General features: G+C 40.0%; 4 protein-coding genes across 6 annotated transcripts; 2 read left to right on the top strand and 2 right to left on the bottom strand.

The window, feature by feature from the left end:
• Nucleotides 1-20255: 20255 nt before the first annotated feature.
• On the bottom strand, nucleotides 20256-23168 carry LOC122881209 (potassium voltage-gated channel subfamily S member 2-like). Its single transcript, XM_044207078.1, has 2 exons — nucleotides 22539-23168; nucleotides 20256-22184 (listed from the first exon to the last, which is right to left on the bottom strand). The coding sequence occupies exon 2, from the start codon at nucleotides 22180-22182 to the stop codon at nucleotides 20743-20745; it is 1440 nt and encodes a 479-aa protein (XP_044063013.1). The 5' UTR covers nucleotides 22183-22184; nucleotides 22539-23168; the 3' UTR covers nucleotides 20256-20742.
• A 7963-nt stretch (nucleotides 23169-31131) lies between these two features.
• LOC122881211 (NIPA-like protein 2) lies at nucleotides 31132-56036 on the top strand. The gene is made up of 11 exons (XM_044207081.1): nucleotides 31132-31700; nucleotides 41004-41072; nucleotides 42163-42331; nucleotides 47936-47995; nucleotides 49326-49447; nucleotides 51859-51955; nucleotides 52234-52369; nucleotides 52648-52736; nucleotides 55059-55122; nucleotides 55212-55309; nucleotides 55520-56036. The coding sequence occupies exons 1-11, from the start codon at nucleotides 31614-31616 to the stop codon at nucleotides 55624-55626; spliced, it is 1098 nt and encodes a 365-aa protein (XP_044063016.1). The 5' UTR covers nucleotides 31132-31613; the 3' UTR covers nucleotides 55627-56036.
• A 612-nt stretch (nucleotides 56037-56648) lies between these two features.
• On the bottom strand, nucleotides 56649-66343 carry pop1 (POP1 homolog, ribonuclease P/MRP subunit). 3 transcript variants are annotated; one of them, XM_044207074.1, is made up of 16 exons: nucleotides 66185-66343; nucleotides 65824-65953; nucleotides 64826-64957; nucleotides 64280-64455; nucleotides 63887-64147; nucleotides 63667-63754; nucleotides 63220-63398; nucleotides 62744-63018; nucleotides 62520-62613; nucleotides 62304-62412; nucleotides 62062-62181; nucleotides 60653-60774; nucleotides 60266-60457; nucleotides 59496-59650; nucleotides 58745-58972; nucleotides 56649-58035 (listed from the first exon to the last, which is right to left on the bottom strand). In XM_044207074.1, exons 2-16 carry the CDS (start codon nucleotides 65948-65950, stop codon nucleotides 57339-57341), a joined length of 2955 nt encoding a protein of 984 aa, XP_044063009.1. In that variant the 5' UTR covers nucleotides 65951-65953; nucleotides 66185-66343; the 3' UTR covers nucleotides 56649-57338. The 3 variants fall into 3 exon arrangements, with proteins under 3 accessions (XP_044063009.1, XP_044063010.1, XP_044063012.1); XM_044207075.1 differs by having other exon boundaries at nucleotides 56649-58029; XM_044207077.1 differs by having other exon boundaries at nucleotides 64826-64921.
• A 207-nt stretch (nucleotides 66344-66550) lies between these two features.
• On the top strand, nucleotides 66551-70635 carry LOC122881212 (2-iminobutanoate/2-iminopropanoate deaminase-like). Its single transcript, XM_044207082.1, has 6 exons — nucleotides 66551-66709; nucleotides 67536-67641; nucleotides 67994-68048; nucleotides 68169-68237; nucleotides 70376-70431; nucleotides 70531-70635. Exons 1-6 carry the CDS (start codon nucleotides 66645-66647, stop codon nucleotides 70588-70590), a joined length of 411 nt encoding a protein of 136 aa, XP_044063017.1. The 5' UTR covers nucleotides 66551-66644; the 3' UTR covers nucleotides 70591-70635.
• Nucleotides 70636-71942: the final 1307 nt, after the last annotated feature.

Here is a 71942-nt window from a genome sequence, read left to right as displayed (position 1 = left end):
GTAACTCTGGTTTTGAAAGGCGCTATAGAAATAAAGTTTATTATTATTATTATTACTGGGACACTTGAATAGAACAGAGCCATCATAAATGTTATTAGTAACATCTGCAGTTTTCTGTAAGTCAAAATGTCTGCAGTGAAAAAGGCCTACTGAAAAACACTAATACGCTGGCTATTTTGCAACACTGGCAATGTACAGTTTGCACAATACTCATGGATTTAGGTAGATTTTCAATATATATTGTGATAATTTGGAGAAAAGTGTCAAATCAATTAAAACTGTAATACAGTCACTGTTGCCATAGTTTCCTTTGTGTGCTCAGGAGAGAGAGAGAGAGAGAGAGAGAGAGAGAGAGAGAGAGAGAGCTGGAGTCCATCAGGAGAGCTCAGCCAGAGTCAGATAAGACATGCATGTATAATCTTTCTGCTGTCAACCTAGCAGCCATTCTGTTTGCCATACAGTCAAAGTATACAGAGCAGCCAGTCAGTGAGTTGACCTGCTATACTCTGCCTTGCAGTCCTCAAAACACTGATTTGAATCCAGTAAAGACATTCAAGTCTGGGTGAGTTAACATTCTAAACTGCCCACAAGTAAGAACTGAACGAGTCTGTCTACCTGAGTAACCACTCCAGGATGTTTCCTTTCACCCGATCTAAACTGTTGTAAACTTCACCCCGTCATGATCCAAAGAAGGATTTTTTGTTGAGAAAATAAAATAAGGGAAACTTCCTGTAATTATCATTGCATTTTGTTTGTGTGATGATCTAGTTACAAAACACACATTCTCTAACAGCAGCAGATGCCAGCCTACAGGCAAACTAGCCAGATGCAGTACATGCGGGTGTGCCAGACAACCACACACACAGCTACAACAGGTTCTACTAGTCCTTCAGTGAGCCAGCAATAGCAGGCCGTGCTGTGCTGGATGGAAACAGCAAGTTGTACCAGTCAGTGTTAGGTCGAGGCAGGGGGCACAGATGGGCAGAGGCAGGCAAAGACCAGTTTTAATAGCATATTGATTCCACAGACCTCATCAAGCTGCTCTCCTCCGGTGCTTGTTTTCACTCTAATTTGTTTGGAAACAAGGGATCAGAGAGTGACTCATCCAGACAGGCAGCCTTCACCGTCTGGGAGCAGAGAGCCGCCATCCCTTCACCATCATTTTCCATTCATTTCAACCCTCTATCCAGTCATTTCCTGCTTTCACTAAAGGCTGAAACTCTGCGTGGTGTTCATGTTGTCAAGATCAATATTCAGAATTCCAGAATTACTGTATTTACATTCTTCCATTCACCCTTTCAACCACCCTTCTTCACATGCTGTAAGACGCTTGTCAAAATTGGTGATTTTACTTACCCTAATTCATAAATTTTACCAGTAACAAAATGTGCAGAATCTTTTATTTATGAGTAAATTAAGATACATTTTCAGACAGAGCTGTCCATCTATCATTCCCTGCTCATCTGCTTATTCATCTCAGTATTATCTCACCTCAACCCTTTTTTAAAAACTTAATAATTAGGCCCATGTCCTTTGTGCCTGAAAATTGTCCTTTCATGCTCGTCTTCCCGTTATCTGCTTCCCTAACCCTCAGGAAAAGAGGTTTCTCTACCTGGCAATATTAAATCTTCTCAATTATATGGTTGGGCTGCTGCCAGCTGCTAGTCTTGGAGAGAGCCTATTGTTTTGATGAAAAATGTAATCAAGAGACTGTCTCTCACTCTCAGCGGTTGCCTTTTTGCACATCCTTTGGAGAAACTGTGAGAAGAGAGAGGTGGCTGATTAACTGCCTCTCTGTCCTCAGTGACTCTTACAGCCCAACACACACAAACTTACAGAAACACATCATCCACATGTTGTGTCAGGTGTTCCTCAAGGTTCGATTCCAGGTCCCTTGGGCAGTGATCCCATTAAAAAGTGTAAGCAGTAAAACTTACCTCTGTGCTTGGACAGTGTAGCCTTCAGTCAGCAAGCAGGCTATCCGTAGTTGTTATTGCTTTGGTCTGTGGTTCTTGGAAGTCCAACACTTTCAAGGCTTTCACCTACAAGGCTCATGGTAGACTATCACCTTGCTACATATTTAACCTTCCTTCGCCCCATGAGACAATTGCTGCCTGAAAGAAGATGGTTTTTCACACACTTTGTTTGATTAAAACCAAAGATAATCAGGCCTTCTTAGCAGGGATGAACCAATATATCAGCCGAACATCTGTATCGGCCAATATTAGCCCGATGTTTATCTGTTGTGTTGCATCAAGTTTGTGCTGGCTAAATTTTGTGTTGGTTATTTGTGTTTGTTGTATAGCAGGCTAAAAAGGCTTCTGAAGCAGTTATTTTTCAAAATAAGAATAATTTTCATGTGAAAGAAGGTTATATTAAAGGTAGTTTCATAAATTTGTATGATTGAATTTATTTATTGAATTTATGCTCATTCAAAGATAGTGTAATGAAGGGTTGAATGACTTTAAAACAGTTCAGTTATTTTTTTATAATGAAGATGTCTTTGTTTCCCTGGCACAAAAGGGGGAATAAATAACAAAAACAAAATAAATAACAACAAAATAACATCGGTATCAGCTATCGGCCAAATTGTAATTTTAAACATCGGTATCAGCCCAGTTTTTCACAATCGGTGCATCCCTACTTCTTAGTATTGTAAAGCAAGCTGCAAGAGGCTCATACTGAGCTGAGTGTTTAGATTCTTATTTACTCACAGGTATGGACATGCAGAAACACATGCAGCTCTGTCAGATAAGTGACCATTCTGCTCGTTACACATTTTTTCGTCATCTACCCAAGGTGTTTTGTCCTTTTTGAAGTCAGTTTTTAACACTAATCTACACTAAATAAGCAGCTTCCTTTACTCCTCTCCACCATCTGTTCCCCCCTTCATACAAATGACTTTGTGAACAGGTCTCAGTCACCTGAGGCTTGGTTTTTCCATCTTTAATGAGCTAGAAATGACAATAAATAGATGTTTTTCATGTTTACAGCTTTTTAAATGTTTTTTGATCACAGAGCCCAAATCAAGTAAGAGAGGGCACAAATGCTAATAGCAAATAATTAAGCAAATCATTTGAAATGGAGGTGTATCAACAAGAAATGGGCATGCCTACATTATGTGTTTATCTTTTTAAATCCTCTTCTCACTCTACTCATTTGGCACACAGTATGCATAGGCGGATTATGAGACAATGGGCCCCTGGGCACGGATGTGCCCCTTAAACAGCACATTACACTCCTTGAGCCCTTGAGCCACAAAAAAACACATTATTATTTTTATTAATAATAATAATAATAAATTGTCAATAAATGTGTTTGAAATATGGAATGCACCCAGTAATATGTGTAAAATATTATAGAAAATCATCTGCACAACATATATGCTTTTCCTACACATCTCCTCCGCCTGTCTGCATGTATCAGCAGCTCTGGGGCGATGGAGAAATCACCCACAGGAGGCGGGTCTGAGTAGCAGTTTAGCCAAAGATATGAACAAAATCAACATTTTCTATTACATGTTTTATATTATATTGAATTCGCCTGTGTGGGTGACCAAATTAAGATGTCTTGTGTTTATCAAGGCATACTTACTGCTTTATTTTATGTTGGAATAAAATAATTGTTAAATATGTAACTGCAAAGTAGTAATTCCTTTTTTGATAACTTCACTTTTTTGCATTAAATCATACTGGGATGTTTGCTGAAATTGATTGGATGTGACATAGCCTAGATCCTAGAAAACAACCAAGAAAATTTTCCACCAGCCGCCTCTGCTGTGTACAAACACAGAGTTTTTTTTCAGCGCACACACTGAACGGACAGCTAGTGGACCATGAGGAGATATTCACTGACAAAAGACGTGCATTGGATTAGAATGGCATACCCCACCTTTAAGCCACCTTTAATATTAACAAAAACAAATCCTAAAAACCTATTGACAGAAAGCAATGGTGTCATATATAGCAATCATAGGAAGACTTTGACATAGGAAGTCTAAATGAATCTTAATAGTCTTACCTTATGCAATGCATTTTTTCCTGGCTCTGCTTCGTGTGAAATGATCCACGATATCATTAAAGTCCAATGGTCAGTACGCTCTCAATTGTGCCTTGAGGTGTTTTTGCCTCATTTTAGTCCTCAGTTCATTTTTAATCCTGGACAGGAGAGAGGATGACTTCTCCCCTTCGCAATTACTGACAGGCAGAGTCAGAAATAGCCGCAGCGCGACATAAACATGAAAACTTGAATGTTTGTGAAAAAACTGGAAATGCAAGGAACTTGATGTAAAATATCTGCTTCCCTTGCTTCTTTTTCGTGTCTGAAGGTGCTTCATTTTGCATACACATGCGCAGTTGTCAAGATCATGCACAGATTGACCTCCCCTGTGACCTGTCTCAAGTTCACAAACTCTATCGACCAGTTTCTATACTCATTAATCTAATGGGAATGAACATTTGTAGGCCACACAAGCTTTTTCTTTCTTGAAAAATGGTGATAATAGGCAATAAATAGGGCTGCCCCTGATTTATGTTCTTTGTTGGCTCCTTTAAATGCAGAAGATGTCTAGTAGCTTTTTACCTGAAATTCGTAGGTGTGATTTACTTATTCAACACTGTGGACAGTGCCAGCTAATAATCTGAAGTGAGAAGCTTTCTTAGTCTTCTCTACTGCAGGTTTGCCTTACTTTTACTCCTGAAAGATGACTGACTTTGGCTAATACTGTACAGTATGCAGTGGAGGAAGAAGTATTCAGATCCTTTACTTTAGCACCAATACATTCATGTAAAAATACTTCATTACAAGTAAAAGTCCTGCATTCAAAATCCTACCTAAGAAAAATTACTGAAGTATTATCAGCAAAATGTACTAAAAGTATTAAAAGTACTTGTTCCATAGAAAAATGGCCCCTGTAACAGATATACAGTATGAATATGTATCACATTATGAGATTGTTAATACTGATGCATTGATACGTAAATAGCATTTTACTGTTGTAGCTAGTCAAGGTGGAGTTCATTTTCACTACTTTATACACCGTTTTTGGTCCAGATGTCCCCACTCTAGGGATCCAGTCCCAACCCAAGGGTCAAATGTGGTCGTTAGATGATTAATGGGGTAGGAAAGAAAAAAAAACAAAGTTCTGCTAAACAAATTTGTATTCATGTTTTCGACTTTTCTCTAATCTTTGCAGTTGTTTTACCTCTTTGGGCCTCAGACAGTTATTTTAATGAAACCATTGTTTCCATCTTTAACAATGCATTTTGTTTAATAAAATCTTTAAAATAGCTAGTAAATAACACTGTCAAATAAATGTAGTGGAGGTAAAAAAAATTACAATATTTCCCTGAAATGTAGTGGAGGAGAAGTATAAAGAAGCATAACATTGAAATACTTAAGTAAAGTACAAGTATCTCAAAATTGTACTTTCTTACTGTGCTTACTTTGTAAAAAGTACAGTACTTCAGTAAAGGTAGTTAACACTTTACAATACGGTACACAAAATTGTGAGTAGTTACTAAGGAATTAGTAAGGACCAATGATAATTAATCAATTGTTATTTCATAACAGACGTTATCTCATTGCACTTTTCCTATAGAGCAGGTCTAGACCATACTCTTTATAATATTATTTACAGAGACCCAACAAATCCCACCATGAGCAAGCACTTGGCGACAGTGGCAAGGAAAAACTTCCTTTAAGAGGCAGAAACCTTGGACAGAACCAGACTCAGGGTGGGCTGATATCTGCCTCTGCTGGTTGGGTTGAGAGCGAGAGAGAAAGAGAGAGAGAGAGAGCATACAGTAGCACAATAATAATGTAATGGTAGTGGTAACATTAATAAAATAATAATAGGAATAATAGTGATAGGAATAACAATGATAAAAATAGTAATAAGACTAATAATAATAATTGTAGCAGCAGTTGTCAAGCAGGAACATGGGGTCAGTAGGTGGCCCACAATCACAGACAGTCTCTGCAGCTGCGTTAGTAACATGCAGTAATGGGATAAGAATGCATACAGATGGAGAAGGAGAGGAGGAGACAGGAGAGAGGTGCGACATGGGAAGTCTCCTGGCAGTCTAGGCCTATAGCAGCATAACTAAGGGATGGTTCAGCACTCAACTGAGCCAGCCCTAACAATAAGCTTTATCAAAGAGGAAAGTCTTAAAAAAAATATCGGTTTTGATGACTGTGATATAGTTTTTTAATATCTGCAACACAGATAAAGGATACATTTGAGTATAGTAACAAAGTGGAGGATCTCTTACAGCACTACCTTTAAGATGGATGACCATTGCACATTATGTAAGACATATACATCAAATAGTGTAATACTTATCAAGCTCACAATAACTGAAAAAAATTGTTTTTGTGTTTTTGAGAGAACTTACAGTCATTATTAGTTCCACAAATAAACATGTGAAGTTATATTTAGGTCAGTTAAAAATAACAGTACAACGGTTGGGACTTAATCCACTCTGAGAGCAGTGGAAAAATCCCCAGTTTGGTTTACTGTGATCGGAGTTTGTGGAGAAGGTGTTGGACAACAAGTGGCTGATGCTGTGACTTCCTGTTTGATCCATCTGTAAGCTGTGAATGGCTGACCAGGCAGACAGCTGAAACCACCAATCAATCTTCAAAAGCCTTTTCTGTGGGAATCAGGGCAGCCCATTAAAGTCAGGGAGCAGACATCCATCCGGCTGCAGACACCGTGTCGATAGCCATGGCAGGGCAGTGACAGACTGTGCCATTTTTAGGTCGATAACGCCTAAGATCCGAATGGACTCCCTGTGATCAACTGCTCCACATTTCTCTCTTAATGAGCCTCTCTGTGTGTGTAAAAGGGGGGGGGGGCGCTCAGCTGTGTGATCCCATGATGTTTTCAGTCTTGTGTGTCTTATATAAATTCTTGTCAACATTTTGCAGCCTTCAGAGACTAGTTAATAACTTTTTCTGGCCCATGACCCAATTACCAAGTCAAAATATTCTCATGGCCCCAGCAATTAATGCGTTGTCAAGTTATCATGTATATTTGCATATGGCATACTTTTATATCCTATTTCCAAAGGCATAAAGAAAGCTCCAAAAAACTATATTAACTATATAATTGTCATTATATCTGTTTTAGAAATTTCCAATGAACCTGTCTGCATATCAGATGACCCCAAGTAGGGTCTTGACCCCAGAATCAAGTAACTGTGCTGTACACATTGATTTCTGTGGGACGAGAATCAATAATAGTCTTCCCGTAGCCATCTTCTGCATTTAAAGCAGTGATCTTTGACATTTCTGTATAAACAAATGTCAGCTTTGCTGCCTTCTATAGCATAGTAATTCTACTTTTAGTTCATGAAATATTAAATTGGTCTTACATGATATCAGACAGGTCTTGCAACAGCAACACCTCTTTTGCTTGGAATATCTACAGAAGTAGATAGTTAGTCTGGCAATGGCATGTCTGAGCAGACAAAGATCCAAAGTCAGAGACAAAGGAAAAATTACACAGCAGAATTGGCTACAGTGGTTGTCAAGTGATTTCTCGTAAGTGCAGAGCAAAAAGTCACAGCAATGACAACCTAAATGTGCCACCTTCATCATAAAACATGGATTTCATGAATCATAACTTCAGTGAATGATGTGCCCATAGAGTAGATTTCACCACAGCCTGCTGTCTGTGTTGAGCATTGGAGTTGCCAGTATGAGTCCTGCAAACCTATAAGCAACCCCACTCTGCAATTTCAGAAGTCTGGGAAGCCCATGATAGCATTTTATTCTGTCAATCTCACTGATAGAACTCTGATGATACTGCCACCTGCATTATCATCATCAATGCCATGCTTTAGTAGTATGACCCCTTTGCCCCTGGCTGACCTGGATCTATTCTTAGCTCTTTCCTTACCTCCATCTAAAGAGCATGTGGAATAGTTTGTAATTGTCTGTATTGATTATAGAGTGTGGATATTGTTTCTGCCTTGCATGATAGGAATCCAATTATATCCATCGCCCTTCATCTGAAAATTAGCATTGACAGTGTGACTTACTATGACCCCTGTTAATGACTCCATTGTCTAGAGGGACTATACTGGCTGTTTATTTATTCATCTACTTATTCAGCCAGACTGACTTGATGCTTTTATTCTCCAACAACTCCCTGACTCACACTCATTCAGTAACCTTAAATACCGATATCCATAGAGAGCAAAGCATTTTTCCAAATCTGTGTAAGGACTCTGGGGCTAAATTCATCTCAAAGCACCTCTTTTGAGCATCCAGGTTGGCTTTGTGTCTAATTATCACGAAACAACCACACAGTTAATTTTCCTTTTAAATCACTGATTGCAGACAAGTAGTCCCACAGTGATAACCACTATGCTCCAAGTAAGGTAGATTGTAATAACGGCCCTGTCACTTTGTTAGTTTTTTGATTCTTCCTAATGTTTAAAGGTGCATTTAAGGACACTTCAATATGTGCAGAAAACAATTGGAGTTTAAGTGTAGCATTTCATCACATTATGATACACTAAGTTAATATTTTAATATTATAAACTAAAAGGCATTTGCCAAGAACATTGACTGCTTTTATGGCACAAACTTTGAATCAATCAGAGTTAAAGCTTTTAGATTTTAAAGCTTAGGTGGAAGGAGAGAAAAATTGTCAGAATAATCACCTCCAGCACAATTAGCCTCTTCTCTAAAGCCCTGAAGCAACATCTTCTTTGTGACAGGAAGCCAGAGGCTTTAAGGGAAACATGATCTTATAGTAATTTAGAGAAACACTAGCACTAACACTACCACCAACGTGAGAGAGAGGCTGCCAATGCTTTCAGCCATCATCTCATTTGTTTGTGTCATTTTTCTACAGCAAAAGTATCACAGGTAATTTGACAGTGGTATAGTGGTAGTTAAGAATGCTGCTTGCAACCTTTAAAGTTGCCAGAACCTCAGCAGTTTGTTTACAGCTCTGTTTCTGAGAAGAAATTGTTGTTCCTAATTATAACGCTGTTGTTCTAATTATTATAATAATTAGCTTTGCTAGTACAGTTCTTTGTTTTGTCGTCCAAACTGTCACCACTGAGAGTTGAGGTTATTAACCTGACAGATTTTTAATTTTGGTTGCAGCTGCAGTGTGCAGAACTTGTTTTTCTACTGATTAGAGCACAACGCCAAACTGATGAATACATTAGTAATTACTAGTAAAACAAAGTACATTACATTTTAAACTCTGACATCAATCTTTCATAAGCAGTTGAACAGCTTTGTAATGAATAATGGCATGAGAATAACATTTAAAGTTGCAAATCAAAGGCAAGCACAGACAGCCTTAAAATGGAAACTGTGTCTTCATGTATGGAAAGTGAGGGAAATGGGTTTGTAATCAATTACAAAAGACACATGACTTGCTAAAGAAAGCAGCCTCACAAATAAATAGTATGATGGACAATAAAGGCATTGTTGTCACTGGGTGGGTATACAGTATACCTCTCCTGCGCAGAGCAGGTATCCTATGTGAAGTTTAGTTTAGTAGCGGCATGGCTCTAGGGATGGCAATGTCAGTCTGTCGGTTGGTCCAGACTGAAATCATCTCATCAGCTTTTGAACGAATTGCCATCAATTTTGGTGCAGACATTCATGGTGCCCAGAGGATGAATCCTACTGACTTTCCCTTTAGCCACCTTGAGGTTGACATTTGTGTTTTTTTTAGTAAAATGTCTCTAAACTATTGGATGTGTTGCCATGACATTAGGTACAGACCTGCATATTTCCATCAGGAATTGTAATGACTTTGTAATGATGAACCCTTAACTTTTCATCTAGCACCATCATCAGGTAAAAATGTTTCATTTGTCAAATAATATGGATTATGACTGATGCTTGCCAAACTAATGACATTCCCATCAGCCTTAGCTGTGCTTTGTGTCTGATGCTAATTAGTAAATGTTAGCATGCTAACACACTGAACTAAGATGATGAACATAGTAAACATTAAACCTGCTTCGCATCAGTATGTTAGCATTGTCATTGTTAGCATGCTGATGTTAGCATTTAAAAAGCTCAAAGCACCACTGTGCCATAGTACAGCCTCACTAACATGGCTGACAAAAGTATAATTTTAGCCACAGTTATAGCCACAACCTCATCTCCTAGTTATTATGACATATGCAACGATTTTGCATTAGTACTTAGTAGTTACTTTTTATGGGGAATAACACTGTATATAATAATACTGCCCTATAACCGTCACTGCCATGTTTTTCATTGGGTTATTCCTACAATAGTGACATGAGGCAAATAAAGTACCGTATGGTGAGTATAGGCAACCATCACCCCAACCTCCTCCATACCTTCACCATTCATTAAACTATATATTTTATATACTATATATACTTTTATATACTATAAACTATGTGCATATCACTAATTCCTGCATTGGTACTGACTATGGGGTCATATTCACCAAAACATAATGGCTAAAGCAGGATAGGTGCACATCAATTTAATTCGCAGGAGATTGCTGTAAAGTCTGAACTCAATAATATATTTACCAAGATGCCACTACTACCAAAGAGACATTATGGTACAGAACTAACTAATGCAATCCTAGCAGTTTGGAATAATACATATATTGTATTTTTCAAAACATGATTTTAAGACCACAATCATTTTAGTTACAACCATATCAAAAGCGGTTCTATTCTGCCAGAAATGAATGTGAAGAGATCACTGCATTTCTTCGTATTCCCACTCTGCCTGAAGTTGTTTTGCCTCTCCACTGCCACAAGGGGAAAAAACGACATTAGATTCCATAAAATGGATAATTAATTGCATGGTAACGTCATGTGTGAAAAACAATGCAGTACAGTGCTGTTCAACATGATGTGAGCTGCAAATACAATGGTGTGTTATGGACAGTATGGGCTGTACTGTGGTCTTTTCCTTTATCTCCTCATGCCAGTAACACATAATGAAAGCTGTAGCATTTATGCTCATTTTAGATTTTTTTCCTGTAACCTTGGTGTGAGGGAAAAACAGTTTTCGTGACAGAGGATAAAAAAAGAATAATTTGAGTGAAAATGAGAAAGGAAGAGGGGAACAAAACAAAAGACTTGTATTTGATGTATTTATGTGTGTGAGGGACAGAGACAGAGGACTGTGTTTGACAAGAAAAAAGACAGAATTACAGTGACAGAGGAATATACCTTAGATTTTCCCCGTATTTGCTCCTTCCCTATCAGGTCTGAAGGGGGTGATGAGTCCTTTGTGGCGTCTACACCATATCAGCCGTGACAGAATGTCATTAACTCAACACCCATCCCCTTTGTTGTGTTTAAAGCCCAGTGGCACCACCAGACAGAAGCAAATAGATTCATGCCTCTGGATAAAAGAATATCTGATTCCTGGCTGACTGATGGAGTAAAGCCTTTTCCTGATGTCCACAACAGAGTGTGCTTTCTGAGGAAATATCAACCATCCATCACCATCTCCACAACGGTGAGAAGCGTAATTAATGTTGACCTTATGAGTAACTGCATGAGAGTCTTCTCTTGCACGGGGAAAAGGTGTGTGTGTGCTTCAAGTGCTGAGAAGCGTCCATGAAAGAGTAATGAGCTCCTCCAAATGATGCATCAGTCCACAGTGGCTCTAAGAGATACAGGGGAATCCAATCTTTTACGCAGGGAATACTGGTGTGACATTTCACCAGGAAGCAATCGCCACCATCTGCTGCACAGAGGCAGCGTTGCTTCCTCCTGTGGTCCCAAGAGCACAGGCATCATGGAAGTCCCCCTGAAGGTGGGTTGCTTAAAGGACCGCAAAGGTCCTGTTGTTGTGTCCTCACTCCACTGCACTCTCCATAAGCCTCAGCACAGCCTGGGGTATAGGTGCCTATTCGGTGCATCACTGCACACACAGATGTGACTGGAATCCAGATAGGTTGTTAGGGGAGACTCCTCATCGAAAAGCAGAACACGCATATTCGGAGGTATGCACACGGACACACCAGCCGAGCAGCACCAGTCTCTACGGGATACAATGGAGTCTTGCTTAGGTGTGTTTGCTCAATTGGAGTTGACAAGCAGCCCAGACTAATAGAATAGAAGTGTTCAGGGTGAGCAAATTTCTCTGCCTCCTTCCCTCCATTGCTCCTTTTTCTTTCTCACCGGTGTTTCTATTTGAAGTGACAGAGCTTGGAAGTTCGCATTTTAAACTGTGATGTGACTGTGTCTTCACTGCCAAGGACACTATTTTTCAGGTAAATATTATGAATATTGCTCCTAAGATTCGACTGCACATTCAAAGTGACACTCCAGCCAATTGTGATTTGTGGCATAGGTTTATGTTGATATTAAACAGACATAATGTTTATGAACGACCACATAAAGCCACTTTAACAACTTTGAAACTGTTACAACCCTCATAAAAAAATATAATGAGCACAATAAAAATACACAGCACTGTACAACACTCACATTAGCAGATATATGGCCCACAGGAAGCTATAATGATCCATAATGGGAAGCCATCCATCTGTATTCTTCGGTTGTTTTCTCAGTTTCACACCACTTTTGCCTCCAGTGGGATAATGATAAACAAGAGGCAGCATCTCCCAACTGGTCCCTGCTTTGCGCTTTTCTAGTTACCTCTCTTCCTCTCAAAGAAAAGCCACATCCATCTGCGTGAATGGGACCTGCATGTGCTGGGCATTTGGTCATTTGTCTTATTTTGAGGTAGCAGAACAGAGATGAGTAGCAGCAAATGTAGACACACAAGAAAACTATGTGGGCCCTTTACATCACATCTCAAATAAACAGGACAATAGTTAAACAAGTAATAACAAGTAGAACAGATGTCACAAAAATTGGAATGACCTGTAATTACTAATTAACTAGTAATGTGTGGAAATTATCAAGTAAGATGCAAGTTTAAAAAAAAGTGCTTTCTGCAGTAACTATACTGTAATAAATTGTTAGTCGTGGTAGTGGTATATAACACTGGAATTTGTGAGGTTAAGGCAGGCTACTCTGGTGATAGCAGCATGACTATTTATTAGAGTGACATATAAAGTTTATGTGAATAAATGTAATAGTAGATTAAGCAGGTTAAGCCATGAAGACACAGTAACAATTTAGAAATGTCATCATCAATATTTCTATAGTAACAATTGATAAAATGACTATGTGTAATGTGAAAGATGCCATAGTGACAAACCCACAGAGAATTACCACCCGACTGCAGTTCGCCTCAGCTCTACTGAGCGTTTTAGCCTTTTCAGCCCATTGTTTTGGTTTTATTGCCCCCGACATTACTGTTTTAGTTCAGTCTCATTGCTCTCATCAGCGTTGTTTCCAGCTGCAGCAGGCAGCTATTTTAAGCAAAAACCTCTGAAAACCCACTGTACACTACCTGCCCAGCACCAAAAGGCAGACAAAGTTAGCAACTGGCTGGTGAACATAAAGGAGCATTTAGCAGCTAAAGAGTCAGATATTTCCCTCAAGAGTTAACTAAAAGGAGAGTGGCCAGAAACACGTCTCCAAATGAATGCTAATGTTGAATGTGTCTGCTGGTTGTGTAAATAGGTAACAACTTTACAAAGTGATAATATATAAATAATGTGTTTACAGCTTGTTGTACTGCCCCCAAGTGACCAAAATCATAATCTAATGCAGTTTTAGAAAGCTATCATTACTGTACAATCTAATTACTGGTGAAAATGATATATATTACTAAGTAATCTCCAGTAAACTATTACTGGTGAAAGCTGTTATACTTGCATTTTACGCTCTAATTAACTATTACTCTGTAATTACCAATACTATAAAGTTTCGTTACATTTAATTTACTTTATTCATTTAATTTTCAGCCATCCCCATGTAGTTTACAATGCAATTTAGGGACCCCAAATGATTATAACCATTTGTTATTGTTCATATTTCCTCAGATCAGTCACGTTCACTACCTCAGGAAAATGGCAATATAAACCTATTTGTTAAATCAAATAGTCAAATCATGGACTCTTTTGTCAGGATTAGCAAGCTATAAAATTTTGTAATTTTTTGCCTTAAACTGCAAAAGCTGAAACTGACTAGTGCTGTTTATCAAGAGGGCTGCCAGTCGTTCACACCAGCAGAAACACCCAGATGGTCAATCAGCTGTCAGAAGGAATACCAGGCACCTACACCTTTACCTTTGTGAGATTGGTGAAAAACATAGGGCCACTCCACAGGGCCAGGCTGAAGCTCAGTTTGTTTCCATAATCAGTTTCATTTCGACAGTGTGGTCCCCCCGGAGCTGCTGCAGCAGTTTTGCACAGTATAATAATAATATAAGACCAGACGGATTTCAAAGTCAATTAACTACACCAGACAAGGTACAGCACTGCAATTATAACAAATTAGGCAATAATCACCATTCTGCAATACTATAGGGGGATGAATGTAGCCCTTAGAATTTAGCGAGTTGATGATCCAGGAAGATCGATGGAGTAAAAGGGGGAGAGTGGGAGAGAAAAAAAGGGAGTGGGGCTGCAGGTCTATGAAACAGAAATAGACTCATTATCCTATTATAATCACATCATGTCTCACAATATGTTATCACAGCCCCTGCTACATTCAGGAAAGCAGTTTTTCACGTTCCACCTTTTCTTCTGCTTACTCTCCACTTGTGTAGACTCAAAACATATATATCTTGGTGCCTGTGGGTCTGACTGATGTAAGTCATTTAACCGTTTTTTGCCTTTACCGTAAGTACAAAAATAGTATTATTGTCTCTGTACATCTTGTAGAAATTTTTCATCACCCTCGGCAGTGTCATGAGCCTTGAAGGCAGCTTGATAGTCCTCCACCTTCGCTCATATTTCTTGTATTATTGTTGCAGAACCTTCCACATAATTGTTTTTTTTTTCTAAAAGTACACACCTTGAGATATCAGAGTTTTTTAAGGCATTATTGACGTCACCCCACTGGGCTCAGGTGGACTGCCACCAATGCGCTCAGACACTGTTCAAATCTTTACAAATCAAACTGTCTGCACCACTGTCCTTGGCACATCCTAGAGAAAATTGATTCCGGAGGTAAGTAATGATACACACGCATATACACACTCACACACGCACACACAAGCACACTCACACTGCATATACATGCAAATACATAGCCACACAAACACATTACACACACACACACGACGAAGTGATCTGTATGTATTTCCCAACCATTTCTCCTCTCACTTTGAAGTTTGGAAATGTATGATTGTGTCTGTCCTCTTGACTCGACCCCCCCCACCCATCCAAGCGTAATGATGGATCCAATCTGTCTGACTCTCTGTATCACCTGTGGGAGCAGCAGTGTCTGAGAAATACCTATAGTTCAATTTACTCTGAGCTGTGCATGAGACTCTTTCTTGATATGGGGGCGCAAGACCTTGTGCTTGAGAATACACAATATCTTCCCTTTCCTCTGAGCAACCAGCCAGGGTTACAGGGCTACATATAAAGATGCTGTCTCATTCTCAGCCCTCATGAGGTAACCATCGCCTCGTTATGTTTCCATCAGTACCGCTGATTTAGCTGCACTGCTACTGAAATGCAGTGAGTCACGCTCCAGGTCCAGAGGAGTACGGTGACACGTGTGTTATGAGTAGCAACGTCTCAGAGAGGTAAGGAGGCATTGTCTTTATGTGTTTGTATCACTCTTTCCCAGACCTTCAGACCTGGATGATTTCATGTATGGCATAGTAAGAATACTGATCTTGTTGTGTGTGTGTGTGTGTGTGGGGGGTAATCTGTAGGAATAATTATTCTCAACATACTGTCCCATTTATAATTTCCCATCATGTACACTGTGGACTACTTGCCCTATATGCAGTCCATATAGTTTAAGAATCCCTGTCCTGACTGCTGGGAAAGCACGATTAGGACTGGATGGTCATGTAAATCCTCTAAGCAGGAGAATATCCAGGCAGAGGAAATTAACAAAAATGATTTCCCCTTCTTTTGCCAGAATTGTCAAACTACCCTTGAGTAAGGCACTAAAACCTGAACAACGTTACTGAAACTCAATAGGTAAAGTAAGAGTTAACAAAGCCTTCCTTGATGTAAAGTTTTGTGAAATCACTGAGGCATCAGACTTGCACTTAGTTTCAGCTCAGCTCCTCTGCTTGCACGTAGAAAGTCCTGAAATATACAGGCTGGTATAATTAAAGTGTTTTGCTCTTCAACCGCCTCTGTGCCATCCAAACAAAACTGCCAAAGTACATCATTACCCTTCATAGCTATTGAAAACAAAATTTTCCAGCCTTTTAGGCTGTTTAAACAGGACTAGAGGTGGAGTTTCAGTATAAATCTGGGAGTTGATTTTCATAAACGCCGTTGGTAAAAGGTAAAATAGTGCTCGTTAAGTGTTGGATTGGGCCATTTTGTTCTATCCATTAAAATTCTGTGGGAACCCTATTGTGATTGTGTGATCCAAAAACATCTGTCTCTCTGGATGAGTCACTTAATGGTAGCAGACTGAGTGCTGCATTAAAAAGAAGGATCGTTAATGGTCCCATTTGTCTAGAATTATTGTCCTTCGGACATTCTTTGATGATCAAGTGCCTGTGGAGGTTTTCTGAAGGGCCAACACCAGCTGGAGGTTTTGTGCAGGATGACAGATTTTATGCTGTGGTTTCAGTCTGAACTAGTATTTGATAAGATATTTGATGATTTGATATGTTGTGATTTTAGTACATTTGAAATAAGTCAGGCTTAAGAAATAACTAATGCTCACATTGTAGCTAAACAAAATGAGTCCTGTTTTTTAGCCATGCTAGCTGCATTGTTTACAATGTCTGTCTGTACAATGTAATCTACTGACTTTCCTATAGCGCCACCATGAGGTTCACATTTGTGGTTTTGACTGAAATATCTTGACAACTTTTGAATGGATTGCCATGAAATTTGGTTCAGACATTCACTCAGGATGAATTGCAATAACTTTGGTGATCCGTCAACTTTTCATCCTGCGCCACCATCCAGTCAAAATTTCAATTTGTCCAGTACTCTGGTTTATGACCAAATACCTTTGAAACTAATGACATTCCCATCAGCATGGGAAAACATCAGTATGCTGGCATTGTCGTTGCGAGCTTGTTAGCATGCTGACGGTAGCATTTAGCTCAAATCACCAGTGTGCCTCACAGAGCTGTTAGCATGGCTGTAGACTTACTTAGTCTTGTTCTAAGAAATTTGAATCCAGGATGGCTATTGTTCTTTCATGCCTCTTTTCTCTAACATACTAACTCCAAATAATGATTGATGAACAAGTATGATCTGATTGTCTTCCACAAACCAGACAAATCCAACATGGCTTTGATTTAGATTTTCTAATGGTGGCATAAAGCAATACGATCAGCCATCCTTGTTTAGCATTATGCTGTATTCTGCATTTGCATCATATCTGTAGGTGATAATTAGCTATGCCATGAGCAACAACAACAAGCACACTGAAAAGATCCAATCTTCCCACACTGTTTAAAGCAAAGGGATAGTAGCAGATGGTAATGTGCAACAACACGGAACGCCTGCTTAGTAACAGAGTTTTATATCACCAATGCAGAGCAGACTGGAGATGACGCTTGTGTTGCTAGCTTCAATAAGTTCCCCATTAGACACGCTGTCTGGTATGTTTGTGTACAGTCCGTTCACACACGCACACACACACACACACACACACACACAGAAGAACATACACTATTCAGGTCTTATTCCCTGTCAGCTCTGCGTTAATAAGCTCAGTATTCTTCCCACATTCTCAGCAACTTTTCATGATCTTCCTCTCTTGTCTTTGTTTACAGCAAATGTAAAAGGAACCAAATAAATCCAGGCTCCTTAAACTTTTTACGTCAGAAACCATTTCATCAAAAGGAACTCTTTAGATTAATTAATCATTCAAATAAAATAATGACCCAACCCTGACTATAAAGTACACCTCTAAAAGCTTTGATGATCACATGTGACACAATTTGTTTTTAAAAATGTCCTTGCCTTTCCGCATAATGAGTCATAAATTTGAGTCTTGATGATCAAAAGAAATGGTTGGACTGGGTTTAAGCATTACTGACTACTGGTGTGAAGGAGGAGAACAGACTTTTTGCCATGGCCTTCCTCTAATGATCTGAGCTGCCATCTGTATTCAGCTGCGTGCCAGGCAGGATCTGGGCCGTCCTTACATCTATCACCACAGTCAGAGGGTAATGATACAGGCGAGCCAAAGGGAGGCAGCGGAGGGGCCAGACAACTCCATCTTCCTCCTCAGGTGTCACAGTGACCTACACACAAACATACAATACTGACTTTTGGACTTGGTTGACATTGGCTAAATCTACTAATCTTGTTGCTGTTTCTCTCAGGCCTACAGTCCTAAAGTACATTTCGATCTTCTTCCAAAATCTATAATTACTTCCTCTCCCTAAAATGGAAAAGGTTAACTACTGTTCTCTTTTGGTATGCCTCTCTTGATATGTTAAAATGTCACCCACTGTCACTGTGAACTCATTTACTGATTTTTCCATGCTAGTTTGGCGCTGCATGGTGTTTTGGATTTGCTCCCGGGGGAAAAGCCTTTAAAGGTTTAGGAGTAAACAAAAGGAGACTGATATAATTGGCCTCTGAGGGTAAATACTATTTCAAACGAACTCCCCAGAAATACTTGGAAAACATACGGCAATACGTGGATTTCTCATTAGGATATTTCAAGTGAGCATGACCTTGTTATTGAAGTGCACTGAAATTATCTCTGTGCCGCTCAGTTATTCTCCAATCATCCCTTGAATGGATCAAACCTCAGTGTTCCAATACTGTTATGATTTTATATGTACGCCCAAGAGCTCGTTTGTATTCACAGAGAATTTTAGAATTTTTAATCCTATATAACAATACATTTTCTGGTACTAACTTTTTTACAAAATAAAAAACGGTGACATTAAACAAATTTTATTTTTGGGAGTTCCTGTACTGTAGGTGAGAGCCACAAGACCACAATCTGTGGTTTTGTATGCTCAAACTAATTAGTTGTGAGTACCAATATGTATGATACTTCTGCCTGTCTACACACATTAATCTGGAGACAGTTCATTTCAAATGATCCCCTAACCACCGGAGCAGATTAGTCTGATTGCTCAAGTTGTTGAAATGTGCATAAATGTATGAATTACATATAACTTGAGAAAAACAGAACGCTGACGGTTGATAAAAGTGCTGCAGTGCTGTTTTTCCTGTCACAACTATCTCGATGAGAAGATTCAGCTCAAAATAATAACGGCCATCTGTTATATAGAAATCATTTTAAGAGCTGCAAAATAAAATTCTCCCTAAATTAAAAACTGAAATCAGTGCAGCTAACTGTACAGAAATATGAGATGACAAAAGAATTGATTTTTTAGAGCTGGTGTCTACTTGTATCCAATGGCTCTTTATCCTTTAAACTGAAATCAATGATACTAAGTGAGTGCTCTCTTGTACTCCTGCAACTGAGTGAGTGAGAGCGCTGTTTATCGGGATGCTGACCGGGAGAGGCAGGGAGAGGGGTACAAAAACATCACTCCGTCCCAGTGGAATAAAAAAACTTGTTTTATCCAGACAACTTGAGACTTGATAGAAAAAGGAGATACATGCAGATTGTCTCTTAGCCATTCATCTTCTAAGTTTACAGGCTGGAGACAAGGAGAAAAATGACTTGTAGAATGGAAGATTTAAATTAAATGTAATAATGAGAAAAGAAAAGCTGTACACTGTGTTCTCAATAGGCAGTGGTAGCCACACCTTACATCTGTATTTAAAGTATTTTCTACTCAATTCTCCTTAGCAGTAAGAGTAGCAGTACGCAGAAAGCATGAAAAAGTGTAACCTCTATTATGGTGATGGATCTACAGTCTGCTTTTTCTGCTAATATGATATCTAGGTCGTGGCTGTCAATTGATTGTGATATACCTGACAGTTTATTAACAAAGCATATTGATTAATAACAAACAACTGTTTTTGTCAACTGGAAGGGTGATGCAGCCAAAAAAAATCTAATCCTCAGGATAAATGCATTCAACATGTCAGCTCTGAATGGTTGTTGCTATGCCTGTCAAACTGCTTTAGATATTGTGTCAGTCACTACTATAAATTCCTCTTCCCCCCTTCAGGCTTACATGTGTTATCTCAATCAGTAAGACACACTTAGGAAGACACTAAAAGACCCTCGCTCTGCACATGAAAAACATGAGCAAGTGTGTTATGTATCTTTTGTTTAATACAGTTTGCTTAAACCACACATCTGAAGCAATCTTGTTGCAACATAACAATTACACATCAACATTCTTCAAAAGAGATACAGCTGGAGTTACTTTCAGACATATTTGATCACAACAAGTATAGCTGGAGGGTGGACTACAGTGTGACACCACCTAGGACTGTAAACAACTACAGCATTCTCTGTCTTTTTAAATTAATGTGGCCAAATTTTGGCCTATTTGGTGAAGGGCCATAATAATGCACAGTGAAACATCAGGCTGCACTGTACATTTGCTTAATTTCTCATTGTGACTGACACATAGATTAACACATTATTGCACTGAGCTACGGAGAGGCAAACGGTCAGACATCATTGGAAGGAAGTGGACTTTTGAGCAAGAGGTTTCAGCACTCTGGACAGCTCCTCATGCAGCCACATTGAATGAATGGCGTCACCCAGCCCGACGGGTGTCCTTGCTAAAACTCTTTCAGTGTATTGATTCATTCAGACTGTGTTCACTGGGTGAACTCCGGCTCATGTTTGACAAGCTCGCCATGAGGGATTTGACTTTGTGTGCGTAATAGTTCCTCAGGTTGACCGAGGGCACCTCTTTTATCCCCTCGTCGAAATCACAGCTTCTCATTGCGACCTCCAGCTGTTTTTGTCTCTTGTAGAAGAGAGAGAATTTATTGAAAATGAGCGTAATCGGAAGCACAACTACTAAGATCCCGGCCAGGATGCACGCCGAGGCGGTCAGCTTGCCCGCTATGGACACCGGTACCACATCTCCGTACCCGACGGTGGTCATGCTGACGGTGGCCCACCACCAGCACGCCGGGATGGTGGAGAGATCCTCGCTGTCCTCTTTCTCAACCGTGTAGGCCATGACAGAGAAAAAGGACACCCCGACGGCCAAGTAGAGAAGCAGCAGGCCCACTTCTTTGTAGCTGTTCCTGAGGGTGGCCCCCAGGGAGCGCAGCCCCGTGGAGTGACGGGCCAGCTTCAGGATGCGGAAAATCCTCATCAGTCTCAGCACTTGCGCTACGCGTCCCAGGTTGGCCAGCGCCGGGCTGCTCTCCACCACCAGGTTTATAAGGAGTGTCAGGTAAAACGGGAGTATGGACACCAGGTCTATCACATTTAACGGGTGCTCGAAGAAATGCAGAAGATCCGGCGCCACCGAGAACCTGGCGACCAGCTCCAGAGTGAACCAGCCGATGCCAAAGTGCTCCACAATCTCGAAACGGGGGTCCTCTGTGGGTTGCCCCTCACTGTCCAACACGTTAAACTCGCTCATGCTGTTCATGCACATAGTGGCGATGGAGCCCAGCACCACCAGGATAGACAGGATGCTGATGATGCGGCTGGCCACTGAGTAGCCGGGATTATCCAGCATTAACCAGACGCGCCTCCGTGCGCTCCCGAGCAGCTGCTTGTCAAACTTGGTGGCGTCGCTGTAAAACTCCAACAGCTCGTCAAAAGATGAAGTGGTGCTCCCTTCATCGCTTCTGTCATCCCAGTCCTCCCGGTCCTGGTCCATTTTCCTACAGTGGTAGGCGCTGCTGCAGCAGGAGTCAATAAAGAACTCGTTGATGCCCCAGTATTCAATCTCCTGGCTGAAGGAGAAGATGCACAGCTCGGCCATGACGTGCAGCCGCCCCGTGTTGTAGAAATTCAACACGTAGGGGAAGAGTGCTGGGTTCCTGTCGAAGTAAAACTCTTTCTCTGTGTCGTCGTAGTCGTCGCACAGCTCCAGTATGGACTCTTTGGACTGACAGTGGAGTAAACGCGCAAGCCTCGTCTCAGGGAACCGGGAGAGAGTGTCGGACTGGAGACGTTTCTTGAAGCCGCCCACGTTGATGCAGATGGCGGCGTTGTCATCCATGTGAGCCCCGCCGCCCGGTTTTCCCAGGACCTGACCTGTCATGTCTGGAGAGAGGGACACACATAGACGCACGGCGCACAGAGAGAAAGAAAGAGTGGCAGACAAAATCACGTTGACACAAAGAGAAAGACAGATAGAAAGAGACAGTCAGCACAAAGAGAGACACGCACATTCAGTTCGAAGACAGAAACAAAAGGAGAAAGGTAGTTATTTTGAATTTAATAGCCTATTGTCCTTTGAATTAATGCCACACTTTCTTTTTAAAGTAAAAAATAAAATGCCCATTTGTTACAACCACGCGTTTTCTCCCAAATCATGGACAATTACTCGAAGAGCAAGTATTTTCAGCCTTTGGCTTCTTTGAAACAAAAGCACACGTCAGAAAAAAAGGAACTTACTTTAAAGCGCGGCCAGTTCACCGAATCCCTCTACAAGAAGACTCTGCATTGCAACTCCGGTGATGGCATATTGCAGTTTGTGGCCAAGTTGTGGCCCTATAATAAACGCAGAGACCTCTGTCCCCGAGAGCCCAGACAGGCGCCGCTCTGTCAGGTTGATTTTCTCCGCTTGGGCAGAAGAGGAGGAAGCCTCTTCCAAAGGGAGTCGCTGCGATGTCAAATATGATGTTGCCTCCAGACAAAAATAAATTGACGTTCCTTCCTCAAATACCCGAAGGCTTGTTGTAGCTGGTAGTCCTTACATCCTGCGTCCACCGGGTTTTACACCTCCTTCAGCTACAGGTATCGGCTACATTTATAACAGTGAATTCTGGGAGCCATAGAAACTGATACACGCCCTGGCAGCCGCTGTTGCTTGTGCGAGGGAATTCCTCTCTCTCTCTCTCTCTCTCTCTCTCTCTCTCACCCTCTCTCTTGTTTCTATCTGTTGCTGCGCAGCAACACGTAGCTCTCCCTCTGCACACTGCGTGCACCGCCCTCCCAAAGTGATCTCAGCATCATGGTGCTGAGGGGCGAGGCGCGGCTCCGGGAGGAGAGGGAGTCACCAACTTCCGAACAGGCTACTGCCAGAGACAATTCCATAGAATTATATAAAGAATAAAGAAAGAAGATTTTACCATAACAGATTATAATGGCCACTCTCTTTTACTCCATCTACGTAGCATTGCACTTAGGCTACATAAAACTGACTCACAAGTGACAGATTAAAAAGAATGGTCAAAATCTGTGCAGCAGATGTATCTTGACCTCAAAATGTGGGATCCTACAATTCCCATGATGCAACTCTGAGTTGTCTTTAATTAGACCTTCCCTGCCTGGCAAACGCCTTGAAACTGAACCCCGTCCATCCCCAGTTTGTAATGCAGGATTTCCGTTAAACAATCACAGGCTGAGAAGTAATCCTCTGAACTTTATGTCAAAATCACTGAAGTGCCCTTTAATATTACTATAGAATAAAACGAAGTGTATTGGGTACCATAGAAACAGTATACATGTCCTGTGAGAATGCCCCATGAGTTGTATAGTGATTTTTTGATGCACTAGTGACAAACACTGCTATTGTTGTTTCTGTAAAAATTGTAAATGTTTGTTACAAGCGAGGACCAATGCTTTCATGTAAAGGTTGCAAGTGATTGTCGAGTCAATGGTCATTGATCACACACATTCACTGCCATGCAGTGTGGATCAATAGAATTGTGACATTCAACTGTGACTTTCAACCCATGCCAAAGTCTCCTCATTTGACATACTCTTCACTACAGAGTATATGAGAACCATGATGCTGTTTGATCCAAGAAAAAAAATGTATGTGCTTTCATCACTGACGCCCACCACCATCTCCACCATTACCTGAATCTCCTTTTATCAGGTCAGTGGCGGCATCTGTAACAGCCCTGTCTGGGAGAACATAAAGCCAGTGTTAAAGTTGCAGCCTTGCAGAACAGCCTTGCTTTTATTGATTAAGTGCTGAAGGTTTTGTTTTCCCAATGTGTCTAATAAAGGTGATAGCAGCTGCAGACAAAAGCTGCCTTATGTGAATTCTCTTGGGTATATGCTTGCTAGTATACCATCAGTTAGCTCTTTGTCAGCAGGCATTTTGCACATTAGAAAGGTGTGATTCTGGTAAATTGTTGATTACATCCAGAACGAGTTTATGGCAAGTCTAAGCTGTTGACACAGGGACCATTTTCGGCCCCAACACTCACTTTTAAGTAGCCACGATAAAGGTTGTAGCACTACCACTTCATTCTGTTGAAAGACTTAAAGTGAAGGCTTTGATATCAGCTCCCTCAGGCTGTGCCACTGTGATTATCTCTTCTTTTGGCCACCCTGTTTAAGACACCGGGCTTTAGCTGCATTTGAAAATACATTTAGGATCATTGGAAGCAATTTCCTACTTGCTGTATTGTATTGCAGCACTTGTTTGGAAATATAACTATAGGCTGCAGGCATCACTGGAACAGTTTACTCCTAAATAGGATATTTCACTCTGAGATTTTTTACCCCCGAGCAGCCAGCACATTAATATTTCATCAAATTTTTTTCTCTCCCAACAATTGGAGATTAACATGAGCGTGAAAGCCCATGAGATTGCCTGTACAGACTGGGTCTAGCTCAGTTGTATTCACACACACCATCTCTTCATTCTGGATGCTTTTAGAGGTTTAATGAAAACTAAAACCTATGCTCTTCAGGTACTCCCAATATGGTATTACACTGTAGATCATGTCATAGGCCTCTACAGATCCTCTACACCCTCTCACAGCAGATTTGTAGGATTTGGGAAGCTTAACAAGAGCCTTGAAAGCACAAACAACCACTCTCTGCTGATTACAATATTGTGAAATCACAGACTTTTTCTTATTAATACCCCTCACTTGTGGGATCCATCTGTGGTTGTGTGGGAATGTTGTGCAATGATTATAATCCTATTTAGTCGATCATCATCCTCATCCAGCAGGGTCTTATTGAGTGCCTGGGTATCATCCTCTGTTCGCTGAGATTCCTTGATGTTTGTGATGTGTATTATTCTGATTATTTCTCATCATATTTCCTCTCACTGTGTGGGAATGCCTTATAATCCCATGTAGGCAACAACATGCCTTTACTGTGGCACATTTGGGTGGCGTTTAGATGTCACAGCTTTTAGGATTACATTATTTGGCGACAGTCAGTGTTCATCCTTTACCTGCTGAGGAATATTCATTTTCTGTGCCAGATATCAGATTTAGGGGGAAATAATGGGTGTCTTCTCGCTCTGCAAGCTCCATCAGTCCTGAATGGTATCTCTGACGGTGCACACACACCTCCTCATATTTCATTAGCGTGGGTGAAGAAGCTTGATGTTTGTAATAATGAATGTCATCAGGACTTTGTCCAGGATTATTGAGGCGGTTCGTTCTAAATTATTTGTGCTAACTAGACTATCATCTGCAGATTATTCACTTTCATTGAACAGGGCTGCTTTTGATTCATTCTTCTCCCACATGGTTGAGTTTAATGCGCTGCTTTGTGGAGGTGGAACTATTCCTCATAGCCCATTCCTCAACAAGTCTCCTTAGATCTGCTTTCTTATTGATAGCAGACCTTGCTTTGCAAAGAAATCCTTCTGTCTCACTTTATCATGGCAAGTTTGCTATATTCAACTATTACAAACAACCAGTGGTGGGAGAAGTACTCAGATCCTTTATTTAAGCAAAAGCACTAATACATTAATGAAAAAATAAGTAAAAGTCATGCATTCAAATTCCTACTTAAGTTAAAATGCAGAAGTATTACAAGCAGTATAGTAAATAAAAGTATTCATTCTATTACATGACATTATTAGATTGTTAGTACTGATGCATCAGTGAGTTGTAAGTAGCATTTTATTGTTGTAGCTGTTCTAGGTGGCACTATTTTATATACATTTAGATAGTTTAGTCCAGTGTTTCCCAACCTAGGGGTCAGGCGTCCTCCAAAAAAACTGAGGGGTCATGAGATGATTAATGGGTTAGGAATGAAGAAAAAAACAGTTTTCAACAACAGTTTGTATTAATTTTTTGGCTCTTTTCTAATCTTTGCTGTTTTTTGTGAAATATTGGATAATATGACCTCTGGGCCTTGAACCATTTTTTGAAACCCAATGAGAAGTTTAGAGGGGGAATGTCTCTTTGGTGCGACTGCTAACAACTCATACATCTGAAACGTGACAAGGGGCACCAACTAGATGCTGCTTTTTTGGGGGTCACAAGCCAAAAATGTTGGGAACAACAGGTTGAATCTTTAACAATGCATTATATTTCTTAAGCTTATCATGTGTTGATTTTATGTAAAATCTTAATTTTAATATACTAGTAAATAGCTGTCAAATAAATGTAGAGAAGTCAAATATAATATTTCCCTCTGAAATGTTGTGGAGCAGAAGCATTAAGTAACATAAACATACTCAAGTAAAGTACAAGTACCTCAAAATTGGGCTTAAGTACAGTACTTGAACAAATGTACTTAATTACTTTCCACCATTGCAACAACAATGAAATATTGAAAACAATAATGAGTCTCAATCATTTGAACTTTTTCTACTGAACTGCAAATCAGTCAACTACCAACTTAAATGACGGGGAAGCACTCCTGGCTGCAAAAACTGTGACCCAAAAAAAAGTGTATTCAGAACCTTTTTGATCACAGTAAAATAACTCCTGCATTTTAAATCTCCATCATTTAGATTCTGCACTCTTGGCAGGCTTTCATTCACATCTCATATCTTTTGATGGAGACTTTTGCAGAACCCCAGTATAAATTTAATCATAAAATAATAGACAGCTTTATTGTTGTGTCTCAGCCCCGACAGCTGAACAGCGGATAAAGGAAATAAAACTTCCTCAATATTAAAATGATCTATGGCTCAAATTTCAAGCTCTGACTTTAAATCATAAGAAGCAAACTATTGTGTTTGCCCTCGGTATATAGTTAATTTTGAACAAAACAATGTATATTTTGAATTCAACAATGCATTAGTTGGGTCAAAAAACAGTTTAAACGTAAGCTTTTTTGCCAACATATTTCAGTTAAGTTGATTTCCAGAGGAACTTTTAAGATAATTTATAGTGTGTGTGTTGAGACTGGGGAACTGCTCTGAGCTCTATGGGGACCAATCAATTACAGTAATATTTAATCATTCTAACAGTTTCAAGCCTTCATTTTCAAATCTCATATTCCATAATCATTCCCACACGGTCAAGAGGAGACAATCAATCAGCCCATTTACCCCTTCAGAGAGCCAAGGTGACATTTTCTTCAGACTTTCAATAAGTGTATATGAGAGAGATAGAGGAAGGGGTGGATGGAGAGGACATAATGTGAAAGAGACAGAGAAGAAGAGAGAAAGTAAGAAGAGGATGTGGTTATCTGTGTCTCCTCTCTCCTTCAAAGCCTGAGGTGCAGGCTCAAGTGAGAGTGTGTAGGAGTTTTTTGTGTTGACTAAATCTGCTTCCCCCTATCTTTTGCTCGGCTGTCTTTCTCTCTCCTTCCTTCGCTTTCTTTCCCACTCCCTCGCTGTCTTTATGTGTCTCTCTTAACATTTTGTATCCTCTCTTTTTTCTTCTCTCCTATCTCTTTTATTCCTCACTCATATTTCCTCGCTTCAATCCTCCAACATTTGAGGTCAAGGTTCAACAATATGTTGACCTCATCCTTGACTGAAAACATCAGGGTGTCATATGAAGCATTGCCAGGGGACTCCATAACCGCTGGGGAAAATACTACTGCCCTCTATCCATGACAAAAGCTGTCAGCCAAAGCTCACTCTGAATCCCTGCCAGCACTGATGGATGAACCAGCAGACTACGGAGAGATTTATAAAAATAGTAAAAAAGGGGAATCTGTTTAGTCATGTTATTCCGACATGTGAAATAAAATATGCTTTCATTCGTCTCCCCTCTTCCCCTTCACGCCACACTAATCACATCAAATGGGCCTTGATTATTGTGGCAGAGAAAGCTGGCTGACTCAGGACAGAATGCAGGCACAGAGGGAGCAGAATGAATACAGATGGAAACTGGAGACGCTGATTCTCCAGCTTCCAGCTCTGAGCGTTGATGAGTGTCAGTACAGTAATTATACATATACATATTAACAAATTATTACGCCCGGGTCCATCTGACTAGAGTCTATGTGCTTGACATAATGAGCACTGATTGGCTCTGATATCAAGCAATACAGTCAAAGTAGCAACAGGGTGACCTAAATACAGAGGCAGCTCCATGACAATAATTGGTCCAATAAGATCTTATGCAAAAGGTAGAGGTTTGCTCACACAAAGAAATGGCACTGCAATGCATTCTTCCATCACCAATTTATTTCTGTGCTTCAGCTTCATCTAGTTTTGACAGTCAGGTGGGAGCTCAGAGCTGGACCACTGTGTCATTCAGATTCACTGCTTAGTGTTAACACTCTTACACTCTCTCTAACTTGCTTTGACTGACTGTCCTTTACCCTCTGACGATGAAAGGACTTCTAGCATTGAGTCACTGTTGACCTCTCTTTTCATCTTTTTATCTGAGTCGATGTTGGGTTATCCAACTGCCATATAGTTTCAATAAACAGCAAACATGCAAACTGAGCTTTAGACCACAAAGAGACGCAAAACGACTACAAAGAGACGCAAAATGACAAAACGACCACAAAGAGACGCAAAACGACTAAAAGAGACACAAAATGACTACAAAAAGACACAAAATGACCACAAAGATACGCAAAATGACAAATGACCACAAAGAGACACAAAACGACCACAAAGACACACAAAATGATCACAAAGACACACAGAATGACAAAACAACCACAAAGAGACACAAAATGACCACAAAGAGACATAAGACGACAAAACAACCACAAAGAGACACAAAATGACTAAAAAGAGACACAAAATGACAAATGACCACAAAGAGACACAAAACGACCATAAAGAGACACACAACGACTACAAAGAGACACAAAACGACTACAAAGAGATACAAAATGACAAACGACCACAAAGAGACACAAAATGACAAAACGACCACAAAGAGACTAAAAGAGACACAAAATGACTACAAAAAGACACAAAATGACCACAAAGAGACACAAAATGACAAATGACCACAAAGAGACACAAAACGACCACAAAGACACACAAAATGATCACAAGACGTAAAACGACAAAACAACCACAAAAAGACACTAAACCACAAAGAGACACAAAATGACTAAAAAGAGACACAAAATGACAAATGACCATAAAGAGACACACAACGACTACAAAGAGACACAAAACGACCCCAAAGAGATACAAAATGACAAACGACCACAAAGAGACACAAAATGACAAAACGACCACAAAGAGACACAAAACAACAAAACAACCACAAAAAGACACTAAAAAACCACAAAGAGACACAAAATGACTAAAAAGAGACACAAAATGACAAATAACCATAAAGAGACACAAAACGACCACAAAGAGACACAAAATGACAAATGACCACTAAGACACACAAAACGACCACAAAGAGACACAAAATGACCACAAAGACACACAAAATGACAAAATAACCACAAAGAGACACAAAACGACCACAAAGAGACACAAAATGACAAATGACCACTAAGACACACAAAACGACCACAAAGAGACACAAAATGACAAATGACCACAAAGAGACACAAAACAACTACAAAGAGACACAAAATAACCACAAAGAGACACAAATCAACTACAAAGAGACAAAAAATGACAAATAACCACAAAGAGACACAAAACGACCACAAAGACACACAAAATGACAAATGACCACAAAGAGACACAAAACGACCACAAAGAGACACAAAATGACAAAATAACCACAAAGAGACACAAAACGACCACAAAGAGACACAAAACGACTACAAAGAGACACAACACGACCACAAAGAGACACAAAATGACCACACAGAGATGCAAAATGACCACAAAGAGATAAAAAAGGACCACACAGAGACGTGGGGTGCCTGTGTGCAGGGGCCCATTGTCTCATCATTTGTCCATAGCTGTAGGCTCTTTGGAGTTACGAATAGCAGCTATCAAGTGATATTATTTCATATTAGAATATTTAAAGTTGTTTATTTGGCCCATTGCACATTTACAGTTTATTACTATTGCTAAGTCACATTTCTCTATAAGAGTTCAGTATATGTAATCAACCTGAGATTTTTAAAGTCTGAAGATTTTATATGTAGATCACTATGATAATTTCTTCGGAATATAACATGTAATTATGTGGTAGTGATACAAATGTAGGTGTAGCCCTCATACTAATGTGTGTGTGTGTGTGTGTGTGTGTGTGTGTGTGTTTTTGTGTATCGGGAAAGGCTGTTTATATTTGAAAGAAAGCAGCAGCCCCATCTGCACATGATAATTTTGTTTATGTTGAGCACACCAGAACAAACAAGCATTCATCATTCATCTATTCACAGAAAGGAAGCCGGATCAGTGAGATCCCATGAAAGACAACACAACAATGTATCTCAGTTCATCCCTTTGATCTGGACGTACCTACAGCTGGACCCATGCTGAATGGAGATCAGATACTGTCCTCCAGATGTGGCCAGCCTTGTATGCATCATCGCTTGTTATGATGATCCATTTTCTACCTCCCTTTCAGCTGCTGATGAGGTTTCTAAAAGCGATGATGAGGAGTGGATGGTAATACATTTGCAGATTCATACACAGTGAAACACCTTTTGTCTGCAGGTGAGAACATCATCAGCCTAATGAGCGTGACATCATGGGGCTCTCTGATGTGTTGTCCAGCCATCTGGGAGATGTCCAACAGATTTCTCTGTCATCCTGAATGTGCCCAGCAGGTGGCAACATGTTTAACACCATCCAGAGCACTGGTACCCAAAGCCGAGTCTGGGAAGCCTTGGGAGGGCTTCTTTCTTTCTTTTTTCTTTTGCGTTACATCAAGCAAATAAATGTTTAGTTCATTACAGCAGTATGTGGTTATCTGCGCTGGAGGGCTCTTTGCAAGCCCAACAGGAACTGCACCTGTTCGCGTATGCTGCCTTAAAGTGCGCCTCGTGATGTCGTACATCAGACTAGTCGATCGCCTGAATATAAACAAACTGGGTCTAGAAACAAAGTAGGTCTACTTATGTGTTGATGCAGTTGATTGACGAGGTTTTTCCCTCAGGCATGCTACTGATATTCTAATGTTAATTGTAATCCCCCCGAAAATAAACTACTGAACATAGCCTATAACACATAAAAACAGTAGGCTGTATTTCAACTTCCTTAATTGAAAAGATCATTTCTCCGACCGCACTTAAAGTCAGCACAAACTCCTGATCAGCCTTGCAACAATGAGGAACTTTTCTGTCTGAGTTTCCACTGAAGCGACAGGGACGTGGGATACATGGGATGGGGTGAGGTGAAAAACAGCGGACAAAGATGTGAAGAGAGGGGGAGTTGTGATCTAGAAAAATATTATTTCCTTATGAAACGATAAGGAAAACATGGCGAATTCAAGTTCTCCACATGCAGCTCTTCATATGACCTCCGCTCAGGCTCACCGCGCTGAGATCCTGGAAAATCCATTCCGGGTAAGTTTGATAAGTTTCAAATTGTTTGGTATGGTGCGGGGGAAAAGTTAATACTGAGTGGAGCATAAATGGTGTGATGTGAGACAGTTGTCTTGGCTACAGCAGATTATAGCTGATTATTTCAGAGGTTGCATGCATAAAACCACGAATGTGTTGTATTCTTTTATTAATTTGAAGAGACCTTTTCCACCCCAGGTTAAGTCACTTATTTTAGATGTAAATGTATCTAATTTATCTATTGGAAGTACAATTTTGTAATTTTAATAAAATTTATAAATATAATTTTCAGAACATAATGCTTCCTAAAAATATTAAAATGAAAAATATTCAGTATTCTTCTTTATTTTCCAAAATGCCACTGGACAAGACCAGTATGTTTGCCCATTTCTACTGTAGATCAGTCATTTCTTTTGCTTACTGCATGTATGATATAAATCATGTTGAGCCTGTTTGAGCTGTTAAGCTTTGCTGCAACACTGCAGAGATAAGAGGAAAGTTTCGATTTTTTTTTTTTTTTACTTCCCTCCCAAAACTCCATTTGGAGCAGGAAGTTACACACTAATGCCCAAGAGGAGATTAAGTTAATCTAAAAAAAAAATCTTGGAAGTCAAAATATAACCTCAGCCTCCAAAGCTCTTTGGGTAATGAGCACTCAGTGTGGATGAGGAAGCCAGACAGCGCAGAGATCTATTGGTGTTGGCACCTGTCAGAACTATTTTCTAAAGTGACTAAATCATTGTGTTGAAAGGCCTTTTCTTTCTTTTGAACTTTTAACTTTGTAAGTGGACTCCCCTGACTCTGTGCATTAAGTTGAGTATGTGCACGTCTGTTTGTGTATAGTATTATAAAGTCTCTCTCTTCCACTGTGTGTGTGTGTGTGTTTGTTAATGTTCTGTAATGTGTGTGTCAGTCCTCTGCCCTCCTACTCTTATGCAGACACACATTCTCCTCTTGCTCATCTCCCCCTGTCAGTGTGTTTCTCTCTTTCTGCCATGTTTTCTCTGTGTGACATTACCGATGGGGGGCACACAGAGAGAGAGAGAGAGAGAGAGAAAGTAACAGAGGAGGAATGAGAGGCGTGAGTAATGAGTAATGGCCCATGGGTGGGTTGTGAGAGAATAGATCTACTGTAAGAGTCCTGAACAGCTGGCTAATGGTCCCAGCTCCCCCTCTGTCCAATGCTACCCACCATCCCAGAGAACATCCCGACATCCAGGGGACAATATCTCTGTCTGTTTCACACTTTCACTGCCTCCCAGAGTTGAGAATGTTTGCACTGGAGCGACTGAAAATGTTGATGTTACAGGAGTACACCAAGGTTTTGAGAGATTGCCCCATTGGTTGGCTCACCTGTTACGAGATGAGGACAGAAGTCATCCACATGTCCCCAAAAGTTAACTGTCTCTGGTGATGCACACTAACAGTTGAAACATCTCTAAAGCTTGATGGTTTATAATTTCAGTGTGGTCTGATAGTTTGTTTGTTTTTTGTTCCAGTTGGGTTAAATTTGTGCAGAATTTGTCCTCAAGAGCTACTGTACTCCTAAAGACTACATTGTCAGTTTGTGAAGAAGGTGGGTGATGGAAGACTCTACCACTAAAAATAACTGTTTAACAGAAATACTTCCGCAACAAACTTGGCTACATCACTCTGCTGAGTCAATATTTCGTCTTTGTCCTGGTAACAGAGGGGCTCAAGAATATCAGTTGGTCAGCCACTCTGTCTGTCCATCACAGACCAGAGCAGGTAATTGACTGTGGATGTTCACAGTCCCCAGAGGATTCATGTAAATATCTTTGGTGACCCCCCTGATAGTACTCATTGTGCCATCATCAAACCAAAATAAATATCTTGTACACACATATGAAAACTTAATGGGCATCATTCTTGCTTCTTGCTCATTGCCCCTCCTCTTCTTATCCCTACTACACGTTCTTAGAATAGCAGAATTGTGAGCATGCTGTTAGTCCTGTCCAAGACCTTTGTTGGATGCACATTAAATATTGCAAGTTTTCCTTGGTAGTAGGTCAATCTTCGGATCTTGCTCACAGTCTGGTCACAGCCTTTGTTCTGTCAGCAAGTAGTTTGAGGTAAACATTTTAACAAGGAGTGACAGAGGCAATCTGTGGGGGACCCGTTTTGTGAGCATGTTCTTATCGCTTCAGTTTGCTGGAAGGCCAATAATTAGCATATTTTCATAAAATCAAACATAAAAAGTGACGTAATAAAGTTAGGATGTCCACCTAAATAGTCTATCTCCATCTCTTTGTCACTCTCTTCCCTTGTCTGTCTCTCTGAGCAGACACTCTTCTCACCCATGCTTCTTCTGTACCCAGAACCTCTGAGCAGAAAGTGAAGGGCTTCATCCAGAGATCAGCCCATCCCAGGGAGGGACAGATCCCCATTGTCAGTGGACACAAAGGGCCATGCTGTCTATCTGTCTGTCTGTGGGTCAGTGTCCTAGCGAGGAGGAGGAGGAGGATCAGTGCTGTCAGTCCCTCCGTCAGCTTTAAGGCCCATTCAGCTTTAGTTTAGATGGAGGCAGGAGATTCAGACTTACTGTTAGCAGCTAAACATGCTCTGCAGATGGGCTCAGGTTTTGGCGTTCTGTTCTGATCCAGTGATTACAGCTGGCTTTGTGCAAGTACACGCTTATGAAAAATTGCTTGTCACGAGAGTTGCGTGGGTGTAGTATTACATGTGCCTTTGTGAGGATGATAAATGTCCTCACAAGGTGAGATGTAGGGTGCAGGATTAAGGTTACAGTAAGAATATAAATTAAGTTTAAGGTGAAACAGGAAGCCCAAGTATACAGAAGTATAGTCCAGTCCTATAATACACTGAACACTATTTTCATTTGTGCATGCCTTATGTAAAGTTTGTACCTTGAGGGTGAAAAACTTCCAGTGAGAAATTACTAGAAACTCAAATTGACTTATATATCTCTTATATCTCTGACATTTATGTAATAGAATTACACAATACTCTGACTGCAATTTAATTTAAAAGATACAGAAGTACAGTAATTCCACCACAAGAGTAAGCAGGAAAACTGTAGTCAACACAATTTGACGCATGTGCTTGATTGTGCCTTGATGATGAATGTGCTCATGCAGTTCAGAGTTTTTGCTGACTTTTGCATTTGTTGATACTGATATTCAAACTTGATTCACTGCTGCAGTTGCACTCCTGTTTGAATTTGTGTCAGCATGCCTTTTGACTGCTGAATAAAAGAACACTAGTATCTTTCTTTGATCTGTTGCCAAGAGTTTCCTCACAATCGGTATCTGTGTCAGGTTAAAGAATCCAATTAACTTCTCTGATGTTTAAGTTTGTTGTTTCTTGTTAACTCTGGCAGCAGCATTTAAAACTAACCATGTTAATCAGTCTGTAGCATTGTGTGCTGTGTTGTTTGCCAGTTAAGCTTTCGGTTCTTTAGTGTCAGTTGTTCTCTGGTGACATTTTGTTTTGAATCCTACCTTTGTAACAAATGAATTGCATTTTGACAGAGCTAAAAGAAAGCTGGAGTATATTTAACAGCTTTCTCATGTGGTTGGCCTAGAACAACCCTACAATTAGAGAAGACTTCACAAACGCACACAAATGGTGAAAGTCATCTTTTTAGAGCTGACAGTGTCAACTATAATAAGATTCTGTTTTATTTTTTAACCTGCAGCCATAAAGATCTTCAGGACATAGGAGATATCACTTTTACTCAAACGTTTACATAAAATGCAGATTTCAAAACGTCAATACTAAAACCTACAATCCTTGACCTTAAATGTCCCAACTTAATATATGGACAATACCAAAATATGTGGGCATTGTCTACCAGTGCTGATACACATTTCCCCCAGCAAGAGTACTGGGGTTAATTCCCAATTAGATACAGTTCTACAGAAGGAGGTAATGTCGTGTTGGGTCAGTATCTGTGATGCTGATATGAAGTGGGGATCAAGCTGGCCAACTTAGTAGTTTTACTCTATGGAGCTGGAACTGCTTAATCACCTCTAGCCTAGACCTTTAATTGAGAAACCAACCCATTGATTCAGTAAACTGTGATCCATTTCTTACACCCTATCAGGACAGCCAGCACTGACTGTTGAGTGTTTTATTATCACGTATATTATATTATTGGTTTATAATTATTGATGCATTAACGTGTTGGGGTTAATTTCAGCTACTCTGTATACTTCTGGGTAGTTTCAGTTCTATTATAGATAGTGTGTCAGCATGCTAACATGAAATATTTTATAAACTGATCATATGTTTTGTATGAAAAAGCTGCAAAGTAACACTCTTAAATAAATGTACTGGAGTAGAAGAATAAAGTAGCATAAAATGGAAATGCTCATTTAAAGTACAAATATCTCAACTTTTTCCTTAAGTTCAGTACTTGAGTAAATGTACTTTGTTACTTCCCACTATTGCACAGATGAAGTGGCCTTATCTTGAAAAATTTCCCATGCAGCTACTGTACAGTGTACAGTGAAGTTTAATAGTGTACAGTGAAGTTTAATAGAAGAAAAATGTCGAACACGCAAGTACAGTGCAAGACAGGGAGCTTTGTGCTGTGAAGTCTCTAGCTTTCTTTGAGTAAAGTGTGTAATGTTTGCTAAGTAAGCTGACAAGCCAAAGGCACTCCCAGTGTTCCGGCCTCGCCTGCCTCGACTGCTTTGTTTGCTCTTCCTGTGACAGGAAAACTCTCTCTCTCTCCTGCTTCCTCTTTCTCACACTCTCTGGTGTGGATTTGTGTCCCTCAGTGGGGGAGAGCATTAGGCTCCCGCTGTTTGGGTGAGGTGCTTGATTCCCGCTGTGACCGCCCGCACTGCGAATGCATGCGCTCCTCTTCCACCAACACTGAGACAACAAATACCAATTTTAGCCTTTTTTTAAAATTATTTTTTAATTTTTTTTTTTAAGAATAATTTACTGTAATTTAGATTGAATTTACTTGCTGGCAAGCTTAATCTAATGTGAATGAATCCAATCCAATCCTCCTCACACTTCAAATTGCTACATCTCCTGTGTGAAGTCTGTGGAATAGACTATCCTCAGGCTGTACATTCACCACCTTGTACTCTTAACACACTGTTTCTTACCCCTTACCCCCACAACACACACACACACACACACACACACACTCAGCCAAACGCCTCATTCTGCCCCCTGGCCTCTCAGTATTAACCAGCAGCCTCCTCATGGGCTCTGTAACAGCAAAGCAGCAGACCACTTACACTCTGTCCTGTATAGCTTGACAAGGTTATTGATCTTGGTTTAGTGAACAGAGCACAGCTGGCCTGATGGATGACGGCGTCTGTTTGATCACGAATTACCACAGAGCTGTAGTCATCTCTTATACAGTCAGCCCACCACGCTCTCTCTCTGTCTGTCTGCGTCAACATTTGAGGATGGAGTCTATCATTGCACACCCACTCACACAAACACACACTTTTTACCTTGATGTGATATCAGTCCCCTAGGAATCTCATCATCAAGCCGCCCATCTGCTCCCCTCCTCCTCCTCCTAAATCCTGTTTACCTCTGATACACTGCAATCATCACACACATTCATATAGACAAGCACACACACATTGGAGTCTAAATCCTGTTTACCTGTGGTGTGGCATCATCCTTGCTAAAGGTGTGTTTACAGGTCAGTGGTCTCATCAGACGTGGTGTCACAGAGGGTGAAGAGAAGATAGAGGCTGACTGTGAAACAGAGGAGTAAGACTGGAGTGTATGTGGTGGTTTTGAATTTAGAATTACCCAGAAATCCACTTGGCTTAAATTCTTTATCAGGCTGGTGAGGAGATGACGAGTTGTGTTATGCAATAAAGAGCATACAACACAAGTGGTTTTACTTTAAAGTGGGCTGTTGGATGGAATTATGTTGTGTGATGATCAGATAAGTTGAATGTAATTGAAAATGGGCTGTAGGTTTTAGGGAAAGCAGCAGCTAAGTCTTTCCTCATTTCTTAACCCCTGCTGTGTGCTTAGAAGTGAGGAAGGGACTCTTTCTTTTCTTGTGGTGCACAGACTACAAATCCCATGGCAGTTTTACATCAGTCATTGTATCACCAAACATTCATCCACGGGCTACTGTGATAGTGTATTCCTGTCATGTTGAGAAATGTAGACAAGCATCTGAACAATCAATCCATTGAGGGATTTGTCAGTTTTGACAGGTCAGTGCTATCAATGTGGATTTATTATCTTTGCATGTGGATTGATATACCTGGCATACTTAAGGTCTCACCGACATGTTTGTGTGACATGTTGTTTATCAATGAAGAATGACTGCAAATTAGAGCCTAATTAATCCCCAAACCAAGATGCAAATGTGCAACTCAGTCATTGTCATAGTATTTTTCTGGACAATACTGGACAAAAGAATCTTGGGTAACCCTGGCCACCCACCTTGGGTTTTATTTAATGTTGTATGAAACACATCACTTTATGTTTTAGTTTTATTTAGATTTTTTGTGGTGGCACAAATTTTTAGCCACGCTAGGTGCTCTAGGAATGGCAATATCATTTGGAGGATGAAATGATATTGAGAGGATGAATCTGCTGATTTTGGTGATCCCTGACTTTCTATAGCACCACCTTGAGACTGACATTTGTGATTTTGAGTGAAATATCTCAACAATTATTGGTTGGTTTGCCATAAAATTCGGTACACACATCCATGTCCCCCTCAGGATGAATTGTAATAATTTTGGTGATCCTCTGACTTTTTCCATCATCAGGTCAAAATTTAAATTTGTCCAATACTTTGGTTTATGACCAAATACCTGCAAAACGAATGCCATTCCCATCAGCCTCAGCTGTACTTGTGTTTAGTGATAATTAGCAAATGTTAGCATGCTAACATGCTAAGATGGTGAACATGGTAAACATTAAACCTGCTAAACATCAGTGCGGTAACATTGTCACTGTGAGCATGTTACCATGCTGACATCAGCATTGAGCTCAAGCCACCACTGTACCAAAGTACAATCTCCCAGCTGCTAGCATGGCTGTAGACCCTTAGTCTTGTCTAAAGGGAAAATAACTTGTGAAATTGATCAAGGAATTGATGTTGCATTGCTATAAGTTGCATAGATATCACGCGTGAGCAGTTATGGGCAGCAGCCCGGACACCTTGGAGGTCTTGAGGAAGTGCAAATGTTGATTTTAGTTGATCCACAGCTGCAAACGAGTAGAAATGTGGTTATCTTTGTGTGTCTCCAGTGAAATTAAAAGATTGTTTGTTTGTACACTCAAAGAGCCATCAAAGTGTGCTACACAATTAGTTTGTCTTAAGTAAAGAAATATCTGAAGGTTTGTGAAAATCAGTGTAAAGTACAACAGTTATATATAACAGTTTTGCATCTGGGATGTAAGATCTTTGATGTTCAGACCCACACACACACGAGACCCTGTTATACTGCTGGTCTCATTAAAAGAAAGGTTACTAAACTGTGTTCCATGAAGTGTACATCATCATTTTGTCTGGCGTTCCTCTGTATGCTTCACTGGTTTCTGAGGCCGACAGAAAGAGCAGAGGGTTATGGCTATTTTCCTTGTCCAGAGAATGGGCTTTGGTCTTTGCTTAATGACTTTCAGAGTAAGCTATAATGGCAGCTCCTTCCCTCTCAGTGGTGCAAGATGAGATGTTTTATATTTCACTGAGGATGTCTAATAATGTGCTCTGACAGAGCGAAAGACGACCTCTGGATTGTGTGATAGTGGTCAGCTGTTGTGTTTGGAGACCAGATGAATTAATTTACACTCCATTCATTCTGGTAGCCTTTGCCCACAGTGCTCTTATCTCATTGTCAACAATATCAGATGAATATTATTGACAGTAACCCGCTGCCTGTCTTATCTTGCAGAACGGACCGCTGAACCTGAACATTGACTCTCTTTTCTCTCTTTAATTTTTTTAATCTGGGGTTCCTGTCCTCTTTTCCTCACAACAGCATTCTTCCCTCTCATTTATGTCTATTCCTTTGTTTTAACTGCCATCACTGTATATCCCCTCTCTCTTTTCTCTCTACCCTCCATCTCTCTCATAATGCTCTTTCAAGGGATAAATACTTGGATGTGCTTGGCTGCTGTTACTTCTTTTAGTGATTGAGTTTCCTTTTTTAGGTTTTCATCGTTCCACCCCCACTGTGCGCTTTCATTTCTTTGTAAACTTTGTCCGCCCACCGCCGCCAGTACATTTGTGACCTAAAATTAAATTTCCTCTTGGCAATAATTTTCCAAGCATATGGGGAAAAGTAGCCCGGAGTATTCTTGAAACACAACAGAGCGAATGGATCCTGTTTCTCCTTCCATCACTTAAACACCAATTGTGCATTACTGCTGAGAGTAAGATATATTATTTTTTCCTGGTATAAGAAGGACCTCATAACACTGTGTAGGTTTTCAAACATTTTACATTTTTTTTAAAAAGTCTCATGATACAAGGCATTTTTGGGGGGCATCATTTCTCAATGGCTATGCATGCTTACATGCAGACTCTACGGGTGGCAATGATGGTCAGGCAGTCCACCACCTTGGTCCAGACTGAAATATCTTAACAGCTATTTGATGGATTACCATGAAAATGTATACAGATATTCATGGTCTCCAGAGGTTGAAGCCCTACTGACTCTGGTGATCACTTAGCTTTCACTTTGGTTTATGATCAAATACCTGCAAAACTGACATTGCCTCAGCTGTACTTTGTGCTAATTGGGAAATGTTATCATGATAACAAGCTATACTAAGATGGTGCACATGTTGCAGCATGTTAACATTGTCACTGTGAGCATGTTAGCATGCTGATGTTAGCATTTACATATACAGTCTCACAGAGCTGCTAGCATGGCTGTAGACTCTTAGTCTTGGTATAATTAGCTGCTGTGCCACTTCAGTCTTGCCCACATTACCAACTTCTACTAACAATACACAGCTCTGTTTCCAAAACATTGCATATGTGTCGGATATCGTGGTAGAGTTAAGAGGGTGAGGGAGTGTTTTGCATATGTTTATTAAATGTATCTGTTTGTCTGTTACTTTTTACTGTGTGTGAGAATTGAAAATTTGATATTATGAAACCCTAGAAGCCTCTGTTGCACAGGGGCACACACACACTAGTGCTTTTGAACAGAGCACCAATGGAACAACGCTCTCTGTGGTTGTCACAGAAATGACAGATGTGACAGCTGGAGAGAAGACTTGCGGGGAGTATTATGGGGTATTTGGAGTTATTGTGTGACAAGTGGAGCGTCACCTAATCTTATGCCTGTTTACTGTTTGTTCCCACAGACCTATCTCCTGGGAATCATAATCTCCATATGTGGGAATTTCATCATCAGCATTTCACTCAACATACAGGTAAGAAGTGCTGGAATCCAGCTGTACAGCAGACATTCAACACACAGTGGGCACGTTATGCCTGTAAAAACTCCCACTCTCTAAGTACTGCGAGACTGCCTCTCTCCTGACAGTTTGCTCTCTTTAGCAGACTCTCTATATGTGTTCATCGGGATTTTACTGAACGTACACTGACTGTGTGTGATCTGCTGACATTCACAGCAGGCACTGTGCAGCAGACAGCAGAAATTACTTTGTATTTCACGCCAATAATGCCTATTTTAATTAGTCAATAGAAGTGCATATAAATCTATGTCAATTTAATCTTGTGATTAGCAATACAATTGTACAGTTGAGTAATCAAACAGCAATTGTTTTTGCACTTTGTATCTGGACCTGATTATAATACTAATTATGCTCTAACAATGAGCTTATAATGCGTTCCTGATCAGCACTATTTCAAGTGAAGTGTTAGCGATTGTTTTGAGCTGCATGCTGTTAAATAATCAATCCAAGTTATTTAGAGAGTTTTAGAGAGAAATACATTAAGACCAAGAGGCTTCAGAGGCTGAGGTATAAATACATTACCTGTCTAAAATGATCATTGTTCTTTTCTGTTGCGCAATCACACACACTCTTTTGATGCAGGTGCAGAAACTGGGGTGTTTGTGGCAGCAGCATGCAGCGTGTGTAAGACAGATTGAGAGGGCGTGACAGCTTCAACTAAATGTGAAGTGCTGGAAAAGGCTGATAACGATTGTTTATTAGGCAGTGTATGCTTGCAAAGATAGAATTGTTAATGATTATGAAGTATACATTTGCGTTTGCCTTGTACAGCTTCCCACCTCATTGATTTGCTTAATTGGTGTCATGCCTCTTCTGAGATGAAATGCTAATGAGCAGAGGGTGTTATGGTGGGTTTACAGTTATAAAGCTGTATTATCTCTTAAATTCCACCTTAAAGTGTTTCAAGTGTTATATATTTGGCTGTGTAAGGCTGTAAAGTTATCTGTGTGGTGTATGTTTGAGTTTGTCTTGTGCAGCTCTCCAGTTATTGGATCTACTTAATCTGACTGATGCCTTGGGCTCCTGTTTCCTCTCTCTCTGACAGAAATATGCCCACGTCTGTCAGGCTCAGCGTGGCTCCAAGCCCTACTACACCTCTGTGATGTGGTGGTGCGGTGTGGTTCTCATGGGTGTAGGGGAGCTGGGGAACTTTGCTGCCTATGGCTTTGCCCCAGCATCGCTCATTGCCCCGCTGGGCTGTGTGTCTGTCATAGGTAAGTGTTTCCCCTCATACATTATCCATGCGTGAAGGCTGGAGGAAAGGTTGCTTCCTCAGGGAACGACAAGAATCGTTGCCATGTGAAGTCTGTTCTTTTTCTTCTGATCTTGTCATAAACAGGCCTCTTTGTGGCAAGCGCTTGCATTACATGCTGAAAGGCAGATTTTACTTTTGTGTATGACATCTAAGAAAAATTCACTCAAATGCATTAATAATACAAAATGGGAGCTACAGTACAGTACAGATACTACTCGTTTCACCTGGAATAAAGTTGGAGACAATTCATGCAAAATATATTCGTTTATAGAAGTGGTTCCTAACCTCTTTGGCTTGTGACCTCTAAAACAAAGCAATGTCTACTTGTGACCCAATGTCACCAGTTGAATATGTCTACCAGATCGACCAAAGACAGATTTTGTTTCCCTGTTTTATTTGAATATTTTTTACAGGGCTAAAAATGTAAAGGGGTCAGTAATTCACAAGTTAAAAAAAAGAAGCAAAAATTAGAAGGACATCTAAAGAAAAAAATATTTTTTTCTGCTTTTCTGTCCTGTTAATCATCTCACGGCCCCTCAGATTTATCACGCAACCTCTTGGAACCAACCCCCAGGTTGGTAACCACTGATCTGTGGACAATATACAAAACACAGAAATAGTTGACCGGTGTAAATATTAGGACACCTTACATCTTGAATCTATCTTGCAAAGAAATAATTGTTAATGATCTTACATCTTAAAGATGTATTTGCCATCAGCAATTATAAGCCTTCCTTGAACAGTAGTTGAAAAGCTTCTATAGAACTGAAGGTGTTTGCATGATGTTGAGAGCCTGTCTGTCCGTCCTGGGAGAGGACGTCCTGTTGCTCTTCCTGAGGTTTCTTCCATTTTCCCCGTGTTAAATGTTTTTTGGGGGAGTTTTGCATTATCCAAATCAAGAGTCTAAGGACAGAGGGTGTCGTATGCTGTAACACTAAAAATTGACTTGACTTGAGAGCATTGAGTGTTGACAACCAAAACCTGCCTCTGTCCTTTTTTGGCTTATCTCTACTCGTATAAGTTTTAAATATCAGTGCATCTCCTGGTTTATAGATATGAGCTAAACAAATCTTAACAGCACCTTGTTCAAATAACAGGACATGAAAATGGACGGCATTAATGGAGTTATGTATCTACAGTAGTAGTGCTATTTCCATCCTGTGTATCACCACTACTCATGTACCTGCACTGGCAAGGCTGATAGGTCTTCACCTCATTTAAGGGGTCTCTCACACCTACAAACACATGCTTTAAAAAGAAATTTCCAACTGTTGCTTTATTCCGTTTCTTTGATAATCAATTAAGACCAAGACCTTGTGTTCACAGCGGGTCAGTGTGTAGGTGCATGTAGTATTTTTGACTATTTTTCCTAGTTTATGTCCAGCACTGGCCCCAGAAGATGAATATGTACATTTCCAACCTTAAAACTTTATGGGTGATACAGGAAGTCCAATTACTTCTGACATTATAAATCCAACAGTCCACTCCAGAAATGATCATTTTTACAGTCCACAGTAAAAGCTGTCATGAACTAAGCTGGATTCATTAGCCAATCAAAACAAAGCCTGCCCGGTTGCTACAGCTGACAGCTGCTCAGTGCAAACACTCTAAACACATGTTAAATATTGAACAGGTTCACTTCTTACCTCCCGCCACCCATCACTCACCGCGCTGGAGGTGGTGGTGAGTCATGGATATTAATGACAACTATTACCCCGACGCTTCAAACAATTTTCCAATACTCACGTCTCGCAAGTGGATGAATGGTTTGAATAAAGCACTGAACAAAACCACAAATCTTGTTAAGAAGGCTGCTCCTCTTGTTCATTGTAGTTTCGTATGATGTTGTACTAGCTTCAGTGAGCAATTACTTAGATAGATAGATAGATAGATAGATAGATAGATAAAACAGCACTATGCTCTATTAAGAGCAGTAACCTCTCAATGCTATGTCAGTGTCAAGCTGCTATAATGACTCTCTTTAAAACAACAGGTATTAAAAAATGACTGTGCTCATTTCCATTTTACTATCATTATTATCCTTATAAAAACCACTGACTGCTAGACACTAGTGTTGCATTGGAGTGTGCATGAATAATATGCAGCAGAAGTGTGTCTTGAAGGAGCGTCTTGAAGAATTAATGAAGCCAGAGATGAAGAGGTGAAAGGAGGGAAAGCAGAGGAAGATGTCTGCAGCTGTGACACGGTCTGTCCTCCTCAAAGCTAACAAGTGGAGCTGAGGGAAAAAATGTGCAGGTTGCTGTCAGCCATCGTGACTCCACCTCTCACCTCACGCTGACTCACACTGTACGCAAATGAGCAAACACACACACACACACACAAATGCGTGCATAACTGTAGTGGTGTGTGTGAAAACACCCAGGTCTAGCAGATTTTTTCGACCAGAGATGCTCCATAGTCTAACACACACACACACACCCCCCTCCTGCTGCGCTGTTGTGCCTGTTTTCCTAGAGCTGCGTGAAAGCTCAGAGGGGGGGACAGACAGCAGGAGGCCTTGGGTGAGTAAACAAGAGGGAGGAAAGTGGTTAGAGAGTGGGTAGAAGAGAGGAGAAAGGAGGTTGGATACTGAGAGGAGAAGATGGTGAGGTGATAGGAAGGACGGGGAAAGGAGAGGAGAGGAGAGACTATGGATATGAATGCAATAAGACAACAGGCAGAGAGATATACCGAGTGGAAAGCAGAAGCATAGGAGGAAAGGGAACGGGAGAGCTGATGATGCTGCTGTCAGCCGCCTGTCCCCGCATGTCACACTGGCACTCTGACGCTCCATGGAGAGCAATTACTACTTTCCCCATCCACAGAGCTTACCGATCTCTATTAGGAATGACAGCATCATCCCAAATGCTGTTGTATGGAGCAGAGCATCCACTCTCTCCGCCAGATACCATGTCATCACATGCAAAAGAGGAGGGACGCTGATTCACACACTGCATCAGCATTGCTCACAGATGTCAGACCTGCAGCATTGTACCACTGACTAAGACGTGTTGTTGACACTGTGTGAAGCAGTCAGTTTTTATCAATAGATCTTTGGCTTTTATTGAGAAATATATATTGGAAAATTATGAAAAATCACACCATGGTTGTTATGGCATTTCACAGTTTGGTTTGCCATTCAGGCTCAGATCTAGAACTTTTGAGTTTTTGATATCTAATATTACATTTCAAAACTCCTGTACAGAATCTGTACAGCTTTCAAAAGTCTCTATTTTTTGTCATTTGTGACAGTGTGAACATATAATATGTGCAATGTGGCAACGGTTCTTATATTTGAGCTTCTCTGGGAGATGACAGCTCAACTTTTGCTGCTTTCATCCGTTCATGTCAGATCCATGTGGTGATAGGATGTTTGACATGGTGTGTTTTCCCACAGGGAGGTTCCCATTACTTCACATCTGAGAAAGAGCACGTAGAGAGGCAGTACTGATCTCACACACACACACACACACACACACCTCCATAAACGCACAGGAGCAATGACAGAACTGTGCACCCCAGAGGTTGCCACATTTCTCATTTTATCAAGCCATGTGAATCTCACTTTGTATGGAGTTGCTATGGTTACTTGTTAGATCCAGCTGGTCCCAGAGGCAAAGAATGATTCCTAAATGTGTATGCAAACATGCTCACAGTATGAAATATTTAACAGCTAACTGTTTCATCAGAATACCAACGAGAGTCTTTATAAACTACCAATTTGACAATTTATGGCATCATGCACATCCATGCCTTGTTTCACACCTTTCCTCTGAAAGACACTCTATCAGCATGATTTTTTAACAGCCATTGAGCATACTTGAGGGGAAATGTTGCCTTCATTCAACTTGAATTTTTAACGTTTTTGTTTATAGCAAACCATTTCATGGCTCGGGTTAATTAGTGTTGCCTAAAATCGACCCTCAGGTGGAAACATTTGCTAATAAAACTGCAACTGTGCTGTACAATCAGTGTTTAACATCCATATTGAGAACCTGTCTTTCATGCCACAACACCACAGTAATCCCATGCGTGACATGCTGTGTGTCTCTGACATATTGAGCTGTTTATGCTCTGTAGCTAATCTCCTTATGATGGTGGCAGAGCCTGTACACCAACTCAAACTGCCTGTCTGTCTTCTTTTTTTTTTTTTTTCTTTCAGTATTTTCCAGCAATTTTTCCGTTCAATTAGTCTGTCTCTGTCTGCGTGCCATCACCTGCACGCCCGTCTGGCTGGCTGGCTGGCAATGGCTCCCTGCAGTTGTGTCCAAAATCTCCCAGCAAACACAGCTGTCACAGCTGGCTCTGCTGAACTATTGGTGGAATATATAACAACATAATGACAGAAAAGGATGTAAAATTAGGCACTCGGTAGTGTTGTTAAGTGTGGAGGACCTCCAACACATCAGCCGCAGTGTGTTATGTAAACTGACCTCACTGTGACAGGCTGCTGTCACTTGCATATCTATTTGCCTCCCTGTCAGTCTGTCCACTGCATGTTTGTCTTCTAGTTTGTTTTTCTGTTTCAGGCAGTTAGTCCGCCTATGTGGCCATCCATCTGTGTATCTGCCTGTTTATCTGCATGTCTGTTTGTCTGCATGCATATCTGCCTGCTATCCGTCTCTGCGATAGCCAAATGCTGTATGTTTATTCGCCTCCCTCGGTTCGGTGCATATCCCAGGGAAACATTAAGAAGACTAATCTGAGGCATAGCTCATGTGAAACTGATTGCTTTTCAGCATCGTAGTTTTTAACAATGATATTGATGAATGGATTCAATCTACACACACACACACACACACACACACTAACATCTGAAAAATGTGGCACGGAATAGCAACTCGCTGTAATTTGATGCTGGTGTTATGGAGTCCTAATGAGTTCCATTTATCTAAGCAAGCTGACACATTTTATCAGGCTGATCAGTGTAAACATGTCAAGCATTGTGTGTGTATCATGTGTACATGAATATTTATGTGGGCATATATATATATATATATATATATATATATATATATATATATATATATATATATATATATATATATATATATATATATATATATATATATATATGAAATTACAGTGATATTCTCACATTTCACACTGCACAGTAAAATCTCATCCAATTACAGTTTACATGTATACAGCCAGCAGTGTGTAGTCTGTCTGCAACACTATTGATGTCATTGGTATTTTTATCAAGTCGATATTCAAGTATCAAGTATCTGACCTTGTTAGTGATTAAAATGACAGAAACAGAATATTCAATTTGTAAATATGAGGTTACAAAAAATGGCTGAACACTAATTATGTTTTTTTTTATTGTCAAGGGACAAGCATTGATTGTCATGTTATTGTTATAAACAACAAGAGCTAGATGTTTTCACTCTGCAATTCACATTATTTGGTGTCTAGACTGTGTTAAATGGTTTTTAAAAAACATATACAGTGTGAGGATAAAGCAGTGTCCGAGTTCAGATTATATTCTGCTAGTCTGAACAGTAACTGCGGCATGTTTTATTGGTGGTTAAACTAACAGGAATGTATTTTCCCTTCCCAGCCAGTGCTGTCATATCTGTGGTTTTCCTCAAGGAGACGGTGCGCGCCTCTGACATTGTTGGTAAGCACAAACACTCAGTGGGATCATAGCACTCAAGGACATACGTGTCCTCTCAGATTGCTGCTTTGACTTGAGAACATCTTAGAGTTCAGATATATCAAAGCGACTTCACAGATTATCGCAGTGTGGGAAAAAAAGTGTGTTGCTGCCAGTGGAAAGAAAAGGCACAATCTATTCAACTGACCTATTATATTGTTTTATGAAAAGCTAGTGTTTGTCATAACAATTTGTAGAGTCTGCTGCTAAATGCCATGATTGTGAGTGGTCGTCACAATGACGATCATTACAACAGCTAAATTGGAAATTAATACCAGCACCGCACAGCCCTGCATATTGTTGGTTTCCTGGATAAATCATCAGCAATTTTTGCCAGTTTTGCTATTGTTTTGTAATTGCTGAGTGGAATTATCAGCCAGATATTGGAAACATTTAATTGTATGAATGTTTTATTTAAGGGGGAAATCACTGAGAGCAAGCTGTTTTTCAGCAGTGCCCCATTTGCAAAAGGTTATACAGACCAATAACAGATGTAAGATGTAAAAGATTAAAAGATAGATAGTTAAAATGACAAATTGAAAAACAAATTGAAAACTAAAAATTACAAAGACAGGTACTCTTTATTTGTGGTGCAAGGTTTTGAGAAAAGCAAACATTTAATTTAAGACCAGTTTTATTATTGATGATTGATCTTGAAATGGTCTGTATACAATCAAAACCATACTGCAGTGTAAGAAGCATGTGCTTAATTGTGTCTGCATTTGTGTATAATATAGCGTCAGTAATGTACCTCCTTATCAGTTTAAAACAGAGAGAAACAGGCTTAGGTATACATGTATTAAGGGTTCATGAAGAAAGAATTGAAATTTTGCAGTGACAGTTTAGGTCACTTTGATCACTTTCTTTTTGAACAGCTTCAACTGTTCATGAGCCTCAACCTCAGCTAATAAACTCATTTGTCAGTTTATTAGGTCCACCTAGCTAAAACTAATGCAATCTAATACAGTCCTGCAATAAATCGCCCCTTCATGCAGGTTATAATGTTCTAGAGAGGTGTTGATTCAACTGTATGGTCAAATGTAGTTTGTGGTATGTGGTATGTCTGTGTGTATATTTGCAGCTGTCCAGAATTTGAGAATAGTGCCTGTTAAAATTATGTACTACTGGTTCTATCACCACATATGAGACAGGATGGTCACTATTACCAGCAGCAATAGTAACAATTTAAGGTGAGCTAGAGGTAGAGCTAGAGGTAAAGTCAATGGATCTGTCACACCAATATGAAAACCTTTTCACTACCATCTCACCACTCTCTGCTCTCTTTCTTTTTTAGGTGGCACCCTGGCAATAACAGGAACGTATCTCCTGGTGACCTTTGCCCCCCACAATTCCACACACATCACAGCCCATCTGGTCCAATACTACGCCATCAGCTGGCACTTTCTGCTTTACCTTGTATGTAATCCTTTGAAACTATCCTGCCTGAGTCCAGTAAAATATATATATATATATATATATATATATATATATATATATATATATATATATATATATATATATATATATATATAAATATATATATATATATATATATATATATATATATATATATATATATATATATATATATATATATATATATATATATATATATATATATATATATATATATATATATATATATATATATATATATATATATATATATATATATATATATATATATATATATATATATATATATATATATATATATATATATATATATATATATATATATATATATACACATATATATATATATATATATATATATATATATACACACATATATATATATATATATATATATATATATATATATATATATATATATATATATATTATTAAATTATATATATTATTCCAACCTTTAACCTCCCTGTGGAGAGGAGAAAGAGGAGGACTACTCTTAAGGGTTAATTAAAGTATTACATTTTTATGAATTGTCTGTCAAAGCATCTGGCTCATATGGATGAGCTGAGTATGGCGGTTTTGTTTCATGGAATTTGTGAAGTGGGGAGCGAGTCTGTTAAAACTAAGATTGTCTTCTGTTTGTTTTTGCACTCGGTATTATAAAATATTGCCCCTGGTCTGCAAGTGCATTTAACACTCACTCATGTGCTCTCCTATTCCAATTTTGCCCCAGGCAGAGATAGCATAAACATAGCCGTTACCATAGTGACAGATCTGGTACAGAGCTGAAACAAAGTGTTTTTCTCAAGACCTACTCATCACAAAAACGCAAATGTTAGCTCCAAATGTTAACACCAATCTCGGTCAAAAACACCTTTAGATGTTTTTAAAGGAAGATGTGTGCAGCAGAAGGTCATATCCTGCTCCTTTTCCATTGATGCCAGCATTCCATTGATAGCAGCAGAGAGAGAGAGGGAGCTCTGTGTTTTCCACCTTTCAGGTTAAACTTGTAGAAATGTGCTTTGTGTAATTCAAGAGTGAGGAGTAAAGAGAAGCACCTTTTTTTTTTTGCTAGAAAGTGTGACACCTTAGATCTGTTGTTCAGGAAACTACTAGTAGAAGTCTTGAAGAGCACTGAGGACCTGTAGCCTATTGCATTTCTGATATATTTTTTCATTGTATACTGTATTTACTTCTATAAACCACCATATATACAAAATGGGGAGGGGGGGGGTCCTTCTATAAAGTGTATGATTTTGTTGAGACTGTCAGAGAGGTGTTGATTCAACTTGTGTCCACCGCAAACTAAACACTCGAATAACCAAATCTCTATCCTTATCCTGAATATTCCCTTTACTGTTTGTGGAACAACCAATTATCTGCACATAATTCATCAAACCAGGCAGAGATTAACCTAAAAGGATAACAGCTAGCAGCTCATCAGGGGTGCTAGCCAGTGGTGTTAACAGTGAATGTGTGGTAGCAGTGCCATCATTATTCACTGCACAGCATTCCACTCTTGAACCTACTCCTCTTTGCTGAACCAATGCAAACAAAAAAAAAAATTAAAAATGTATAAAAATGCTATTGGATGCAAGGTAAAAGAGAAATGTTTAAGCAGATATTAGGACAATACAGATGGCTGGACAGACAGATGTTTTCAAATTGAGATAGTCTTGCTGCCTCTGGCTGCAGTGATTGATGGTGTGTAAAAGGGTGTGCTGTTTTCCATTTCTGGCAATGCATTGTGAATACTCATCAGCCTGCAGAGGAACTACCTCCAACAGTATGGGATTAACTGTAGGTGGTGATTAATCAGAGGAAAATGAAATATAAATCACTGTCTTCTCATTATTTCCAGAGGTCATACAATTATCAAATGATTACATCTGTGAAATCTTTTGGCCTTAAATGGTATATCCATCACAAATGACCCAGGTTTCTTTCTAAATCCTTAAATCCATTTCCAAAAAGACTAATGAAATCTTGAAATAAGCTCCCGATTTAACATTTATACAGACGCAGGGATGATTTTGAGAGACATTTAAAGGTCAGCTTGCTCTCCCCAATTCCACTTTTGTACTCCTTTCTTATTCTCCATCCATTAGAGCTGTGTGGTCATACCAGAGATCCTTGAACAGCTGAATGCTATTGGATTCACAAGGACAGCCCCCGGCCCTTCTCATTAAAGACCAGAAATTAATTTCATTTTTCTGCCACAGTCATTTGTTTCAATTAAAGTGTGCTGCTCACTGACTGCATACAGCACTTATACAGTTATATAGATAAGATGGTCAGTAAAAGTACAATCCGAGTGCAATTCAGATTTTCATTTTCAGTGCAAAGTTTGAGGAAATGGAATCTGCATTAAAACTTTGTGTGTGCCCCCCCACCCCCCACTCTCTCAACAGTTTATAGAGGTCGTCGTCTTTTGCATCCTGCTCTATCTGTACAAGAGGAGGAATGTGAAGCACATTGTCATTGTGATGCTGCTGGTGGCCCTGCTCGGTATGAACAAATGGAGGCCGCCTGATTGAAGGCAGAGGTTATGGATTAAACCATTTTAGGTAGTCAGAGGTTGCCTTGTTGCCTGGCTACCAAAAATGGACCCATGCTCTGTTATCATTTCAGTTAAGAGCTGAGTAGGAAGAAAGTAATTCACTAAAACTCATTAGGAGGCAATTAAGCACCCCTACAAATCAGCATGAACCAATGAGTAAGTTCTTTATTGCTATAAGTTGTACAACTAAATGCTGAAGTGGTCTATTGTTTCTGTGTTGCTGCAGCCTCTCTGACCGTCATCTCAGTCAAAGCTGTGTCAGGGATGATCACAGAGTCAATAAAAGGCCAGCTGCAGCTCATCTACCCCATCTTCTACGTCATGCTTGTCATAATGGTTGCCTCCTGCGCCTTCCAGATCAAGTTAGTCAAGGTTTTCTCTCTCTACTTCTGTGTACCTTCTTTTTTTCTCTTTCACTCTTTTTTTATTGCTCAAATCCCTCGTGTTTGCCACAGGCTAGATGCAATCTTTTCAGTTCCTGAACAAATGGAGGAAAATAATATATTGGACATGGTGACATTGTACCTGCAGCACACCTACAGTATTATGATGGATGAATATACTGCTACATATTGTCTCTATAACCAAGCTCATTATATCCACTGCACCTCTCAAATCTTCTTTTCTTCTCTCTCTACAGATTTCTCAATCAGGCAATGAAAATGTTTGATGCCACAGAGGTTGTTCCTATCAACTTTGTGTTTTTCACCGCAAGTGCCATTGTTGCAGGTATGTCAACCATAAAGCTGTCACTCTCTGTGGGTTTTATTCACGCCTTCTGTTTTCCTGTTGAAATGATAAGACGATATTCTGTATTTTTCTTATTGTCAACAAATCCCATGAAAAGACCAAAACCAACAATGAATTTCCTGCATAGCCTGATATAGCTTATTCTGTGCCATAGAGCTCCGTTGTTGTCCAAAAGTTATTAAAAACACATCATTGAGCCACACTGTTGCGCTGGGTGACATGTTCCTTTATAGCCACTGTAGTTTATTTTGAGTCTATCCCACATACATTGTCCTGTGGTGCCACAAATACTCACTAGCAAACAAAATATGTATTAACCTGCAGCTGACAATTGTCCCCAACAAATACATAATTCATTCATGTTGCATAGTGTTTGATTAAAAACTACAGAGGCCAGTTGTTTTAGGAAATTACTGAGCCTCTTTTAACAAGACTAAGAGTCTACAACCATGCTATTGGCCCTGTGTGGATTAGGCACAGCGATGCTTTGAGCTAAATGCTAACATCAGCATGCTAACATGCTCACAATAACCATGCTAACATGCTGATGTTTAGCAGGTATAATGTTTACCATCTTTGTTTAGCATGCTAACATTTGCTAATTAGCACTAAGCACAGCTGAGGCTGATGAGAATGTCATTAGTTTTTTAGGTATTTGGTCATAAACCAAAGTATTGGACAAGTTATTTAGTCTGGACCCAAGTGACAGACCCACATTGCCATCCTAGAGCCAAGCAGCTAGCATGGCTAAAAATTAACTAAAAAAACTAATTATATTTTATGACTTGGTAATTTCAGAATAATTTTCTAATAATTTCAAAGATGTTTTCTTGAGAGAATGATGTAATTTGGTAGTAATTACAAGACAAATGGAGACAGTGTTGAATTGGTACACTTTAATTAATTCCAATTCATTAACTAGTCTTTTAGTCTGGTCACCTGCAAATCCAAAAATATATCTACAGGCAATACAATTCAACATGTATGTTGAATAACATTTTCAATAATAAATGAATAAGGAATGAAAATTTGATTAGATTAGCTTTTCTTTCAAGGACATTCATAATTGCCCTATAATTTTTTTCTTTCCAAAAAACAATTCCACAAATTATTCTTAAATTATGGCCGCATAAGATTCACTCTTCAGTAGGAACCAGTAGTGCCACAAACAGGGCAGGGAAGTCAGAAAGTATTGTGAGACTAATACATTGTTGGTTTTGGTCTTTTGTTAGGATTTGTTGGCAATAAGAAAAAAAAGCCTCATCCTTAGAGTTGTATGAAGGATACATTTTCATTCCAACTCAAACTCAACTCTTAAGAAACACACTTTTTCTGATGATGTGCTCCAAAACTCACTGCAGTAGTTGAAAACGGTTCATGAAGCAGCACAGGGGAACATATTACATAGTCAAGACTGTGATTCACTCCTGTATCTGTGAACCACTTAGGAGTCCTTGTTCATCAAAAGCTCCACAGTATTTATAGCATATGTATTTTGTCAGCTCTTTATTATCCTGTCAGTAATAGTGTTTTTTGTTCAGCCTGAAAAAAAAAATCACCAAAGGGTTTCTCAAAAGCATTTTTGTCTTGAAGGGAAATGATTTGATTTAAAACCATTTTTGACAATGGACCTTAAATTACTAAATCCATTTTCTTGTTTGTTGTTGTTCTTGTGGATAAATTGCCCAACCGCTGGTCACATGACATCATTTCAAGCTATTTCCAGTGCCACTTCAGTGGAGTGCAAGAGCAGAAAATGTTCCAGCAGTCCAAAACATCAACAGTATACATCAGCTTTTGGTGTCAATCTCTTAGAACAAAAGAACATCAGCTTCTTTCCACCGTTTTGCACCAACGTCCCATAATCATACAGGGAGACATCCATCATAGAGGAGAGAGAGCCACAAAGTGTGTGGTGATTTGAGTTACTCACCTTTTCTGAGAGTCTCCTATTGCCATTATTATTACTATTATTATTATTATTATTATAGACGGAGTGGACAGTGAAGTGAACACAGGAAAAGTAAAGTTACGCTGTTCTTTGCCAACTTGTGTCTATTGAAACAGTCAGAGGAAATCGTTTTCTGTTGGATACTGAGGGTTAATCAGCGATCCTGAATATTTTCCGTGTTGTTACTTATCTGCAAGAACTACACTATTCAGTTAATAATCAAACTCCTTTCTCAGTGGGGTCAAGATTTGCAGGGCTATGTTTTACAAACAAAGCACTTGAGATAATCTACATATTCTGTTATTCTATGAGAAGTAAAATGCATTTTAATGTGCTTTTTCATTTTGCAGGGATAGTATTTTACCAGGAATTTGAAGGCTTGGCCTTACTGAACATTTTTATGTTTCTTTTTGGGTAAGTATTCAATAATACCAGTAATTGAAGCTTTAAAAAAGGGCATTTACTGTAAGATGGTATCAGTCCTTCCTGAAACTCTTTTCCAGTTGTCTTCTGTCTTTCCTTGGAGTTTTCCTGATAGCCCGAAACAGGCCAAAGATAAAGCAACAAGATCGCAATTTTATAGCAATGGAAAGGATTCCTGGTAAGTTGTTTTTTTTTTTTTTTTTTTTTAAATCGACTCTTCACATACGGTAAGTTACGTGCTGACCTATTTGTTTTGAGTATGGTGTATTGATTAGCCAGCAGTGACATCATGAATCTGCTGGCAGTGACCCTGGATTTATCGGACTGCTAATGTCTGCAGCCCTGGCAGCAGGGTCCATCTAATGAGCTCTGCTGTCCGTGTTCACAGGGAGAAGGCACACAGACAAAGTGCAGCCTGAGGCAAAGACTCCGACATACGGATCGCTGGCAGCCAAACTCATGTGCAACAGAGCTGGCCAAACAGACGATTCATAGGACCTGCTCCATCTGTTGGGACTGTGGATTTGTGTGTGCATGCTTGTTCCTGGGTACTTCAGTAATATCTCTATTTATAGAAATAAATGGTAGGCATCCATTCAAACAAGTGCCAGCTAAGCGGCAGTATTGGTGGCCATATTGGTCTTAGATTTTATGTCAAAATGGCAAGTTTTCTCTCTCAATATCCTTGAAGAATTTCAGTGTTTTTCTTGAGTTAATAGTATTTCCAGCAGGGTTGCTAGGAATAACTGAACTGACTAAATGAGATGAAAACACCTCAGGATCACAGTGAAACATCAAATGCCAGACTAGCAACAAATGCCTTTCTATATAACATATGTATTGTTAATCAATTGAATAAATTGGTCTATGTGCATCAGTTGTAAATAAAACAAGGACAAAATGTTTCAACAGTGTTCAGATTTCATGTCATACAGCAAAATAAGTGCACTACTGCCCTCTAATGGTGGAGGGGAAGCTCAAAGATGACCAGACAATTCTGTACACGTCATGTCAATTTAGGGTGAAGTTAATTTGAAATGACAAACGAGATGTAGTTCAGTAGGAGTTTATATAAACCTTCCATCATGGCTGATCAGTTGAAGTTGCTCACATTTATGGCAGGTTTTAAATTTGTATGTGAAATACTTGAGCATGCATCACTCTGAAACCTGTTTCCATGGAGCTGTAATATCACTTGTCTAAAAAGCACTAATGCACAGCCTGCCCGCCCATCTTCACCTCAAATAAACCACAGACTACATACTCAACTGCTACCAAACTTAAGTGTTGCCAAGCAACAACTCATCTGCCACCTACACATTATGGGATGTGTGGGAAATCAGTGTTCATGCCAGTGTAACTATAAAAAGAATGCATGTTAAACTATCAGTTGCTCAATGCATTTACTTCTAAGGGCCAGGCCATAATATTGGTGTTGGAGATTCAATTAAGTGTGCTGTAACACTCGTATGATTTTACACAGGAGAAGGTGACAGTAATTACCCACAGATGGCATATTCTGTTAAGTGCAGTATGGGTATTTTATTAGCTTATGTTCAAACAAAACCTTTTCAATGCAGTGGCATTTTAAACAGAAACTGACACTTTTCTCAAATTCAAACCCATTCATTTGACTTTTTAAAAATAATAGAAGGCCACCAACATAACTACTCAGCATCATTAATAGAGAGAGAGATGTCAAATAAGCCATAAATGAATTCATTTCCAAAGCCCAGTTGATTAAAAGGCTGAACTAATCTAACTAAAACCAAGGGGGGTATTCTGTTACAGTATTTAACTGATCCCTTTGTTGAGTATCCCTCTGACAAAGACATGATATGGAAACAAATACAAAAACAACCACCCTTTTTCAACTGAAACAATGAGGATGTCTCTTCTCAGATTAAAATATACACAACTAAAAATGATCTTGTCAACAGCACCACCAGGTAGCTTGTCATGCCCCATGCATGCCAGTAAGTCTTTAACCAACACTGTAGAGTAGATGATGGCACAATCCAAGGAAGCATCTATCAAGGCACAGGGATCACTTAGTGAATGAAGCATCGTGCGATTTAATGACATGATTTCAGGCCTCTGCAGGACAGAAGTAATATTGATCTTTCTCCATTAACCATGAATTCAGGCATAATTGCCTATGCAGAATTTAACCAAAGTTAAGTTCGGCATAGGCTCAGATGTTTTACTCAGACCTCGATGTTGATTTTAGCAAAGCGGTAGTGCAGGGAGGTGGGGTTGCGCAGCAGCAACATTCCTCTGTGTTGCATCGGCTGACTGAAGAGGGTGTTAAGCAGGCCGGCAACGCTGACAAACCCCAGAGCCTCCCCACAGCCTGCAGACAGGGAGAAGTCGCCCTGAGTGACCCAGCCTAGAGTCACCCGGGAGCAGTGAGAGGTGACACTCGGCAGAGGATCCGGCCACAGCCCGAAGATGAGGTCCGAGGAAGACTGGGGGGATGATTTGGGGGCTTCAGATGAGGTGGGATTTGGTTCAGAGGCAGAGGGAAGGTCTGACTTGCTGCCCTCAGTCTTATGAGAAGACTGAGAGGATGTAGCAGCTTTCTTGGGGCTATTTTTTCTGCGTTTAATCCTGCTTTTAAAGTGGTCTCTGTGCAGGGGCTCCTGGGGGCCGCTGCTACCGGGTCCTTTGTTCAGCAGCTGTAGGTCCTCTGCGGTTGGCACACACACCATGGCGTGGAGCTCTGGTTTGCCCTTGGACAGCAGTGACAAACGCACCCACACCAGACTCATCCCATGTGCTGTGAGAAACGATGTCACAGCTGAACGGTCGAGAGGTGGCCCCTGCCCAACACGGCACGGCCTTTGACCTTTAGATGTTGTGGGTCTGCACCAACCAGAGAGCAGCCTCAGTGACTTTCTGTTCCTTGCAAGCATAAAAACAATATCCGTTTATAAACATGTGATTAATATTCAAAAGAAAAGTTGCATTTTCACTGGCCCCATTAAGCACCCTGAGAAACATAAAATTTGGTTGAACATTTTTTAATTCCTAATGCTGAAAACAAAAAGGCAGCCAATGGACAGTGAAAAATCAATCCAGTTTTTCCCCCCTCATAAAGTCAGTTATTACTCAAAGCTTGTGTGATGGTTTTATGGGGATAGATGCAACTCTTCCCCTCTACTAATCTCTGTGATATATTGCAGCAATTTAAGGCTGGATGTACTTTCGGTATTCTCATCAGGGACGTTATGATGAAAGGGAGGTAGACTGGAGAAGCGCCATGCATCAAGCCTGTCAAAAGCTGTGCTGGGGTCTCTTAATAAAAAAAATAAAATAAAATAGGAAAGTAGTAAGTGATGATTGGAGCCCAAAGCCCCCAAAACAGTACACATTTCTGTTCAAGGGACCTCTAAAAGTCAACTGCATTAATATTGTTAGAAGTGTGATTTAGATGTGCGGGATGTTCAACGTCTGAAGGGAACTTGGCGTAAACATGCAGTGGGTGTGTGTTTCGAGTCAATACTAAAGGAGTTTATTTTCACAATAAAACAAGGATGGTTAAGGATTTAAAAAAATAAACAAACCTCTTCAGTATAAATCACAAACATGAACATAAAAGACAAACATTTACCTCAGTACAGTGACGCGGCTCAGAGGCTTTGTTACAGCGATCTCTCCATGTGACGTCATCTCCTCCATCACTGTGTCAGCCTGCGTTGTGGTTTGGCCGTCTCCTTTCCTCTCCTCTCCTCCTTCCCTCAAGATAAGCTCCCACTCCTCGGTCAGCTGTTGCCACGGGCAACGGAACGGAGCCAGACAGCCATGTTTGACGTAATTGGTCCTTTTGGCGGGCGGACGCCTACAGAAGAGGTCAGAAGGTCAAACCCTTGTCAAACTGTTGGGGCAACTCTGCCAATTTATGTAACAAATCATGACTGCTGAGCAGCAGATAGTAGGGGAAGAGCAGCACACAGCCTTATTACCATCTCATCTGCATGGTGGGAAAGATCTGCATAATAGAAATTAATTGGGGTCAGAGCTTTGGAGTACTTCATTCTATCAAAACCTCTAATCAACTGACATTCTTACTACTTACTAACTTAACTGAAAACATTTTCTTCACAGTTAAAAGGGTTATTTAAAGTTCGCCAATGGTTTTACATGTCCATCAGTAAAATGAACCTTCTATATTCTGGGAAAGTTCTTACGAATCTGTTTTCTATCAGCAGCCTGACATACTAGTTATATGCCAAAATGATATTACAAGATACACAAAAGCTTTGGCAGCACAAGATGTCCCCACTTAAAACATGATTCTGACAATAATAATCACACAGAACATTACTATTTTTGGTTTCTTTCCTGCTCAGTCTTCAGCTGACCTTTTAAACTTGTACAGGAGCTCCACCTCCTGCTCCTCCTGGAAACGAATGCCTGCAGGGCAGTCTGGGAAATCATGGGGGAAGTGGGGGGCTCCTTTATTCTGAGAGTATTTTAGACTCATGTTCAGCCCTCCAATGCGAACTCCTCTGTACACCTGGCAGAGGCAGAAAAAAAAAGTAAATACTAGATTTTAAAGAACTTGACATATAAAGCAAACCAGAGGGCTTCTAGTCTGCCTTTAAATTTCAAGGTACATTTAACATTTTCACAGTGCTTGTCCAAACTAAATGCAACTGCCCCAAAACATGGACAAGGCAACCAAATAATGAAAACATCTTTCACAGGGCTTTCCATACTGACATCCACTATATTATACACTGTATACATGCAGCCTCACAGCACAGCAAGTGAAATACCAAGAAACCTACACATTTTTAGTTTGAATAAAATCCATTTCACCCAGATCTTACCAAGTAGGCCTTATCACTTCTCCTGATATTATATAGCTGATATGTATTGTCTAAAAACAGCCAATATTAGAATGTGAAATGGTGCTAGTTTCAACACTACATAAAAACTATAACATAACATAGGCAGCAGCTTATCAGAATGGAATGGATATTTTAAGTGTTTTAACACAAGTTAATCCAAACTAACTACTACTACTGTGGGAAAAACAAAATTATTCCAAAACAGCTACTTCCTGGCAAAAATGAAAAGATAATAGTGAAATTCAAAATCAAATAAAAGCACTGTCCATGCTACCTACCAGTGGGACCCAGAAGGCCATACCCCATCCTTTGGGAAGCAGCAGATCCCATCCAGCACCCCAGGAGCTCATCTCGTGTCCCACCTGTTTGCCAGGCTGGTGAACCAGCAGGATGGGGACTCGGCCCTGCAGGGGAATGGGGCTCAGCCTGGAGCCCGGCACCAGCACCTCACTTCTCATATGGTTCAACTCCTGTAGGTAATACACAAAAAATGCTAGCAGTAAGAGCAACATCTAAGCTTATCTGTGCTTTCAGAAATAGAGATGTTAGCGAAAGACGTAGAAGAAAGCATTAAGATAGTGAATAAGTCACTTACATTTTAAGCACAAGCATAATAATCCCGATTACAGTAGGACATTTCTGTTAGTAAGAAAACGATAAACTACCTGCTCTGATATCTTGTTATCTGTGACATTGTCCCGGACAGACTGCTCCCACAGGTAACTCTGACAGCAGTGTTCTGGTACTCCTCGCAACATCAGCTCCCTCCTCTTCTCCTCATCCACCTCTGAAACAAGCACACAGCACACGGCATGCTCCTGTATGACCAGCATCACTAGTGTCAGGAGAGACATACAAAGCTCTCTACGTCTGATTTATAACCCAATATCTAAATGAGCAGTAAATTGATCGCTGATTAATAAAAACACATTCAGCTGTGGAAACAGGAACGTACTGTAACAGTCATGTGTTTATGTACAATGTAAATACTGTATATTGCAGTTTCTTGAAATGAGTGTGCATGTTCTCCAAACAGAAGTGAGATTGATCTTGGAGTTACAATAAAGAAATGAAAAGAAAATCTTTGGAAAAAAAAGCAAGACTCTGTCTTATATGAAAATAGGGTCTTTAAAAAGAAAGGATCTAATTCATTAAAGCTTTCCGCCTAAAAAGTGGGTAAACATTCTTTTGAAAAGGAATGTAAGGAAAACAGACTTACAATTACCCTACAAATCCTCCTGCTGTGTGTTACAGGATTACTGTAAAAAAAGGTTTACTGTAAAATGACCTGTTCAGAGTTTTACTCAGCAACGTTAACAAGGTAACAACAGTAAACGGAATTCTTGAAAAACGTCTGATTTTAAATGTATAAATGCAAGATTGTAGATGTGAATGGTCCAATGTGTAAAATACAAGATGCCTTTCAAGGCAAAGCAATGAAATCCTGTTCCTCTACCCCACACCCCTAATATCATGTGTCGTGTCGAGCAAAGGACTAGTAAAGTAAACAAGGGCGTGTGTGATCATTGACATAACACATATCAGACAATTCTAATTATGTATCATCACTGAAATGTCATTTTCCTTATATTTTTAAGTTTGTCTGGATTTTATTTGGCAAAAACCAATCCCTTATCTGTTCAGTATCTCTTCATAGCCAGTGAATCAGCCGTTGTCTGTCACTGAGGGTGTGTTTGGAGTACAGGGTTCTGCCAGGATTCGAACCTGGAACATCTGCATGGCCAGGCAGAGGCCCCCCAGAGCACAGAACCAGATGTGTACTCTCTGAAACAACCTCGGGACCAGAAACAACAGACTGATTCTGTGCTCAACTATAGATATGTCTTATTTAATGGTCAGGTTTCTGCTGACATATATGAAGAGGAACATTACATCCATCTGCACACTGTATGACATACTGTACTCTAAGCACACATTAGGAAACAGCATATGATAACTATTGAATAATTCAAGTCTGGGGAAATAATCTATGATTTTCATGCCCTTTTAAACATGTGCATCTGTAAAGTAACTGCCCATACTCCTCCACTGTGTCTGGTAGGTCAGATTTTACCTTGTGCCTGCTTTACACAGGGCAAAGCTTTAACCTTCTTTGTTGGTAAAGTCAGCCTGGGGTCATCTACAGTCAGACCCAGCACTGTGCCTGAGGGGAGCTCTCCAGTTGAATAGACGCCTGGATGAATTACACAGTCATAGTTAAATAAAACGTGCACACACACACCCCCAACCAGATGGCAAAAAGTAAGTGCTAGGTAACAAAAAACGGTTCACATTGAGAATAAAACAACAACAGACCTTTCAGTATGTGAAAGGCATCAGCTTGTTGTTGATGCAGATTCATCTTGCTCGTGTCATTGCAGTGCTCAGGCCACCAGAGGGAAGAGGGCTGGGATTTATTTATTTCCTTAAAAGCAAAAACAACTCAAATAAAACACAGCTCTTAAGAGTGAAATGCAAATATATATTTCAGTGGCTCTCTGCTTTTCATGTTACTAACACTATAATTCTTACGTCACAGTCTGTAGCGGCTTCCAAAGTTTCCGCCAGAACAGAATGGGACTGTGGTCCAATCAGGCGATAGCGTACAATCTCCATTGTGAGATCACTGCAACAGATCCACGAGTGAAATACAAACATTTCAAATTAAAAATAATTCCCATCACAATTTGGAGCAAAAATTATTCATCCAAATTTTACTCAGTTTGCATCTCAATGAAATTCAAAACTCCACTAACTTCATAACTATTCCAGTTGAGCTGGACTTCCAGGTAACTGGGGTGGTGGGAGCTCTGGTTCCATCTCCCAGGATTTTCTTGGCAGGAGGTCCACTGGCATCCTTACAGGTGCGCTTTCTCTTGGTTCCAGTTATCTGCTTGGCCTCAGGGATCTTTTCAGGTTTTGGCTCTGGTTCTAGGGTGGGAACAACCTCAGCAGGTGTCACCACTGGAGCAACTGGAGGAACTACAGCCTCAGAACACTGGCACACAGTTTGTAACTCAAGGAGAAGGTCCTGCAAGGAGCACACAGTTACTGGAGTTAACAGTCTTGTCTCTCCATTCACTATCATATCTACTAAAATGAAACCTTTCACCACAAAATTAGATTTACATTTTTTGTCAGATTAAATGCTAATATTTTCCATTTTCATATTCAATGCATAGGCTTTTACGTTAGTAACAATAACCCATTAGGCCTCAAAAACCCACCGTACCTGTTTAATAGTGGGATGAGCCCAAATCCACAGCTGCCTGTTGGTTGAGCCCTGAGTAAGGGGTCTCCAGAGGAAGGTGACAGGGCCCAGGGGCTGCGATGGGTACTGTCCTGCTCTGTACACCACCACACTGCCCTGTCTTCGCCCTGATAGACACAGTGCTGCAGCAAATGTAGGGCCTGGAAACACACACCACATGCATATTACTCCAATTATTCTAACTAAACTTTAATTTAAATCACTTTTATCACTGAAATTAAATCAGAGCTGAACTTTCCAAACTTTTTGTAATCAAGTGCTGATCCACTTATCTTTGATCACATTGTGTGGTTCTTAACAAAACTTCAGAGAAATGATGCATTGGGAAAATAGGTCCACATTCTCAGTATTTTTGAGCACAAAAGACTAAATGTATATATTTGTGGTTGGGGTAGGGTGTATTCTCACCGGCCTCCTTGCTGGTCAACTGTGACAGAGCAGCCAGCAGCTTGTCTTCCTCTCCCTGTAGCTCTACGCAGCAGTAGTAAGAAAGGTCCTGTAAAAAAAAACAACAAAAAAACAAAACAAAATGGTCACGTTCATTTTAGTGGCAGTGAAATCCCTTAACTACAATCCTAATTTTGTGGCAAAAATGAAACAACACACAGTCCAATTCTGTGATGATTACCTGCAGGAGGCAGTGGCTGCTCATCGCCCTGTAACAAGGTCGGTAGCATTTGTATGTGGGTCTGTCCCCAAGGCAGTAGCCCCACTTTTTAACCATGTGGAAGCGCTTGGCGTGCCAAATATGCGTCTCCAGCCACACGTTCTTCCTCTGGCGGCGGTTGAACTCCAGCAGCAGATTTCCGTGCCGGCGGCGGGCCTTGCGGCTCTTGTTCTTTGCCTGTTCCTTCTTCTTCTTTGAGCCGGCCTGGAGGCTCTTCTCCCGCTGGAGGAGAAAGGAAACAGAAATGTCAGGAGGTACACAGAGAAGGAGAGAATTAAACCTGCTTCTTGAAAACAGGCCTCAAAGTGTTAAGTGGGACGTTAAGCTGCTAAACGGGAACATTCTGAACTTTACCATTCTGTTGGCCACGTCTCTCAGTCTACGAGGGAGCCGCTTGGTGTTGTGGCTCATGGCCCGTCTCCTCATGTGTTTGGGCAGGGCTCCAAACACATGGCAGCTGCCCGTTGTCTTGGTGACTGCTTTCAACATGGTGCTCACCTCTGCCGCCCTCGCCCTGGCAAAAGCTCCAGCTGTGTAGTGATGGGAGCGAGGGAGAAGGGTGGAGGATTAAATTCATTAATCTGACTGTGACGTTACATTTGCAGTTCAAAAGCAATTTCATGATTAGTTTCTTCCTTTTTGTGACCTTTTACATCCTGAGTTGGACTAAACTTAATGTTTACTTGAAGGCCAACAGCAAATATGCACCACATGAAAGCAATGGATCTAAAACATAAAATCTGATCATTCTCTATGGCCTGCAGTATAATAAGTGATCAAAGATGGATCTCAAACATCAGGATTTCTCATTGGGCAATCACAAAGGGTAGTGAAGTTATTATGCAACTCTTCAACACAAAGAAGACCTCATTTACAGTAGGAGTAAGACAATGTCTTTACCAGAGATGTACTTGGGCATCTCCTTAGCATAGCCTCCACCATCTTTCTGGTGTCCACTGACCCATCCGCCCTGTTGGTGAGGGTTCTTTGGCCGTTCTGTAGATGGACAGACATCAGATGGACCACCATCACCTTTGGGGAGATCATTATTTTGTCATTTCAGGGTCATCACAGGTAACAAATGAGTATGCGTCGCAGGCTGGATTACCAACCAGGCAGAACAGACAACTGCCCTGGGGCCACAGGCCCTCAGCAGCTGTATATGTGATTACTTTATTGTAACCTGATTATCTAAAAATATGTTTGCAATAAAACCAGAAATGGTAAGAGTCTTAAGGTGGCCCCTGTACTGAATATTTACCTATTCATGTGGCTCTGCCTTAAATAGGAGCCCTGTGTCAAAATCTAGTTTTAATATATTTAATGTTCCTGTTGATATTATGTGTACACAGTCTTCACATATCCCTAAACAAATGTGTTTAGTTAGATTATTTCAAAAAGGAACTGACACAACTGACTGGCACACTGTAAACCTGGTGTAGGGTAGTATTACAGCATAGGAGCCCACAGCTCATTTTTACCCAGAGTCCCCCTAATCAGTTAATTGGAACCTGAATGTGGCTCATAACAACATTAATCGCTTTCGATAAACTCTCTTCTTGCTCGCCCTGCCTCCACAAGGAGGTTTGGATAAATTGAAGACAGTAAAATTGGAGCTGACAGGGACTGTGTCCTGTATTTATTAAGCGATGTGTTTGTTAATGGTAATTAAATCACAGAGACATGCAGAGCCAGGGATAAACGATGGTGTCAGACACAGACACGTCTGTCACAGATAGTGACAGACGCAGACTGAAACCTGCTGACCATGCAGCAGCAAAAGGAGACGAGGTCATGGAGAGAAAGAGGAGTGAAGAGGGCGCATACAGCATCACAAGAACATACGCAGATACATATTGGACCATAAGAGACAAATAGAGACGGCATAGTAACGTCACCGGTGACCGGGGTGTCTCCTCCGTTCTGTGAGCTGTTCTCCACATCCAGGGGAGCAGATGGATACTGCACACTGACGGGCTGGTTTCTCATCTTCTTCCCCCGCATCTTCACTTTAGCTGCAGACATTTTCTACATGAAAACAATAAAGCACGTTTCAGATACTTTGGCAGTCTTGCTGGGTGCTAAACGAAAAGCTATAAACTCTCCAAACACCTACATGACTTGCCAATATCTGCTATTGCTAACGTTAGCTAGCTACGTTAACTTACTTCACGTACAGTTGTTGCTCTACTTAAGAAAAACATAAATACGACATATCTAAAAAAATAAGTACAGAATGGCTGCATAGCATATATTCACCTCTAGATCCCCCAGTATGTTTGTATGTCAGAAACTTGTAAGCGCCCTCTCTTTTTCCAGTAAGCTACCATGTGAGTTTTCCACACGCTGTTCTCTTTATACGGCTGCTTGACGTAACGTTTGCTTCCGGATATGTGGTGTTCATGGGATTTGTAGTGTATCGGCGCAACTGAAATTTATAATGCCACGCCAACCAACCTATTTTCTCTTGAAGTGATGTCCTCTTTTCTCACGACTAGCCTTGATTTGAGCATACAATATTTCTGTATATCCGTACTGGTGTAAAAAAAAAAAAAAAAAAGGAAAATAAAAAACTATTTTGCGCGTCTAAAACGTCATTTACAGTAAGCTCTCATTACGTCATCCAGTGCTCTTGCAGCTTTTCCTTCCCCTTGCTTGCTGCGCTCTGCTACACCACTTGTTACATTCACCTGGTTTAATTGCATATATTGCTTGTAAAATGGCTACATTAATCAGGAGGATTATCAGCACAACAAAAGCTCCTGCTGCTATCGGCCCGTACAGGTGAGAAGAGCTTTCAAGTCGGACCATCAGGCTGAAACCTCAAGTTGTAAAGTTTCAGCTGGCGACAGCTGACAAGCAGTCAAAATAACATTTATAGATCATATGTTAACAGTGTTGGTAAGATGCTAAGATAGGTATAGATATTGATATTTTCCTCAATATGATCATACAGTTGTGTTGGGGAGTGCAGCGTTTCGCCCAGTAGTCACTCAGTGCGTATAGGAGCAAAGTACAAGATTTTTGGATTGCACTTTGTAAACTATTGAAAGGCTAAACTATAACGATCAACATCACACTTTGTCATATTTTTGTCAAATTGTACAGCTTCTGTGTGACCACTGGCTGACAGTATATTATTGTATTTTACATTCAGTATGTTAATAGACCTTAAAGGGAAAAAAATGATCAGTTGTCTAAATCTATATTTTGACTATGCAACAGAGGCGTGAAAGTTAGACTGATAATTCCTTAGAATCTTTAAAATCCCTCCTTTTAAACACCTAGAAATGCAGTCATGGAAGCAGTTGTGAAACTACACAAACTCTGGGAGTTGTTAAGACAGAAAAGCAAGTGGTATAGAGGTATAGTCAAGGAGAATAGGGATAGTACAAAGATACATACAAATATAAATACTTTTTAACCCAAATTTCTGCATTATCAGTAACTTTGGCAATGAAAATTTCTGCATTTACTGTCTGCTCTCCTTCTGTAGCAGTGAAGAACACTAGAAAGGACAAGAAGATTTCATACTCTTTCTGAAAGAGTCAGTAACGCAGCCTTAAATCCCATGTAGATGATTCTTTGTTCCTGTTTGTGTGTTTCCCAGCCAAGCAGTAGTGGTAGATCAGACCATGTACATCTCAGGACAGCTGGGGATGGATCCTGCCAGTGGATCCCTGGTGGAAGGGGGTGTTGAGGCCCAAACCAGACAGGTGACCCACCATTCAGTCATTCAAAATGGGAAACTATCCAACATATTATTGAAGTTATTTACTGTAATGATGAGTATGATGTGGTTGCTTGTTACTCCACTTTATTCTGTTCACAAAGATAATCTCTTATAGCCGTCTCATATACAATCCATCAACAGGCTGCTACAGTATGAATAAATGCAGTATATAATTTGAATTTATTATTGAACGTTAATGCATTTGATCCTTGCTTTAGGAGCTTCCTTTCATCTCATTTCAATCTCATTTTCTATCAACTTGTCTCACAAATGAGCAAATCAACATAAAAGACTAAAGAACAGAGCACCTACATTTGGGCATTCTTTTCCCACAGGCTCTCGTGAACATGGGTGAAATCCTTAAAGCTGCGATGTGTGGTTATGAGAATGGTGAGAAACACTTTACTGTCTGAAAAGTATCGCATTTTGAATTGATCACTTTGAAGTTCACATCGAGGAGAATCCTTTTATCTTAGACCTAAACGTACATTTTGTCATTGTTTCCTGCAGTTGTCAAAACCACAGTGCTCTTAGCTGACATGAATGACTTTACCAGGGTCAACGATGTTTACAAGCAGTGTAAGTATCATTGATTCGCTTATCGAAAGGATTTTTTATTTGCAACTTCTCATTGCTGCTGGGCCATGGTAAAAAAAACAAACCAAACTTGTCACAACAGGCCTTCTTGTGACTACTCAGGCAAAAGTTCATCATTTGCATCTTACAATACAGACTTTGCCACCGGGTGTCAGCACAACGCAGGGAACCTGCATTAACTAGGTGTACATACTGGTTGCTAAATAGGTGACGTTTTTCGCTTGGTTGGCAGGAAGCTGCCTAATCATTGCCTTTGTGCATACTGGTCTCATTCTCACCCAGAGTTCACAAGATTAATTGGTTACTTGTTTTGAGTGCTCATCTATAGTTATATACTCTGTATTCATTCACTGTAAATCCCTAAAATCAATCAATCTTACCACTGTATTTGCCTGGGCACATCGTTGTTCTGTTTGTTAATTGTTATCCTTGAATTGGCCTCTTCTTATTGTAAATATGCCAAGAAAGATCCAGAGCAAGTACTCCGAGGTGTGAAACAGATGTTCAGAAACATAGCTGTCCTTGTCACCACGCTGGTACAGGGACTGCTGAGCAGAATGAAACCTGAGCTGCTGCTGCTGCCAGTGGATTAAGCCTTAAACTAAATGTCAGACAACATGCCACATCTGATGCTCCACAGATGGCCAAGAAATCCTTTAACTCTAATTACAAAGCCCACATGGGAAATATTGAATATGTATAACTTTTATCCACATGCACCATGTTCATTTCAGTCTCATTCAAAGTAGTTTTGTTTAAACAAAAGGAACGGTAACAGGAGCACCTCTACACTCTGATGATCTTGGAGGGGAAAAGAGGAAAAAATAAGCCTTTATCTATGTGTAAGATGTGGCATTAAAAAACTAAAAAACTCCAGGCACTCAAGTGCATGGTTAAGAATAAAAGTCCTTAAATAAATATGGTCTAAAAATACACATATTGGCACACTTGCCTTCCTCAGAGCCTGTATCACAGGTGTTTTCATTTATTTGGGCTAATTAGACTTCTGCTCAGGTTGAACTTGGGTGGAGCTATACTGGAATTACGTGATGTACCAATAAGAATGGAAAAAGGTCTAAGTTTTCCCGCCCTAACAGGTTCCACAGAACTAATAGGAGGATCAAATGCATTTGAATCAAGCCTGGTCTGTACACGCCTTCACAGTCTTGTTAAAAGGTTTAATCAGGCAAAATGAGTGAAAACACTTGTGGCTATATCAAAGCTGTGCAGGGCCTTCAAGTACTTATTGCTGTGGCTTTATTGCACTGCATTTCCCAGAGATATCTGTTCCATTGTGTGTCTAATAATGTGGTTGTTACCAACTACCCTATAATCTTATAAAGTATATTATTATATAATAATATAATAAGGGTAACTGTAAACTGTGTTTGCAGATAAATACTTTTCTGTTTTGTTGTGAGCATGAAATTTCCTAAAGATTCAGTATTTTGATTTTGCATGTCTGTTCACCCATGCTGTTAGTGTTGGCCCAAACATCATTTCCTGTGTATAAGAGGATTTTTCTTAATTAACACCTACCTGACACTCAATGTTAAGAACAACAAATACAAAAGCTTTCATAAACTGGATGTAGGTTTAGTTACAAAGGACGTTATGACGTGTCTTAGCAGGAAAAGCACAGGTTTGACTAATAACACAAACGATTGCTTGTGCAGACTGACTGGGAAAATGGAACAGAGCCCCTAATTAGTGTTATTAGTTACACCTGTGCTTTTCTTGCTGTGAGAGTCAAAGTGTCTGCAATGGAAAAACTCTTCTTACTTTTATATTAGTCAGTGTCAGAAAGTAGCAAAATGAGAATTTCATATTAACATGTTGCTGATTATAACTTAAAATCAGAGATGGAAGACATTGACTGTCAGATTTTAAATAAAAGACCAAGTTTGGCCTCATGTTTGGAGTAATCATAAAACAATCTTAGAAATCACAAGTTACACTATTGTCAATATGTCAGGTTGTAGTTTTTCACTCAAGGTTTTTTCACTTACCAATAGTCAAACTTTGCCAAAGCTCAGCCAGATGTCTGTTTCATTTAATATTAACATGTCTATATGAGTGTGTTGGTAACCTAATGCCATTAAATGTGCTGCTACCTCTAGTCTTCACCACTAACTACCCAGCCAGAGCTGCCTACCAGGTTGCTGCTCTTCCCAGAGTAAGTATTTGATGAAGACGTATGCTCTTTTCCATGATTTCTATAGTGGATTTAAACTGAAAACTGTGTTGTATGTTCTCTCTCTGTTCCTCTTTCTAGGGTGGACTGGTTGAGATTGAAGCAGTCGCTGTATTGGGCCCTCTGACCAATGCTTCCTAACAAGTACATCTATCAAACAATAAAAAAACTGGAAAACCCCCAAAATACAGTATGTGCCTTGTTTTGTAGACCAGTCAAGAATTGATCACACAAAACTTCTGTGTAACACTTTTACACACATTTCTATTTCAGATGTATCATATTTTGCAGGGCATTGAGTGATTTAGCGCTGTCATGAGCACCTTGCAGACTAACAGCAGTCAGGCTCAGTACACTTTCTCCTCTCTCATTAACATTGATGAGACGTGTTTGGAGACAGCACTGCATTTTAAATTCCCTCTGCTCACATTTCACGTATAATAGCTGCAAAGTATCTAAGCTTGTTTGTTCTTATTGAATTACACTACCAGTCATGCTGTCACCAGCCATACCCATGGCAGTGTATCCTCTCTCATTATGCCAGATGATGGACGATCAAATATAACTAAATAATAAATGGTTTTAATTTGCTTAAATGGTTATTTTGTTTCCTTGACATCAACAGAACTATATACAGATGATCACTTTGTGTGTTTCTTGTTCTTCCATATTGGATATCTGTTGACGCCACCAGGGTTGCACAGGATGGAAAACCATTTAAACATGAGGACAGTATGGGTTATGCCCCAGATCATGGTCGAAAATACATTATAGATTACAGCAGTCCTGCTCTAACCAATGTTGTAATGATTTTTGGCTTATACTATGAGCATAAAGAATTCATCACAAATATTTCATTCATTTGACTTCAAATTAAACTCAACAGAAAAAAATAGTGCTCAGAGAAAGACATAAAGCGTCTCTCTCACGGAACACATCTTGAAAAAGATGTCTTTCTCAATGCTTCAACAACTGTGGAGCCGAGTTTGTATAACTGGGATAGGTTAACACATGCTGTGGAAGGCTGGCCATCCGCACGATTTTAGTCCATCCAAACAACACATCAAAATGATTAAAATGATTCACTCCTTCTGTCTAGTTTAAATCAATTGGTCAATTCAATTTGCCTGTTAAGTAATGAGAAATGTTAAAGAACATTCATGTTTTCTAAGATGAGTTCTCACTTTGGTGTTCCAGGGCCACACTGCATTATGTGTATGGTACAATATGCTATTAGGTAAGTTGCATCATCTCAAACATGGGAAATGAAATGCCAAGGCAGCTGTTATGCAAAGTGATGTGGGGTTGCGCCCGGGCATGTTTTGTGCACATAGCATTACTAATTTAAATTGCCAGGGACTACTTTCCCAGTTTCTGTGAGGGTGTTAAGACTGTGCACAGCAAAAAAAAATCATAGTGTAGTGGGTAGATATGTAGTTGTTCACCTGAAATTGTTTCAAATGAACATGCCTCAATCAGTTCTGTTAATTTCC

This window comes from Siniperca chuatsi, linkage group LG9 (genome assembly GCF_020085105.1).
Source record: "Siniperca chuatsi isolate FFG_IHB_CAS linkage group LG9, ASM2008510v1, whole genome shotgun sequence".
Classification (NCBI taxonomy): Eukaryota; Metazoa; Chordata; class Actinopteri; order Centrarchiformes; family Sinipercidae; genus Siniperca; species Siniperca chuatsi.
The sequence above is the reverse complement of the archived record's forward strand: the minus strand, read 5'-3'. Positions and strand labels throughout refer to the sequence as shown.

What these genes read in the sequence shown, in the direction of transcription:
- LOC122881209 (XM_044207078.1), bottom strand. Translation starts at nt 22,182, where the DNA reads ATGACAGGTCAGGTCCTGGGAAAACCGGGCGGCGGGGCTCACATGGAT.
- LOC122881211 (XM_044207081.1), top strand. Translation starts at nt 31,614, where the DNA reads ATGGCGAATTCAAGTTCTCCACATGCAGCTCTTCATATGACCTCCGCT. An exon ending in TCCTGGAAAATCCATTCCGG is followed by an intron (nt 31,701 to 41,003) that starts GTAAGTTTGATA and finishes TTGTTCCCACAG; the next exon opens with ACCTATCTCCTGGGAATCAT. An exon ending in ATTTTTATGTTTCTTTTTGG is followed by an intron (nt 55,123 to 55,211) that starts GTAAGTATTCAA and finishes ACTCTTTTCCAG; the next exon opens with TTGTCTTCTGTCTTTCCTTG.
- pop1 (XM_044207074.1), bottom strand. Translation starts at nt 65,950, where the DNA reads ATGTCTGCAGCTAAAGTGAAGATGCGGGGGAAGAAGATGAGAAACCAG. An exon ending in GATGCCCAAGTACATCTCTG is followed by an intron (nt 64,456 to 64,825) that starts GTAAAGACATTG and finishes ATCACTACACAG; the next exon opens with CTGGAGCTTTTGCCAGGGCG. An exon ending in GCAGCCACTGCCTCCTGCAG is followed by an intron (nt 63,755 to 63,886) that starts GTAATCATCACA and finishes TTTTTTTTACAG; the next exon opens with GACCTTTCTTACTACTGCTG.
- LOC122881212 (XM_044207082.1), top strand. Translation starts at nt 66,645, where the DNA reads ATGGCTACATTAATCAGGAGGATTATCAGCACAACAAAAGCTCCTGCT. An exon ending in GCTGCTATCGGCCCGTACAG is followed by an intron (nt 66,710 to 67,535) that starts GTGAGAAGAGCT and finishes TGTGTTTCCCAG; the next exon opens with CCAAGCAGTAGTGGTAGATC. An exon ending in TTGAGGCCCAAACCAGACAG is followed by an intron (nt 67,642 to 67,993) that starts GTGACCCACCAT and finishes CTTTTCCCACAG; the next exon opens with GCTCTCGTGAACATGGGTGA.